General features: G+C 47.4%; 1 protein-coding gene, 1 long non-coding RNA gene and 1 pseudogene across 4 annotated transcripts in view; 2 read left to right on the top strand and 1 right to left on the bottom strand.

The window, feature by feature from the left end:
- Nucleotides 1-3,288, top strand: part of LOC109736179 (beta-glucosidase 5) — an 8,836-nt gene extending 5,548 nt beyond the window's left edge. For both annotated transcript variants that reach the window (XM_020295398.4, XM_020295399.4), the window contains exons 10-13: nucleotides 224-252; nucleotides 462-564; nucleotides 650-737; nucleotides 2,903-3,288. In XM_020295398.4, coding sequence (XP_020150987.1) covers nucleotides 224-252; nucleotides 462-564; nucleotides 650-737; nucleotides 2,903-3,131 — 449 coding nt within the window. In that variant the 3' untranslated portion in view covers nucleotides 3,132-3,288. The remainder of the gene's footprint in view (nucleotides 1-223; nucleotides 253-461; nucleotides 565-649; nucleotides 738-2,902) is intronic.
- A 30,164-nt stretch (nucleotides 3,289-33,452) lies between these two features.
- LOC109736186 (beta-glucosidase 22-like) lies at nucleotides 33,453-59,949 on the top strand (annotated as a pseudogene).
- Nucleotides 41,433-46,085, bottom strand: LOC123497875 (uncharacterized). Of its 2 annotated transcripts, none has more exons than XR_002226322.4 (10): nucleotides 45,834-46,085; nucleotides 45,670-45,736; nucleotides 45,497-45,584; nucleotides 45,105-45,291; nucleotides 44,930-44,974; nucleotides 44,524-44,632; nucleotides 43,991-44,225; nucleotides 43,798-43,897; nucleotides 41,911-43,696; nucleotides 41,433-41,818 (listed from the first exon to the last, which is right to left on the bottom strand). It is a non-coding gene; the product is annotated as an uncharacterized lncRNA (long non-coding RNA). The 2 variants fall into 2 exon arrangements; XR_006672345.2 differs by having other exon boundaries at nucleotides 45,851-46,085.
- Nucleotides 59,950-72,089: the final 12,140 nt, after the last annotated feature.

The raw sequence follows: 72,089 nt of genomic DNA, 5'->3' as shown, positions 1-72,089 counted from the left end.
ACAACTCGAGCGGGACACACCGCTAGTTCTTAATATGCAAGGCTAGCCAAGCTGCTGTGAAGACAAGCTGGCAAGCACCCTTCCAGATTCACCAGTCACAAAATTGAGCATTTTTCTGAGTGCAGTCTCAAGTCATCCCTCGAAAACACGTTTAATTAGTGTCTACTATACTTAACAGAGGAGTTTGTACCGTTCTAACTAGTGATCCCTTTGTATGATGCAGGTTCTAGGACAGGTCCACCAGCTGGTCAGGTACAAACATATTATGTCATCAATGTGTTTCGCAAAGAAGTTGTCAATTTGTAGCTAAAAATGCAGTTATTTTGGCCATTCAGTGTACATCCATTTCTTTGGTTATATTTTCTGAAATTCCTCAAGAGACTAGAAAAGCAACACCCACTTAAAAACTGATGTCAAAAGCTTGACAGTAACTGTCAAAGATGATATTTATTGAAGTGCAGGGCGCCCCAGCAAATGTCTCAAGTGATCCCAAAGGGTTGCAGCTTCAGCTGGAATACCTGAAAGAAACCTACGGGAACCTTCCCGTCTATGTCCAAGAGAACGGCAAGCAAATTTCCCAGCCATGGGATCTGTTTGACGAACAAATTGAAGGAGCATGTTACTCATGTTGTCATGTGGTTTGTTTCAGGCATGGGATCTGCCGATGACGGTCTGGATGACACCGAAAGGGTCAGTTACCTGAGCAGCTACATGGAAAGCACACTGAACGCGATAAGGTGCGTGCGTTGAGATCAGATCAAACATAGTACTATATATACCCGTACTTTCAGCATGCCCAGGTTTCTGTGATTTTTATACCTATGCTATACTTCTTCCTACCTATTTAGCCCAGTCGGCCAGTCAACTACATACAGGAGACCAAGCCTGATGATTGATCAAAACCTCCAAACTCACTCGAACGTACACAGCAGGAGCAGCAGCCGCCACACAGCAACGACGCGCATGCGTTGCACAGTAACGATGCGCAGATCGCACAGCTTCCTCGCTCCTTGCTGCTAAACGCACGCAACACGTAAGACTTTTCGCACGCCTCCGCCTACGCTGCACCGCCACGGCGCCGCCCTCCCCGGCCCTCCTTGTGACCTCGTTGGGGCGCCATCCTCCTTTCCCTCCAGGCTCCGGCCTCCCGGCCCTCCGTATTAAATACTCAGAGAAAAGATAGAAAAATAAATCCCTCAAGTAGAAATATTTTTAAAATTTGCATGTGTGAGCTCAATGGTGAATATTTCTCCTAGCTTGCAGACTAGTACAAGGGAATTTGCTTTGTTCAAGAAGCTTATGCCCGCCACTTATATAACCCGACCTATAATTCCCAGGTTGTTCATCATATCATCGGGGTAGCTAAACTACCTATCCATTTACATTTAAAAAGCTTGAAATACAATATGCCAAGCTCTGTTGCTTAACATTTTAGTCACTACTCGGTCCTTTTATTTTCATTGAATTTTTACCGAACAGTTACCGGTAAGATACTCATTGTGTACCACGTTAAGCAACCTTGTTTACCGAAAAAGGGTTTCTCCCCGCTTTGTATTCCAAAGCAACCAACCAACATAGTACACAACTCGACGCTAGCACAACAAGCCCAAAGACAAAAAAAAAAGAAACATAATGCCAACAACGGCAGCTCGACAAAGCGCGGAAGGCCCACCACCGCTGCGCCCTCCAGAAACACCCCACCACAGCCCGAGGCTCCAAGTGCCGCATACCAAGCAGCACCTCCAAGAAGGTATGCGACACCGACGACGCTGTTGCCCGGACAAGTCCTAGGGTTTCTCCCGGTATGCGGAGGAAAGTAGGGGATGGCTACCACCAACGCCCTTCAAGAAGGAATGGTGGCACCCGCCGGTGTCACCGCATCGGCACCGGACGAACCGGCAAGGATTTCTCCCGCTCACCAAACACCACCGTCCATCCGGAGCCAACCATCCAAACAACCACCCAATGCGCCACCGCGGTTGCGCCACCGTCCGCGCCGTCTCACTACGAGCACCACCACGAGGTCGAGAAGACCGGAGAGAAGCGCCACGCGACGAGAGCAGCAGAACCAAGGCCGAGCGGAAGGGAACCACCTCCACCGCCGTCGTGCGAGAAGCCGTGCCTCCGGCACTGTCGCGGTAACCGGCCGGACACGGCAGCGGGGCATACCAGGCCACCCCTGGCCCGGCCAGGCCCGAAACGGGCCCGCTAAGCCCCGCCGGCCGTGCTGCAGCAAGCTGGCGTCGGTGCCGCCAGCCCCCGTCGCGCGACGCCGCTCCCCTGCATCCCGGGAATCACGTCGCCAACCAGCCTCGTCGCCGGCCCGCCCAGGCCCAAATGGGCCCCGTAGGGCCTAGATCTGGGCCGAGCGCCGCCGCCAGGACGAGCCACAGCGCCACCCCGCTGCCAACGACGGCGCCGCCGCCCAGCTGCCTGCCCGCTCTGTGACAGGGAACCCCGCCGCCGCCTAGGAGCACCCCTCGGTGCAACTCTGCCCCGCGCCGGAGCCACCGGGAGGGGAAGGGCAAGAGGGCCGCCGCCGCCAGCGACCCCAGGGCCAGGCCGGCCGCGGGCGCCAGCAACGGCGGCGGGGAGGAAGGGGAGAGGGGGCTGGAGGCGGGAGAGGAAGGTGCGCGGCCGGCCGCCCGCGGGGGGGGGGGGGGGGGGGGGGGCGACGCGGTCGCGAGAGAGGGGGAGGTGGCCTGGTCAATGTTTCTACAGTGTTAAATAGAAGCAACCTTGTTTCAATGAACTTCATACACTCAAATTCACTTAACAAACAAATATTAAGCGTTAGGTAGTGATTAATGCCTAAAAATTTTGTGCTCTTCCGTAGCCTGGCCCTCCCAACTTTTTCTTTGAACCTCCGCCACTAGCGTGATGCCCTCTGTTTGTGGTGCAGGAACGGGGCGAACGTGAGAGGCTACTTAGTGTGGGCGTTCATGGACGTGTTCGAGCTCCTGTCCGGGTACCAGTCGAGGTACGGGCTGTACCGCGTCGACTTCGCCGACGGAAGCCGGCCGCGGCAGGCCAGGCTCTCGGCTCGCTGGTACTCCGGCTTCCTCAAGCACAACCGAACCACTGCATTACTAGAAACCAATGCTCGTGTAACCACTACTGTATCTTCGTAATCATTTTCTTTAGAAAGCCATCACTTTTCAGAGCAAGTTGAAGAAACGAAACGCTCGAAATGTACGTGATGCATTTCTTTGCTGCTACATTACATCGACCCTTGTTACAAAAAACCATGAGTTCAGATAAAAAGAAAACATCAAGGTTACGCCTGCATGGATATTGTCACATAGCTTTCAGACAACCATCGAGTTGCAGAAGCAGAGTCAGAAGATGAACGCTATGTGGCTATCAGAGGGTCCGTGCAAAGATTAGATGTGAAGAAACGCGTGGCTTGGTTTTTGTCAGTCGCCGGAATGGAGTTCATGGATGCGCATCGTTCAGAGCAGTGGTTTGAGTGGTGGCCCGTTGGTCCTGTGGAGGAACCAGGGGAGGATGCACATTCAGCCATCACATACTGCTGAGCATCTCTATAGCAGATCGCCAAAAGCTACGCACTATGAAGGAAGTTTTGTTGGTTAAAGGGATTAAGCACTAGCTATCAGATCCCCAAAAATTTAGTTCTCCAAATCTAGATTTTCTCTGTAACATTCTACTCCATTAGCCCAAATTTGTTCTATGGTGGCCTGTTCTCAGTAAACATAGGGACGCACCGCACGCCTTCCCGCCCAACCCCGACCTTCTAGCCCTAACTTGTTGGTTGTATGCATCCTGACTATGGAGCCTTCTAGCCCTAACTTGTTGGTTGTATGCATCCTAACCATGGAGATGCTGGATGTGTGCTCATTATGTTTATATCCACTTGATGGGTCATTTTGAGTCAATAAAATTCACTCTTCATCGGACAAAAAATCAGCTGCCTCTGTCTTTTCTTAATCTGTGACAGCTACTCATACTTTTTCGAGAAAACGCAGGGGACCCATGCATTTCATTCCATTGAAAAGAGAGAGTTTGTAATTACAATCCTTCTAGGAGGCGGTTTCAGACAGAAATTAGATGCTAGTGCACATCCCATGAGGTGGGCAGCACGACTCTAAGGCCAGCAGCGCCAGCAGTGGCCCAGAGCATGGCTTTGGCCTTGATCCTACTCACTAAGGCGTGATCGGACGGTTGCTCGCGGTCGAAGATGCAGTCGTTTCGGTGTTTCCAAATCATCCAGGATGTCAGAAGCGTCGCGGATGCAAGCCCCTTGCGCATCAGCTGGGAGGTGTCTTGCTTGGCGTTGAGCCACCAGTCGAGCAGGGAGCTGTCATTGGCCGGCGCTCGGCAGGTCATGCGCATCCAGGAAAGGATCTCGTGCCAGACCTGCCGTGAGAAGGGGCAGGCTAGCAGGAGGTGCTGCATTGTCTCCGGGGCTTGGTCGCACAAGGGGCACGCCGTGTGGTGCTGAAGCCCATGTCGATCGAGGCGGTCAGCCGTCCAGCAGCGGTCAAGGCTGACAAGCCAGAGAAACAATTTCACTTTCGGCAGCGCCCAACTCTTCCAAGTGAGCTTCCAGTGGTTGCAGGCGATTGATCCGTGGAAGGATGCGAGGTAGGCGTATTTAGCAGTGTAGGTGCCGGCCTCTGTCCACTTCCAAATCAGCTTGTCAGGCTCGGCGGAGAGGGCAATACCCTCGAGGAGTCGCCAAAGCAACAAGTACTGGCCGATCTCGTGAACTCCCAGGACACCGTGGATGTCGCGCGCCCAGAGATGGGCCTGCAGGCCCTCAGCGACCGTCCTGTTCTTCCTTCGCCGTTTTGGGATGCAGGCGTGCAGCAAGGGTGCAATCTCGCGAACGGAGCGTCCATTGATCCACCGGTCCTCCCAAAATTTGGTGTTGTGGTCGTTACCAATGGACGTGTGGGTGCTGGCAAAGAAGAAGGCCTGCTCCTCAGTAGAGAACTGGAGGTCGAGACCAGCCCATGCACGATGCTCGTCGGTTTTGCTGAACCAGAGCCAACGGGTCCTGAGCGCCATGCCGGTGCGCTCCAGATCATGCACGCCCAGTCTGCCGAGGCTCCTGGGGCGCGAGACGCGATGCCAGTTAACGTGGCAGTGGCCTCCCTTGGCCTCGGCGCGCCCGACCCAAAGGAACCCTCACTGGATACGCTCAAGCATGCAGAGGATCCTCTTTGGGGGCGCCAAAACAAGCAGCTGGTGCAGCGGGATCGCGCTGAGCACCGATTTCACCAGCGTGAGCCGGCCTGCTCGGTTCATGAGCCAAGCCTTCCAGGTGGGCATTCTGCCCGCCCTTTGTCGACGAGGGGGAGCAGCTGCGCGGTGGTGGGGCGTCGAATGGTGAGCGGGATGCCGAGGTAAGTGATGGGGAGCTTGACGATTGGGCAGCCCAGGCTCTCGACAACGGGCAGTACAGTGTCATCTTCGCAGCGGATGAGCGTGGCGGTGCTCTTGGCGAAGTTGACGCGGAGTCCGGATGCCCGGCCAAAAAGCTGCAGGATTGCCTTCACGGCCTCGATGTCGTCCGACTGCGGGTGACAGAAGAGGACCACGTCGTCCGCATAAAGCGAGATGGGGGGATCGGTCTGGAGGGGTGCAGCCGGCGTATGATCCCGAGCTCGGTGCGTGCTTGAACAGGCGACCAAGGGTGTCTACAGCCAAGACAAATAGTTGCTGCGACATGGGGTCCCCTTGTCGCAGGCCTTGGCGATGCCAAATTGGGGGGCCGGGGCTTCCATTGAGCAGCACCTTGGTGCTAGCAGAAGACAAGAGGATCGCCAGCCACTCAAGGAATCTATCCCCGAAGCCACCTTTTGAGAGAGACACACATGATTCGGAAATTATTAGAATACTCTATGTGCTTCACTTATATCTTTTGAGTTATATAGTTTTGCTCTAGTGCTTCACTTATATCTTTTAGAGCACGGTGGTGGATTTGTTTTATAGAAACTATTGATCTCTCATGCTTCACTTATATTATTTTGAGAGCCTTAAAATAGCATGGCAATTTGCTTTAATTAATATCATGAGAAATTTGATGCTTGATAATTGTTTTGAGATATAAAGGTGGTAATATCATAGTTGTGCTAGTTGAGTAATTGTGGAATTGAAAAATACATGTGTTGGAGTTTGTGATTCCCGTAGCATGCACGTATGGTGAACCGTTATGTAACGAAGTCAGAGCATGAAGTATTTGTTGATTGTCTTCCTTTGTGTGGCGGTCGGGATCGCGCGATGGTTAACTCCTACCAACCCTTCCCCTAGGAGCATGCGTAGTAGTACTTTGCTTCGAGGGTTAATAAGTTTTTGCAATAAGTATATGAGTTCTTTATGACTAATGTGAGTCCATGGATTATACGTACACTTACCTTTCCGCAATTTTCTAGCCTCTTCGGTACCGCGCATTGCCCTTTCTCACCTTGAGAGTTGATGCAAACTTCGCCGGTGCATCCAAAACCCGTGATATGATACGCTCTATCACACATAAACCTCCTTATATCTTCCTCAAAACAGCCACCATACCTACCTATCATGGCATTTCCATAGCCATTCCGAGATATATTGCCATGCAACTTTCCACCGCTTCATTTATCATGACATACTCCATCATTGCCATATTGCATTGCATGATCATGTAGTTGACATTGTATTTGTGGCAAAGCCACCGTTCATAATTCTTTCATACATGTCGCTCTTGATTCATTGCATATCCCGGTACACCGCCGGAGGCATTCATATAGAGTCATATTTTGTTCTAAGTATTGAGTTGTAATTCATGAGTTGTAAGTAAATAAAAGTGTGATGATGATCATTATTAGAGCATTGTCCCAAGTGAGGAAAAGATGATGGAGACTACGATTCCCCCACAAGTCGGGATGAGACTCCGGACTAAAAAAGGAAAAAAAAAGAGGCCATAAAAAAAGAGAAAAGGCCCAAATAAAAAAATGAGAAAAAAAGAGAGAAGGGAAATTTGTCACACTTGTGCTTCAAAGTAGCACCGTGATCTTCATAATAGAGAGTCTCTCATTTTGTCACTTTCATATACTAGTGGGAAATTTCATTATAGAACTTGGCTTGTATATTCCAATGATGGGCTTCCTCAAATGCCCGAGGTATTCGTGAGCAAGCAAGTTGGATGCACACCCACTTAGTTTCTTTTTTTAGCTTTCATACACTTATAGCTCTAGTGCATCCGTTGCATGGCAATCCCTACTCCTCGCATTAACATCAATTGATGGGCATCTCCATAGCCCGTTGATTAGCCTCGTTGATGTGAGACTTTCTCCTTTTTTGTCTTCCCATATAACCCCTACCATTATACCTTATTACACCATAGTGCTATATCCATGGCTTGCGCTCATGTATTGCGTAAGAGTTGAAAAGGCTGAAGCGCGTTAAAAGTATGAACCAATTGCTTGGCTAAAACCGGGGTCGTAGATGATATGAATATTTTGTGTGGGGAAGATGGAGCATAGCCAGATTATATGATTTTGTAGGGATAACTTGCTTTGGCCATGTTATTTTGATAAGACATAATTGCTTAGTTAGTATGCTTGAAATATTATTGTTTTTATGTCAACATTAAACTTTTATCTTGGATCATGTCAAATCTGAACATTCATGCCACAATAAGAAGAATTACATTGAAATTATGCCAAGTAGCATTCCACATCAAAAATTCTGTTTTTATCATTTACCTACTCGAGGACGAGCAGGAATTAAGCTTGGGGATGCTTGATACGTCTCCAACGTATCTATAATTTTTGATTGCTCCATGCTATATTATCTTCTGTTTTGGACATTATTGGGCTTTATTATTCACTTTTATATTATTTTTGGGACTAACCTATTAACCGGAGGCCCAGCCCAGAATTGCTGTTTTTTTGCCTATTTCAGAGTTTCGCAGAAAAAGAATATCAAACGGAGTCCAAACAGAATGAAACCTTCGGGAACGTGATTTTCGGAACGAACATGATCTAGAGGACTTGGACCCTACGTCAAGAAACAAAGCAGGAAGCCACGAGGTAGGGGGCGCGCCTACCCCCCCCCCCCCCCAGGCGCGCCCTCCACGCTCGTGGGCCCCCTGTTGCTCCACCGACGTACTCCTTCCTCCTATATATACCTACGTACCCCCAAACGATCAGATACGGAGCCAAAAACCCAATTCCACCGCCGCAACCTTCTGTACCCACGAGATCCCATCTTGGGGCCTGTTCCGGAGCTCCGCCGGAAGGGGCACCGATCACACAGGGCTTCTACATCAACACCATAGCCTCTCCGATGAAGTGTGAGTAGTTTACCTCAGACCTTCGGGTCCATAGTTATTAGCTAGATGGCTTCTTCTCTCTTTTTGGATCTCAATACAATGTTCTCCCCCTCTCTCGTGGAGATCTATTCGATGTAATCTTCTTTTGCGGTGTGTTTGTTGAGACCGATGAATTGTGGGTTTATGATCAAGTTTATCTATGAACAATATTTGAATCTTCTGAATTCTTTTATGTATGATTGGTTATCTTTGCAAGTCTCTTCGAATTATCAGTTTGGTTTGGCCTACTAGATTGATCTTTCTTGCAATGGGAGAAGTGCTTAGTTTTGGGTTCAATCTTGCGGTGTCCTTTCCCAGTGACAGTAGGGGCAGCAAGGCACTTATTGTATTGTTGCCATCGAGGATAACAAGATGGGGTTTTTATCATATTGCATGAATTTATCCCTCTACATCATGTCATCTTGCTTAAGGCGTTACTCTGTTCTTATGAACTTAATACTCTAGATGCATGCTGGATAGCGGTCGATGTGTGGAGTAATAGTAGTAGATGCAGGCAGGAGTCGGTCTACTTGTCTCGGACGTGATGACTATATACATGATCATACCTGGATATTCTCATAACTATGCTCAATTCTGTCAATTGCTCAACAGTAATTTGTTCACCCACCGTGAAATACTTATGCTCATGAGAGAAGCCACTAGTGAAACCTATGGCCCCCGGGTCTATCTTCCATCATATTAATCTTTCAACACTTAGTTATTTCCATTGCTTTTATTTTACTTTGCATCTCTATCATAAAAATACCAAAAATATTATTCTATCATATCTATCAGATCTCACTCTCGTAAGTGACCGTGTAGGGATTGACAATCCCTTATCCCGTTGGTTGCGAGGATTTATTTGTTTGTGTAGGTGCGAGGGACTCGCGCGTAGCCTCCTACTGGATTGATACCTTGGTTCTCAAAAACTGAGGGAAATACTTACGCTACTTTGCTGCATCACCCTTTCCTCTTCAAGGGAAAACCAACGCAGTGCTCAAGAGGTAGCGTGGACCGATGAATTGTGGGTTTATGATCAAGTCGAGGTGGACAAGAGTTGGAGGGGAGTGCTCACTGGACCATGTGTAACGGCGCCCGTTAAGATAGACCTCCTTGAGCGCCAAGTCATTGAGCAAGTGTTTGAACCGCCTCATCATGTGTCTGTCCAAGTTGTTGTTGTTTTTGTCTTCATCGCGGTAGATCAGGTTGAAGTCGCCGCAAAGCATCCATGGCCCTGGGCAAGAGGCACGTAGGTCACGGAGTTCACGAAGGAACTCGATCTTTTCGTCATCCAATTGAGGCCCATACACGATGGACAACCACCAAGGCGGGTGCTGGCTCGAGGGGGGAGTGACCTGGGCCGACAGCGTGTGCGTGGTGAACTCGGGGTTAGTAATGGTCACCACCCGGCTTTTCCACGCCAGTAGAATGCCACCGCGGGTGTCATCCGCCAGCAAGTACACGTACTCGTCGAACTCGGAGCCGAGCGCCTCAAGGACAACCGACGAGCAGATCAAAGCCATCTTAGTCTCTTGCAAACATACAATGGAGGCGCCACTAGTGACGATTAGCGAGCAGATGGCGGTGCGTCGCGCGCGCGCGTTAAGGCCGCGCACGTTCCAAATCACAATTTTTAGGTCGTGATCCATGGAAACGGGGTCGACAATGAAGGCGGAGCGCCGCGCTACACCGCAACCTCAGCCGCCAAGGTCGCCGAGGCAGGTGCCGACGCCTCCGGGCCGGCGGGCAGCTCGCGGTCGACTAGTGCTGCGATGGCGGAGAGCACAGCCATCGGGATCGGAGCGGCGAAGACGTCTTCGTATGCTTTCATCTCTGTGGCGGATATCTTCTGGTCGAGGCCGAGGATCCCAAGAGTACGCAGCACCTAAACTTGCGCACGGTGCTCCGCAGTCGGCGGTGCGCCGGCCCGGCAGGATGCAGACGAGGCCGAGCGGCCCCGGCGCGGAGAGAAGTTAAGGGGCTGCCAGCGATGCCGCATCCCAGGCGCGGGAAGGATCGAGTTCAGGTGTTTGGTGGCAGCGGAGAGAAAACTCGCCCAGCGTCCAAGATGCACCTCGCGGCCGGGAGCGGCGCATTGTGATTGGTGGCGAGGCGAAGCGCTGCGTAGTTGGTCGAAGCGGGGTTGTGGTAGGCGCAGGGTCGTCTGATGCATGCAATGGGCCGCTAGGCTGCATGGCATTGCTGCTGGGCTCGCTGGAGGGGGCCGCTTGGGCGTTTAGGGCCGCGGGGTCGGACTGGTGGCCCGACTCTGGGAAGGAGTCCTCCCCTGGGTTGCTACGGTCGTGGTGGGGAGCCGCGTCCCGAACGCACGCCGAGGCGCAAGCGAGCGCTAGCCAGGAGCGGGCCCGTCCGGTGGCGTGCCAGGCGATGACGCGTGTGCAGAAGTTGACTCGGTCGTGAGTCCGTCCAAGGGTGCGCCAGGAGCTGACATGCGCGAGCCAACAGCAGCCCCCGACAGCGGATCGTCGCGCCAACTCCATCGCTCGACCCCAAACGGACGTCCGGTTTGGCCGGATTTTGTCCCTTTGGGGCGGCAATGGGTTCGCCCATGTCCGCATCTGTCCGTTGGGTCGTGGGTGTGCCCAGCGCGCGGCCGCACCCCAAATCTTGTCCGTGTTGGACGTGATTAGAAAACATAAAAACTTAAATAAAATGACTTAAAAAGTGAATAAATGCAGTTAAAAAAACTTAAAACTTAAGTTAGGGTCATGGCCACAAAACGGCCCAGTTTCACGGTTCACTTAACGTCCCAGTGCAATAATTAACATAAAAACAAAATAAAAATGGCCGCTGCCCGCGCGCTCCTGCCGTGCCCGTCGATGCCGTCGCCGTCGCCGTCTTCAGTGGCCGCTGGTGTCGTCGTCGTCGCTGACGAGATCGACGTAGGCCGGCGGCGTCCAGAGGTGGGCCGGCAGTGCATGGTAGACGGGGGCGGGCTGGACGGCGGGAGGTGCCTGCACCACCTCCTCCCGTGGCGACGCCTCCCGCTCCGGTGACCGCGGCGGAGTGACGCACCAGTTCACGCCCACGGCTTCGGCCATCTCTGGAGCAGTGCACGACCAGCCCCGCCCCTGGCCACCAGGCCCGGGTAGAACGCGGCCACCGGCGCCTCCTCCATTACCTCCTCCTTCGCCACCATCTCCAGCTCGGGGATGGCGACCTCGCCGGTGCTACCTCTTGAGCGCTACGCTGGTTTTCCCTTGAAGAGGAAAGGATGATGCAGTAAAGTAGCGTAAGTATTTCCCTCAGTTTTTGAGAACCAAGGTATCAATCCAATAGGAGACCACGCTCGAGTCCCATGCACCTACACAAACAAATAAGAACCTCGCGACCAACGCGATAAAGGGGTTGTCAATCCCTTCAGGTCACTTACGAGAGTGAGATCTGATAGAGATGATAAGATAATATTTTTGGTATTTTTATGATAAAGAGTAAAAGTAAAGAAAGCAAAATAAATGGCGCCAGAAATAGCTTGTTGTCGGGAGATTAATATGATGGAAAATAGACCCGGGGCCGTAGGTTTCACTAGTGGCTTCTCTCAAGATAGCATAAGTATTACGGTGGGTAAACGAATTACTATCGAGCAATTGATAGAATTGAGCATAGTTATGAGAATATCTAGGTATGATCATGTATATAGGCATCACGTCCATGACAAGTAGACCAACTCCTGTCTGTGTCTACTACTATTACTCCACACATCGACCGCTATCCAGCATGCATCTAGAGTATTAAGTTCATAAGAACAGAGTAACGCTTTAAGCAAGATGACATGATGTAAAGGGATAAACTCATGCAATATGATATAAACCCCATCTTTTTAACCTCGACGGCAACAATACAATACGTGTCGTTCCCCTACTGTCACTGGGATCGAGCACCGCAAGATTGAACCCAAAGCTAAGCACTTCTCCCATTGCAAGAAAGATCAATTTAGTAGGCCAAACCAAACTGATAATTCGAAGAGACTTGCAAAGATAACCAATCATACATAAAAGAATTCAGAGGAGATTCAAATATTGTTCATAAATAATCTTGATAATAAACCCAAAATTCATCGGATCTCGACAAACACACCGCAAAAAGAAGAGTTACATCAAATACATCTCCAAGAGAATCGAGGAGAACTTTGTATTGAGATCCAAAGAGAGAGAAGAAGCCATCTAGCTAATAACTATGGACCCGAAGGTCTGAAGTAAACTACTCACACATCATCGGAGAGGCTATGGTGTTGATGTAGAAGCCCTCCGTGATCAATGCCCCCTCCGGCGAAGCGCCGGAAAAGGCCCCAAGATGGGATCTCTCACGGGTACAGAAGGTTGCGGCGGTGGAAATAGGGTTTTGGCTCCGTATCTGATGTTTTTCCAGGGTATATGAGTATATATAGGCGAAGGAGGTCGGTCAGGGGAGCTACGAGGGGCCCACGAGGGTGTAGGGCGTGCCCAGGGGGTAGGCGCGCCCCCCTGCCTCGTGGCTTCCTCGTCGGTTGCTTGACGTCCACTCCAAGTCCTCTGGATCACGTTTGTTCTGAAAATCACGTTCCCGAAGGTTTTATTCCGTTTGGACTCCATTTGATATTCCTTTCCTTCGAAACACTGAAATAGGCAAAAAAAACAGCAATTCGGGCTGGGCCTCCGGTTAATAGGTTAGTCCCAAAAATAATATAAAAGTGTATAATAAAGCCCATTAAACATCCAAAACAGAATATAATATAGCATGGAACAATAAAAAATTATAGATACATTGGAGACGTATCAAGCATCCCCAAGCTTAATTCCTGCTCGTCCTCGAGTAGGTAAATGATAAAAACAGAATTTTTGATGTGGAATGCTACTTAGCATAATTTTCAATGTAATACTCTTATTTGTGGTATGAATATTCAGATCCGGAAGATTCAAGATAAAAGTTTAGTATTGACATAAAATTAATAATACTTCAAGCATACTAATAAAGCAATCATGTCTTCTCAAAATAACATGGCCAAAGAAAGTTATCCCTACAAAATCATATAGTCTGGCTATGCTCTATCTTCACCACACAAAATATTTAAATCATGCACAACCCCGATGACAAGCCAAGCAATTGTTTCATACTTTTGGTGTTCTCAAACTTTTCAATCATCATGCAATACATGAGTGTGAGCCATGGATATATCACCATATGTGGAATAGAATGGTGGTTGTGGAGAAGACAAAAAAGGGAAGATAGTCTCACATCAACTAGGCGTATCAACGGGCTATGGAGATGCCCATTAATAGATATTAATGTGAGTGAGTAGGGATTGCCATGCAACGGATGCACTAGAGCTATAAGTGTATGAAATCTCAACAAAAGAAACTAAGTGGGTGTGCATCCAACTTGCTTGCTCACGAAGACCTAGGGCAATTTGAGGAAGCCCACCATTGGAATATACAAGCCAAGTTATATAATGAAAAATCCCCACTAGTATATGAAAGTGACAACATAGGAGACTCTCTATCATAAAGATCATGGTGCTACTTTGAAGCACAAGTGTGGAAAAAGGATAGTAGCATTGTCCCTTCTCTCTTTTCTCTCATTTTTTTAGTTGGGCCTTTTCTCTTTTTTTATGGCCTCTTTTTTTTTATTTTTTTTATTTTTCGTCCGGAGTCTTATCCCGACTTATGGGGGAATCATAGTCTCCATCATCCTTTCCTCACTTGGGACAATGCTCTAATAATGATGATCATCACACTTTTATTTACTTACAACTCAAGTATTACAACTCAATACTTAGAACAAAATATGACTCTATATGAATGCCTCAGGTGGTGTACTGGGATATGCAATGAATCAAGAGTGACATGTATAAAAATTATGAACGGTGGCTTTGCCACAAATACGATGTCAACTACATGATCATGCAAAGCAATATGACAATGATGGAGCATGTCATAGTAAACGGAACGGTGGTAAGTTGCATGGCAATATATCTCGGAATGGCTATGGAAATGCCATGATAGGTAGATATGGTGGCTGTTTTGAGGAAGGTATATGGTGGGTGTATGATACCGGCGAAAAGTGCGCGGTATTAGAGAGGCTAGCAATGGTGGAAGGATGAGAGTGCGTATAATCCATGGACTCAACATTAGTCAAAAGAACTCATATACTTGTTGCAAAAATCTATTAGTTATCAAAACAAAGTATTACGCGCATGCTCCTAGGGGGATAGATTGGTAGGAAAAGACCATCGCTCGTCCCTGACCGCCACTCATAAGGAAGACAATCAATAAATAAATCATGCTCCGACTTCATCACATAACGGTTCACCATACGTGCATGCTACGGGAATCACAAACTTTAACACAAGTATTTCTCAAATTCATAACTACTCAACTAGCATGACTCTAATATCACCATCTTCATATCTCAAAACAATTATCAAGCATCAAACTTCTATTAGTATTCAACGCACTTATAAGAAAGTTTTTACTAATCTTGGATACCTATCATATTAGGACTAATTTCACAATTTAAAGTAAATTACCATGCTGTTTTGTAGGACTCTCAAAATAATATAAGTGAAGCATGAGAGAACAGTAGTTTCTATAAAACAAACCACCGCCGTGCTCTAAAAACTATAAGTGAAGTACTAGAGCAAAAACTATATAGCTCAAAAGATATAAGTGAAGCACATAGAGTATTCTAATAAATTCCGAATCATGTGTGTATCTCTCAAAAGGTGTGTACAGCGAGGATGATTGTGGTAAACTAAAAGAAAAGACTCAAATCATACAAGACGCTCCAAGCAAAACACATATCATGTGGTGAATAAAAATATAGCTCCAAGTAAAGTTACCGATGGACGAAGACGAAGGAGGGGATGCCTTCCAGGGCATCCCCAAGCTTTGGCTTTTTGGTGTCCTTAGATTTACCTTGGGGTGCCTTGGGCATCCCCAAGCTTAGACTCTTGCCACTCCTTGTTCCATAATCCATCAAATCCTTACCCAAAACTTGAAAACTTCATAACACAAAACTTAACAGAAAATCTCGTGAGCTCCGTTAGCGAATGAAAACAAAACACCACTTCAAGGTACTGTATTGAACTCATTATTTATTTATATTGGTTTTAAACCTACTGTATTCCAACTTCTCTATGGTTTATAAACTTTTATACTAGCCGTAGATTCATCAAAATAAGCAAACAACACACGAAAAACAGAATCTGTCAAAAACAGAACAGTCTGTAGTAATCTGTAACTAAGACAAACTTCTGAAACTCCAAAAATTCCACCAAAATAGGACGACCTATATAATTTGTTTATTGATCTGCTGCAATTGGAATCAGTATTTTATCATGTTCTGGTGATTTTTAACAATTGTTTTCGTGAACAGAAAGTTTCTGGAATTTTCAGCAAGAGCAAATAACTATCGTCCAAGAAGATCCTATAGGTTTTACCTGGCACAAACACTAATTAAAACATAAAAACACATCTAAACAGAAGCTAGATCAAAGATTTATTCCTAAGCAGAAGCAAAAAGCAAAAAAAAACTAAAATAAAATTGGGTTGCCTCCCAACAAGCGCTATCGTTTAACGCCCTTAGCTAGGCATAAAAACAAGGATAGATCTAGGTATTGCCATCTTTGGTAGGCAATCAATAAGTGGCTCTCATAATAGATTCATAAGGTAATTTTATTTTCTTTCTAGGAAAGTGTTCCATACCTTTCCTTAACGAAAATTGGAATCTAATATTTCCTTCCTTCATATCAATAATTGCACCAATCGTTCTAAGGAAAGGTCTACCAAGAATAATAGGACATGAAGGATTGCAATCTATATCAAGAACAATGAAATCTATGGGCACATAGTTCCTATTTGTAACAATAAGAACATCATTAATTCTTCACATAGGTTTCTTAATGGTGGAATCCGCAAGGTGCAAGTTTAGAGAACAATCATCAAATTCGCGGAAACCTAGCAAATCACACAAAGTTTTTGGAATCGTGGAAACACTAGCACCCAAATCACACAAAGCATAGCATTCATGATCTTTAATTTTAATTTTAATTGTAGGTTCCCATTCATCGTAAAGTTTTCTAGGGATAGAAACTTCCAACTCAAGTTTTTCTTCATAAGATTGCATCAAAGCATCAACGATATGTTTAGTAAAAGTTTTATTTTGGCTATAAGCATGAGGAGAATTTAGCATGGATTGCAAAAAGGAAATACAATCTATCAAAGAGCAATTATCATAATTAAATTCCTTGAAATCCAAGATAGTGGGTTCATTGATATCTAAAGTTTTGACCTCTTCAATCCCACTTTTACCAAATTTTGCATCAAGATCTAAAAACTCCGAATTTTTGGGATGCCTTCTAACTAAAGTTGACTCATCTCCAGTCCCATCATTATCAAGATTAATATTGAAAAACAAAGACTTAATAGGGGACACATCAATAACTTTTAGATCTTCATCTTTATTCTCAAAAAATTAGAAGAACACGCTTTTACAAAGCAATCTTTCTTAGCACGCATCCTAGCGGTTCTTTCTTTGCACTCATCAATGGAAATTCTCATAGCTTTGAGAGACTCATTGATATCATGCTTAGGTGGAATAGATCTAAGCTTCAAAGAATCAACATCAAGAGAAATTCTATCCACGTTCCTAGCCAATTCATCAACTTTAAGCAATTTTTCTTCAAGCAAAGTATTGAAATTCTTTTGCGAATTCATAAACTCTTTAACACTAGTCTCAAAATCAGAGGGCAACTTATTAAAATTTCCATAAGAATTGTTGTAGGAATTACCGTAATTATTAGAGGAATTACTAGGATACGGCCTAGGGTTAAAGTTTCCTCTATAAGCGTTGTTACCAAAATTATTCCTACCAACAAAATTCACATCCATAGATTCATTATTATTCTCAATCAAGGTAGACAAAGGCATATCATTAGGATTGGAAGGAACACTCTTATTAGCAAACAATTTCATAAGTTCATCCATCTTTCCACTCAAAACATTGATTTCTTCTATCGCATGCACTTTTTTACTAGTAGATCTTTCGGTATGCCATTGAGAATAATTAACCATAATATTATCTAGGAGTTTAGTAGCTTCTCCTAAAGTGATTTCCATAAAAGTGCCTCCCGCGGCCGAATCTAAAAGATTTATGGAAGCAAAATTCAATCCGGCATAAAAAATTTGTATAATCATCCACAAATTCAAACCATGAGTAGGGCAATTACGTATCATTAATTTCATCCTCTCCCAAGCTTGTGCAACATGTTCATGATCAAGTTGCTTAAAATTCATAATATCGTTTCTAAGAGAGATGATCTTAGCGGGAGGAAAATACTTAGAGATAAAAGCATCTTTGTGTTTATTCCATGAATCAATACTATTTTTAGGCAAAGACGAAAACCAAGTTTTAGCACGATCTCTAAGAGAAAAAGGAAATAGCTTCAATTTAACAATATCATTGTCCACATCTTTCTTCTTTTGCATATCACACAAATCAACAAAGCTATTTAGATGGGTAGTGGCATCTTCACTAGGAAGGCCGGCAAATTGATCTTTCATGACAAGATTCAGCAAGGCAACATTAATTTCACAAGATTCAGCATCGGTAAGAGGAGCAATCGGAGTGCTAAGAAAATCATTGTTGTTGGTATTGGTAAAGTCACATAATTTAGTATTGTCTTGAACCATCGTGACAAGCAAGCAATCCAACACAGAAGCAAACAAGAGGCAAGCGAAAAAGAGGCGAACGGAAAAAGAGGGCGAATAAAACGGCGAGGGTGAAGTGGGGGAGAGGAAAATGAGAGGAAAATGGCAAATAATGTAATGCGAGGGATAAGAGTTTGTGATGGGTACTTGGTATGTCTTGACTTGTGCGTAGACTCCCCGGCAACGGCGCCAGAAATCCTTCTTGCTACCTCTTGAGCATTGCGTTTGTTTCCCCTTGAAGAGGAAAGGGTGATGCAGTAAAGTAGCGTAAGTATTTCCCTCAGTTTTTTAGAACCAAGGTATCAATCCAGTAGGAGACCACGCTTGAGTCCCACGCACCTACACAAACAAATAAGAACCTCGCAACGAACGCGATAAAGGGGTTGTCAATCCCTTCACGGTCACTTACGAGAGTGAGATCTGATAGAGATGATAAGATAATATTTTTTGGTATTTTTATGATAAAGAGTAAAAGTAAAGAAAGCAAAATAAATGGCGCTAGAAATGGCTTGTTGTCGGGAGATTAATATGATGGAAAATAGACCCGGGGGCCATAGGTTTCACTAGTGGCTTCTCTCAAGATAGCATAAGTATTACAGTGGGTAAACGAATTACTATCGAGCAATTGATAGAATTGAGCATAATTATGAGAATATCTAGGTATGATCATGTATATAGGCATCACGTCCGTGACAAGTAGACCAATTCCTGCCTGCGTCTACTACTATTACTCCACACATCGACCGCTATCCAGCATGCATCTAGAGTATTAAGTTCATAAGAACAGAGTAACGCTTTAAGCAAGATGACATGATGTAGAGGGATAAACTCATGCAATATGATATAAACCCCATCTTTTTATCCTCGATGGCAACAATACAATACGTGTCGTTTCCCCTACTGTTACTGGGATCGAGCACCGCAAGATTGAACCCAAAGCTAAGCACTTCTCCCATTGCAAGAAAGATCAATCTAGTAGGCCAAACCAAACTGATAATTCGAAGAGACTTGCAAAGATAACCAATCATACATAAAAGAATTCAGAGAAGATTCAAATATTGTTCATAAATAATCTTGATCATAAACCCACAATTCATCGGATCTCGACAAACACACCGCAAAAAGAAGAGTTCCATCAAATAGATCTCCAAGAGAATCGAGGAGAACTTTGTATTAAGATCCAAAGAGAGAGAAGAAGCCATCTAGCTAATAACTATGGACCCGAAGGTCTGAAGTAAACTACTCACACATCATCGGAGAGGCTATGGTGTTGATGTAGAAGCCCTCCATGATCAATGCCCCCTCCGGCGGAGCGCCGGAAAAGGCCCCAAGATGGGATCTCACGGGTACATAAGGTTGCGGCGGTGGAAATAGGGTTTTGGCTCCGTATCTAATGTTTCCAAGGTATATGAGTATATATAGGCGAAGGAGGTTGGTTAGGGGAGCTACGAGGGGCCCACGAGGGTGGAGGGCGCGCCCCCTGCCTCGTGGCTTCCTCGTCGATTGCTTGACGTCCACTCCAAGTCCTCTGGATCACGTTTGTTCCAAAAATCACCTTCCCGTAGGTTTTATTCCGTTTGGACTCCGTTTGATATTCCTTTCCTTCGAAACACTGAAATAGGCAAAAAAACAGCAATTCGGGATGGGACTCTGGTTAATAGGTTAGTCCCGAAAATAATATAAAAGTGTATAATAAACCCCATTAAACATCCAAAACAGAATATAATATAGCATGGAACAATCAAAAATTATAGATACGTTGGAGACGTATCAGCCGGCGGCGGAGCGGGCCATCATCTCCTCGAGGCCCTCCCATTGCCGCTCATCGTGCGTGTGCATCGAGTCCTCCATGACACGCGCCATGAGACAGTCCTCCTCCTCCACTGTCATGCGAGGAGGTGGTGGTGGCAATAGATGGCGATGGCGACGGCGTGGTGAAAGCACAAGTGCTCCCTGGGTGATTTTGGTAATTAATGTCAACATCCTCTTGTTGGACTAATGCTTCTACCTAGTATGTTTCAGATAAGTTCAACAATGGAGTGGCATGGACTAGAGGATGTGGAACCCCTTCAAGATGCTGAGGACAAAGGATTGGCTCAAGCTCAAAGCCCAGGACTCTACATTTTCTATTTTAGTGATCCAAGATCACATTGAGTCTATAGGAAAAGCCAATACTATTAAGAAGGGATGAGGTGTTGCTTAATGGCTTGCTTGCTCAAAGTGCTTAGTGATATGCTCCAAAGTCCTCAACCACTTTCTCACATCCACATATGTCCCAAACCAAAAGTCCAACTCGGCTCCACCGATTCTTTCTATCCGGAGCCACCGAGTTCAGTTGACATAGCCACTGCCAGAAACCCTAATCAATTCGGTCTCACCGATGGGATCTCGGTCAAACCGAGATGGGCTTGCAAACTCTCTGTTGCCTATTGCAATAATTTCGGTCCCACCGAGTTTGCTTGGCCAACTCTCTGTTTCGCTTATTACCCAAATCGGTCCCACCGAGTTTGAGTAATCGGTCAAACCGAGATGAGGATTTATCCTAACCCTAGCACATCGGTTCCACCGAGTTGATCCATTCGGTCCCACCGAGATGCCTAACGGTCACATTATGAACCAAATCGGTCTGACCGAGTTCTTTGAATCGGTCCCACCGAGTTTGGTGATTTGTGTGTAACGGTTAGATCTTGTGTGGAGGCTATATATACCCCTCCGCCCACTCTTCATTCATGGAGAGAGCCATCAGAACATGCCTACACTTCCAACACATATTTTCTGAGAGAGAACCACCTACACTTGTGTTGAGGTCAAGATATTCCATTCCAACCACATAAATCTTGATCTCTAGCCTTCCCCAAGTTGCTTTCCACTCAAATATTCTTTCCACCAAATCCAATCCTATGAGAGAGAGTTGAGTGTTGGAGAGACTATCATTTGAAGCACAAGAGCAAGGAGTTCATCATCAACACACCATTTGTTACTTCTTGGAGAGTGGTGTCTCCTAGATTGGCTAGGTGTCACTTGGGAGCCTCCGTCAAGATTGTGGAGTTGAACCAAGGAGTTTGTAAGGGCAAGGCGATCTCCTACTTCGTGCAGATCTACCCTAGTGAGGCAAGTCCTTCGTGGGCGACGGCCATGGTGGGATAGACAAGGTTGCTTCTTCGTGGACCCTTCGTGGGTGGAGCCCTCCGTGGACTCGCGCAACAGTTACCCTTCGTGGGTTGAAGTCTCCATCAACGTGGATGTACGATAGGACCACCTATCGGAACCACGGATAAAAAATCTCCGTATCTCCAAATTGCGTTTGCACACTCCAATCCCTTCTCTTTACATTCTTGCAACTTGCATGCTTTACTTTCCGCTGCTCATATACTCTTGGCATGCTTGCTTGATATGTATTGTGAATGTTTAAACTTGTGCTAAAACTCCACATCAACCTAAAGAATTAAAATCTGCAACTTTTCTTGATTAGAGTCTATTCACTCCCCCTCTAGACACCTCTTCTCGATCCTTTCAATTGGTATCAGAGCTTTGGTCTCCATTTCTTTGGTTTAAACACCTTTGGAGGAAGATGGACGTGTCTACATTGGGGAGTCTTAGACATAGAGTGCCTATTCTTTATGGAGAGTTTTTCTATGAGTGGAAAAATGAAATGCTTGAGATTTTCAATGAATATCATTTGAAGAAGTACATTACTAGTCCTTGTGCACCTCATATTGATCCCTTGCATCCTACACCCGAAGAGGATCTTGACATGATTCGCAATCATAGAACTATCAATCTTATCATGAGAGGATTGCCCAAAAAATTGATTGCTAGTTTACCTACTCTTGATTGTGCCTATACTATATGGAAATTTCTTGAGGAATGATTTCCTAACTATTCCTTGAAAAATTTAGACGAAATCCTTCATAAGTCTATTGCCTTGAGTAAGATGAATTCTAGTGATCCTAGCTTTGGTGACTGTCTATTTGAGCTTACCAATCTCATGCGTGCCAAAGGAGATGTTGGAATCATTAGCAACATCATTTCCGAAGCTATTAGAGTTCATAAAGATAACCATAGGAATGATCATTTATCTAATGAATTACCCTCTCTAGGAATTGATCTATCACAAGATGATGTTGAACATGGATACTATGATGAGGATGATGATAGTGACTATGATCTTGATGATGCAATAAGAGACTTTGGTCTTATGGCAAATCTTCACGGCTACATGGCTGGAGGAAAGGAATGGGTCCTTGATAGTGGATGTACTGATCATATGACCGGAGACAAAGATATGTTTCGTGAGCTTGCTGAAAATGACGGCCCTCGAAAGTATGTCACCTTTGGTGATAACTCAAAGGGTAAGGTGGTTGGCCTCGGTAAGGTGGCCATCTCACATGATAGCTCCATACAAAATGTCATGCTCGTTGAATCTCTTGGGTACAATTTACTTTCAGTATCTAGACTTGCTGATTTCGGTTTCAATGTCCTATTTACTGAGGTAGATTGCCAGGTGTTTCGAAGAGACAATCATAAAATGGTCTTTACCGGTATACGTAGAGGTGATCTTTACATTGTTGATTTCACTAAAAAGGCTCAACCTAGAACTTGCTTAATTGCTAAATCTTCTAAAGACTGGTTGTGGCATAGAAGGCTAGGTCACGTGGGCATGCGAAATCTTGATAAGCTTATTAAAGGTGATCATATCCTTGGAGTAAAAGATGTTATATTTGACAAGGATAGACTTTGTAGTGCTTGTCAAGCAGGAAAACAAGTTGAAGGGAGTCATCGCGTGAAGAACATCATGACCACGAGAAGACCACTCGAGCTACTTCACATGGATCTTTTTGCAGGAAATATGCCCTAGAGGCAATAATAAAGTTATTATTTATTTCCTTATATCATGATAAATGTTTATTATTCATGCTAGAATTGTATTAACCGGAAACTTGATACATGTGTGAATACATAGACAAACAGAGTGTCACTAGTATGCCTCTACTTGACTAGCTTGTTGATCAAAGATGGTTATGTTTCCTAGCCATAGACATGAGTTGTCATTTGATTAACGGGATCACATCATTAGGAGAATGATGTGGTTGACTTGACCCATTCCGTTAGCTTAGCACTCGATCGTTTAGTATGTTGCTATTGCTTTCTTCATGACTTATACATGTTCCTATGACTATGAGATTATGCAACTCCCGTTTACCGGAGGAACACTTTGTGTGCTACCAAACGTCACAACGTAACTGGGTGATTATAAAGGTGCTCTACAGGTGTCTCCAAAGGTACTTGTTGGGTTGGCGTATTTCGAGATTAGGATTTGTCACTCCGATTGTCGGAGAAGGTATCTCTGGGCCCACTCAGTAATACACATCACTATAAGCCTTGCAAGCATTGTGACTAATGAGTTAGTTGCGGGATGATGTACTACGGAACGAGTAAAGAGACTTGCTGGTAATGAGATTGAACTAGGTATCGAGATACCGACGATCGAATCTCGGGCAAGTAACATACCGATGACAAAGGGAACAACGTATATTGTTATGCGGTCTGACCGATAAAGATCTTCGTAGAATATGTGGGAACCAATATGAGCATCCAGGTTCCGCTATTGGTTATTGACCAGAGAGGTGTCTCGGTCATGTCTACATAGTTCTCGAACCCGTAGGGTCCGCACGCTTAACGTTACGATGACAGTTTTATTATGAGTTTATGAGTTTTGATGTACCGAAGGAGTTCGGAGTCCCGGATGAGATCGGAGACATGACGAGGAGTCTCGAAATGGCCGAGACGTAAAGATCGATACATTGGACGACTATATTCGGACTTCGGAAAGGTTCCGAGTGATTCGGGTATTTTTCGGAGTACCGAAGAGTTACGGGAATTCGTATTGGGCCTTAATGGGCCATACGGGAAAGGAGAAAAAGGCCCCAAAGGGTGGCCGCACCCCTCCCCATGGACTAGTCCGAATTGGACTAGGGAGGGGGGGTGCCCCCTTCCTTCTTTCTCCTTCTCCCTTCCCTTTTCCTACTCCAACAAGGAAAGGAGGAGTCCTACTCCCGGTGGGAGTAGGACTCCCCCCTTGGCGCGCCCTCCTCCTTGGCCGGCAGCCTCCCCCTTGCTCCTTTATATACGGGGGCAGGGGGCACCCCATAGACACAACAATTGATCTATTGATCTCTTAGCCGTGTGCGGTGCCCCGCTCCACCAAATTACACCTCGATAATATCGTAGCGGTGCTTAGGCGAAGCCCTGCGTCGGTAGAACATCATCATCGTCACCACGCCGTCGTGCTGACGAAACTCTCCCTCAACACTCGGCTGGATCGGAGTTCAAGGGACGTCATCGAGCTGAACGTGTGCTGAACTCGGAGGTGCCGTGCGTTCGGTACTTGATCGGTCGGATCGTGAAGACGTACGACTACATCAACCGCGTTGTGTTAACGCTTCCGCTTTCGGTCTACGAGGGTACATGGACAACACTCTCCCCTCTCGTTGCTATGCATCACCATGATCTTGCGTGTGCGTAGGAATTTTTTTGAAATTACTACTTTCTCCAACAGTGGTATCAGAGCCAGGTTTTATGCGTTGATGTTATATGCACGAGTAGAACACAAGGAGTTGTGGGCAATATAAGTCATACTGCTTACCAGCATGTCATACTTTGGTTCGGCGGTATTGTGAGATGAAGCGGCCCGGACCGACATTACGCGTACGCTTACGCGAGACTGGTTTCACCTTTGCGAGCACTCGTTGCTTAAAGGTGACTGGCGGGTGTCTGTCTCTCTCACTTTAGTTGAACCGAGTATGGCTACGCCCGGTCCTTGCGAAGGTTAAAACAACACCAACTTGACAAACTATCGTTGTGGTTTTGATGCGTAGGTAAGAACGGTTCTTGCTAAGCCCGTAGCAGCCACGTAAAACTTGCAACAACAAAGTAGAGGACGTCTAACTTGTTTTTGCAGGGCATGTTGTGATGTGATATGGTCAAGACGTGATGCTATATTTTATTGTATGAGATGATCATGTTTTGTAACCGAGTTATCGGCAACTGGCAGGAGCCATATGGTTGTCGCTTTATTGTATGCAATGCAATCGCCATGTAATTGTTTTACTTTATCACTAAGCGGTAGCGATAGTCGTAAAAGCAATAGTTGGCGAGACGACAACGATGCTACGATGGAGATCAAGGTGTCGCGCCGGTGACGATGGTGATCATGACGGTGCTTCGGAGATGGAGATCACAAGCACAAGATGATGATGGCCATATCATATCACTTATATTGATTGCATGTGATGTTTATCTTTTATGCATCTTATCTTGCTTTGATTGACGGTAGCATTATAAGATGATCTCTCACTAAAATTTCAAGATAAAAGTGTTCTCCCTGAGTATGCACCGTTGCGAAAGTTCTTCGTGCTGAGACACCACGTGATGATCGGGTGTGATAGGCTCTACGTTCAAATACAACGGGTGCAAAACAGTTGCACACGCAGAATACTCAGGTTAAACTTGACGAGCCTAGCATATGCAGATATGGCCTCGGAACACGGAGACTGAAAGGTCGAGCATGAATCATATAGTAGATATGATCAACATAGTGATGTTCACCATTGAAACTACTCCATCTCACGTGATGATCGGACATGGTTTAGTTGATATGGATCACGTGATCACTTAGAGGATTAGAGGGATGTCTATCTAAGTGGGAGTTCTTAAGTAATATGATTAATTGAACTTAAATTTATCATGAACTTAGTCCTGATAGTATTTTGCAAATTATGTTGTAGATCAATAGCTCGCGTTATTGCTTCCCTATGTTTATTTTGATATGTTCCTAGAGAAAAATTATGTTGAAAGATGTTAGTAGCAATGATGCGGATTGGATCCGTGATCTGAGGATTATCCTCATTGCTGCATAGAAGAATTATGTCCTTGATGCACCGCTAGGTGACAGACCTATTGCAGGAGCAGATGCAGACGTTATGAACGTTTGGCTAGCTCAGTATGATGACTACTTGATAGTTTAATGCACCATGCTTAACGGCTTAGAATCGGGACTTCAAAGACGTTTTGAACGTCATGGACCATATGAGATGTTCCAGGAGTTGAAGTTAATATTTCAAGAAAATACCCGAGTTGAGAGATATGAAGTCTCCAACAAGTTCTATAGCTAAAAGATGGAGGAGAATAGCTCAAGCAGTGAGCATGTGCTCAGATTCTCTGGGTACTACAATCGCTTGAATCAAGTGGGAGTTAATCTTCCAGATAAAATAGTGATTGACAGAATTCTCTAGTCACCATCACCAAGTTAGTAGAACTTCGTGATGAACTATAGTATGCAAGGGATGACAAAAGTAATTCCTGAGCTTTTCATGACGATGAAATCGATGAAGGTAGAAATCAATAAAAAGCATCAAGTGTTGATGGTCAATAGGACCACTAGTTTCAAGAAAAAGGGCAAAGGGAAGAAGAAGGGGAACTTCTAGAAGAACAGCAAGCAAGTTGCTGTTCCGGAGAAGAAACCCAAGTCTGGACCTAAGCCTGAGACTGAGTGCTTCTACCGCAAGCAGACTGGTCACTGGAAGCGGAACTGCCCCAAGTATTTGGTGGATAAGAAGGATGGCAAGTGAACAAAGGTATATTGGATATACATGTTATTGATGTGTACTTTACTAGTGTTTTTAGCAACCCCTCGGCATTTGATACTGGTTCAGTTGCTAAGAGTAGTAACTCGAAACGGGAGTTGCAGAATAAACAGAGACTAGTAAAAGGCAAGGTGACGATGTGTGTTGGAAGTAGTTCCAAGATTGATATGATCATCATCGCACACTCCCTATACTTTCGGGATTAGTGTTGAAACTAAATAAGTGTTATTTGGTGTTTGCGTTGAGCATGAATATGATTTGATCATGTTTGTTGCAATACGGTTATTCATTTAAATTAGAGAATAATTGTTGTTCTATTTACATGAATAAAACCTTCTATGGTCATACACCCAATAAAATGGTTTGTTGGATCTCGATCGTAGTGATACACATATTCATAATAATGAATCCAAAAGATGCAAAGTTAATAATGATAGTGCAACTTATTTGTGGCACTGCCGTTTAGGTCATATTGGTGTAAAGCGCATGAAGAAACTCCATACTGATGGGATTTTTGAATCACTTGATTATGAATCACTTGATGCTTGCGAACCATGCCTCATGGGCAAGATGACTAAAACGCCGTTCTCCGGAACTATGGAGAGAGCAGCAAATTTGTTGGAAGTCATACATACAGATGTATGTGGTCCAATGAATATTGAGGCTCGTGGCGGATATCATTATTTTCTCACCTTCACAGATGATCTGAGCAGATATGGGTATATCTACTTAATGAAACGTAAGTCTGAAACATTTGAAATGTTCATATAATTTCAGAGTGAAGTGCAAAATCATCGTAACAAGAAAAATAAAGTTTCTACGATCTGATCGTAGAGAAGAGTATTTGAGTTACGAGTTTGGCCTTCAGTTAAAAACAATGTGAAATAGTTTCACCACTCAGGCCACCTGGAACACCACGGTGTAATGGTGTGTCCGAACATCGTAACCGTACTTTATTAGATATGGTGCGATATATGATGTCTCTTACCGATCTACCACTATCGTTTTGGGGTTATGCATTAGAGACAGCTGCATTCACGTTAAATAGGGTACCATCTAAATTCGTTGAGACGACATCTTATGAACTGTGGTTTGGCAAGAAACCAAAGTTGTCGTTTCTTAAAGTTTGGGGTTGCGATGCTTATGTGAAAAGGTTTCATCCTGATAAGCTCAAACCCAAATCAGAGAAATGTGTCTTCATAGGATACCCAAAGGAGACAGTTGGGTACACCTTCTATCACAGATCCGAAGGCAAGACATTCGTTGCTAAGAATGGATCCTTTCTAGAGAAGGAGTTTCTCTCGAAAGAAGTGAGTGGGAGGAAAGTAGAACTTGATGAGGTAACTGTACCTGCTCCCTTATTGGAAAGTAGTTCATCACAGAAATCTGTTCCTGTGACTCCTACACCAATTAGTGAGGAAGTTAATGATGATGATCATGTAACTTTAGATCAAGTTACTACCAAACCTCGTAGGTAAACCAGAGTGAGATCCACACCAGAGTGGTACGGTAATCCTGTTCTGGAGGTCATGTTATTTGACCATGACGAACCTACGAACTGTGAGGAAGCGATGATGAGCCCAGATTCCGCGAAATGGCTTGAGGCCATGAAATCTGAGATGAGATCCATATATGAGAACAAAGTATGGACTTTGGTTGACTTGCTCGATGATCGGCAAGACATAGAAAATAAATGGATCTTCATGAGGAAGACGGACGCTGATAGTAGTGTTACTATCTACAAAGCTAGACTTGTCGGAAAAAGGTTTTTTTTTACAAAGTTCAAGGTGTTGACTATGATGAGATTTTCTCACTCGCAGCGATGCTTAAGTCTGTCCGAATCATGTTAGCAATTGCCGCATTTTATGAAATCTGGCAAATGGATAAACAAAACTACATTCCTTAATGGATTTATTAAAGAGAGTTGTATATGATGCAACAGGAGGTTTTGTCAATCCTAAAAGTGCTAACAAAATATGCAAGCTCCAGCGATCCATCTATGGACTGGTGCAAGCATCTCAGAGTTGGAATATACGCTTTGATAAGTTTATCAAAGGATATAGTTTTATACAGACTTGCGGTGAAGCCTGTATTTTCAAGAAAGTGAGTGGGAGCACTACAACATTTCTGATAAGTATATGTGAATGACATATTGTTGATCGGAAATAATGTAGCATTATTCTGCAAAGCATAAAGGAGTGTTTGAAAGGAGTTTTTAAAGAAAGACCTCGGTGAAGCTGCTTACATATTGAGCATCAAGATCTATAGAGATAGATCAAGACGCTTGATAAGTTTTTCAATGAGTATATACCTTGACAAGATTTTGAAGCAGTTCAAAATGGAACAGTCAAAGAAAGAGTTCTTGCCTGTGTTACAAGGTGTGAAATTGAGTAAGACTCAAAGCCCGACCACGGCAGAAGATAGAAAGAGAATGAAAGTCATTCCCTATGCCTTGGCCATAGGTTCTATAAAGTATGCCATGCTATGTACCAGATCTATTGTATACCCTACACTGATTTTGGCAAGAGAGTACAATAGTGATCTAGGAGTAGATCACTGGACAGCGGTCAAAATTATCCTTAGTGGAATAAGGATATGTTTCTCGATTATGGAAGTGACAAAAGGTTCGTCGTAAAGGGTTACGTCGATGCAAGATTTGACACTAATCTAGATGACTCTAAATCTCGGTCTAGATACATATTGAAAGTGGGAGCAATTAGCTAGAGTAGCTCCGTGCAGAGCATTGTAGACATAGAAATTTACAAAATACTTACGGATCTGAATGTGACAGACCCGTTGACTAAAATTATCTCACAAGCAAAACATGATCACACCTTAGTACTCTTTGGGTGTTAATCACATAGCGATGTGAACTAGATTACTGACTCTAGTAAACCCTTTGGGTGTTGGTCACATGACGATGTGAACTATGGGTGTTAATCACATGGTGATGTGAACTATTGATGTTAAATCACATGGCGATGTGAACTAGATTATTGACTCTAGTGCAAGTGGGAGACTGAAGGAAATATGCCCTAGAGGCAATAATAAAGTTATTATTTATTTCCTTATATCATGATAAATGTTTATTATTCATGGTAGAATTGTATTAACCGGAAACTTGATACATGTGTGAATACATAGACAAACAGAGTGTCACTAGTATGCCTCTACTTGACTAGCTCGTTGATCAAAGATGGTTATGTTTCCTAGCCATAGACATGAGTTGTCATTTGATTAACGGGATCACATCATTAGGAGAATGATGTGATTGACTTGACCCATTCCGTTAGCTTAGCACTCGATCGTTTAGTATGTTGGTATTGCTTTCTTCATGACTTATACATGTTCCTATGACTATGAGATTATGCAACTCCCGTTTACCGGAGGAACACTTTGTGTGCTACCAAACGTCACAACGTAACTGGGTGATTATAAAGGTGCTCTACAGGTGTCTCCAAAGGTACTTGTTGGGTTGGCGTATTTCGAGATTAGGATTTGTCACTCCGATTGTCGGAGAAGGTATCTCTGGGCCCACTCAGTAATACACATCACTATAAGCCTTGCAAGCATTGTGACTAATGAGTTAGTTGCGGGATGATGTATTACGGAACGAGTAAAGAGACTTGCCGGTAACGAGATTGAACTCGGTATCGAGATACCGACGGTCGAATCTCGGGCAAGTAACATACCGATGACAAAGGGAACAACGTATGTTGTTATGCGGTCTGACCGATAAAGATGTTCGTAGAATATGTGGGAACCAATATGAGCATCCAGGTTCCGCTATTGGTTATTGACCGGAGAGGTGTCTCGGTCATGTCTACATAGTTCTCGAACCCGTAGGGTCCGCACGCTTAACGTTACGATGACAGTTTTATTATGAGTTTATGAGTTTTGATGTACCGAAGGAGTTCGGAGTCCCGGATGAGATCGGAGACATGACGAGGAGTCTCAAAATGGCCGAGACGTAAAGATCGATATATTGGACGACTATATTCGGACTTTGGAAAGGTTCCGAGTGATTCGGGTATTTTTCGGAGTACCAGAGAGTTACGGGAATTCGTATTGGGCCTTAATGGGCCATACGGGAAAGGAGAAAAAGGCCCCAAAGGGTGGCCGCACCCCTCCCCATGGACTAGTCCGAATTGGACTAGGGAGGGGGGCGCCCCCTTCCTTCTTTCTCCTTCTCCCTTCCCTTTTGCTACTCCAACAAGGAAAGGAGGAGTCCTACTCCCGGTGGGAGTAGGACTCCCCCCTTGGCGCGCCCTCCTCCTTGGCCGGCGGCCTCCCCCTTGCTCCTTTATATACGGGGGCAGGGGGGCACCCTATAGACACAACAATTGATCTATTGATCTCTTAGCTGTGTGCGGTGCCCCCCTCCACCATATTACACCTCGATAATATCGTAGCGGTGCTTAGGCGAAGCCCTGCGTCGGTAGAACATCATCATCGTCACCACGCCGTCGTGCTGACGAAACTCTCCCTCAACACTTGGCTGGATCGGAGTTCGAGGGACGTCATCGAGCTGAACGTGTGCTGAACTCGGAGGTGCCGTGCGTTCGGTACTTGATCGGTCGGATCGTGAAGACGTACGACTACATCAACCGTGTTGTGTTAACGCTTCCGCTTTCGGTCTACGAGGGTACGTGGACAACACTCTCCCCTCTTGTTGCTATGCATCACCATGATCTTGCGTGTGCGTAGGAATTTTTTTGAAATTACTACGTTCCCCAACACTTTTTGGTCCCAATGCCTACAAGAGTCTTGGTGGTAACTCATTTGGTCTAGTCATAGTTGATGATTATTCAAGATTTACGTGGGTGTTCTTTCTTGATGATAAATCACAGGTCCAAAAGATCTTCAAAGACTTCGCTAGGAAGGCCCAAAATCAATTTGACGTGAAGATCAAGAAGGTTCGGAGCGACAACGGAACGGAGTTCAAGAACGCAAATGTGGATACCTTTCTTGACGAAGAAGGGATTTCACATGAGTTCTCGGCTACGTACACACCTCAACAAAATGGAGTTGTTGAGAGAAAGAACCGGACTCTTATTGAGATGGCAAGAACGATGCTTGATGAGTACAAGACTCCAAAACACTTTTGGGCGGAAGCGGTTGAGATAGCTTGTCATGCAACAAATCGCTTGTATCTTCACAAGCTACTCGGCAAGACGGCATACGAGCTCCTCACCGATAACAAACCCCAAGTTGGATACTTTCGAGTATTTGGCTCAAAGTGCTACATTCTTGATAAGCATCATCGTTCTAAATTTGCTCCTAAATCTCATGAAGGTTTCCTACTTCGTTATGGCTCAAACTCTCACACTTACCGTGTCTACAAAAATTTCACCCGAAAGGTTGAAGAGACGGTAGATGTGAAGTTTGATGAATCTAACGGCTCGCAAGTAGAGCAATTGCCAATTGATGTAGGAGACAAAGACCCTTCGGAAGCAATCCAAGACTTGTCTATTGGCAAGATTCGTCCAACGGAGGTGAAGGAGAGTACCTCGTCCGTCCAAGTGGAAGCTTCTATCTCACGACAAGGTGAACCAAGAATTGATATGGAAGCATCCACAAGTGGGACACACCAAGACGAAGAAAACGAGGAAGTACATCAAGATGAACATCAACAACCTCCTTCTCCACCACGACAAGAAAATGACAACGTCAACAATGAAGAAGGACAAGAAGAAGAACAAGATGAAGAAGATGTTCCACCCCGAGCCAAGCCAAAGCTCCCACGAGTTCGAGCAAGAATCGCCAAAGACCATCCCATCGAACAAATCTACAATGATATCCAAACCGGGAGAATCACTCGCTCTAAAACTCGTTTGGCTAATTTTTGTGAACATTACTCATTCATCTCTAGCATTGAACCTATGAAGGTTGAAGAAGCATTGGAAGATCCGGATTGGATTAACGCTATGCATGAAGAGCTACACAACTTTGAGAGAAACCAAGTGTGGACATTGGTCGAGAAGCCCGACAACAACCACAACATCATTGGTACCAAATGGGTGTTTTGCAACAAGCAAGATGAAGATGGTCAAGTCGTCCGCAACAAAGCACACGTAGTCGCCCAAGGCTACACTCAAGTCGAAGGTATGGACTATGGTGAGACATATGCTCCCGTTTCTAGACTTGAGTCCATTCGCATCTTACTTGTTTATGCTAATCACCATGATATCACCTTGTACCAAATGGACATTAAAAGTGCTTTTCTAAATGGTGAAATTGAGGAGGAAGTTTATGTTAAGCAACCTCCCGGCTTTGTCAATCCTAAGAAACCTAATCATGTTTACAAACTTCACAAAGCACTTTATGGTCTTAAACAAGCTCCTAGAGCGTGGTATAAATGCTTGACCAAGTTCCTTATTGAAAAAGGCTTTGAAATTGGAAAAATAGATTCTACTCTTTTTACTAAAAGGGTTAATGGAGAACTATTTGTGTGCCAAATTTATGTTGATGATATTATATTTGGTTCGACTAACCCTCATTTTAGTGAGAAGTTTGGAAAGATAATGTCGGAGAAGTTTGAGATGTCTATGATGAGTGAACTCAAATTCTTTCTTGGTTTGCAAATCAAGCAAACTAAGGAAGGTACCTTTGTTTCTCAAACAAAGTACAATAAGGACTTATTCAAGAAGTTCAATATGCAAGAATGCAAAGGTATGTCTACACCCATGCCTACTAGTGGACATCTTGACTTGACTAAGGACGGTGAACCGGTTGATCAAAAGGTTTACTGCTCCATGATTGGTTCATTGTTATATCTATGTGCCTCTCGTCCTGATATTATGCTAAGTGTGTGCATGTGTGCACGATATCAAGCGGCCCCTAAATAGTGTCATCTTAAGGCTGTGAAGAGGATAGTGATATACTTAATACACACACCAAATTTTGGCATTTGGTATCCTAAGAGGTCTTCTTTCGATCTTGTTGGTTACTCCGATTCGGACTATGCCGGAGACAAGGTTGATAGAAAGTCCACTTCGGGTACATGTCAATTTCTTGGTAGATCTCTTGTGTCTTGGTCCTCCAAGAAACAAAACTCGGTTTCCTTATCCACCGCCGAAGCGGAATACATTGCCGCTGGTTCATGTTGTGCTCAATTACTTTGGATGACCCAAACTCTTAAAGATTATGGGATATATGTGAAACATGTTCCATTGATTTGTGACAATGAAAGTGCTATCAAGATTGCTCACAATCCCGTGCAACATTCTCGAACTAAGCATATTGAAGTTTGTCATCATTTCATTCGATATCACGTTGCCAAAGGGGACATTGATCTTAAGCATGTTCGCACCGATAAGCAATTAGCGGATATATTCACCAAACCGCTTGATGAGAAAGTCTTTTGCTGTTTGAGAGGTGAATTGAACATCATTGATGCTTCAAACTTGGAGTAGGAACTCTATTTGGATACATGCAAGGCATGAGCCTTTGACTAATCCTTGCTATTTCTCTCATGATGCTATCTATATGTCTTGGATATATTTGCACCCTTGCATGCTATCTAACCCTTGTAGGTACTTGGATGAACTTAAATCCATGAAATTGCAACTCACTCATATCTTGAGCAATTTCTACATCACCAAGTCTCTACACAATGGTGGTTGAAGACAAGGAAGCACAAAACCCTTCAAATATATCCTTTGACAAATTCTATATTAAATTCTATGATTTTCATTTTGGATACACAAGTGCTCTTCCTTGCAAGACTAACCCATGTAGGTAGATGAACTCAAATTCCAAGTGGTGCTCCAAATTCTTGATAAGCTACATCAACCTTGAGAAACCCACACAAGTTCAACTACATGATCAAGATCAACACCACCACCCAAGGTATGTTATTCCATCTTACAGAAGCTTTACTCCAAGTCATGGGGCAAAGCAACTCAACAAGATGCGAATACATCAAGATGCTTAAACGAAAAATGGTAACCCCATTTTGAGCTTAAACGATGAGTATGACCTATGATCAAGTGCCCTCACTTGACTCCTAAGTCAATATACTCTAACATAGGTGACTTTGTCGCCGCCCAATTCTAGATGAAGTTCTCTTGTGTTTCTCCGTGGTCTTGCATTTGTCTCGTGCATATTATTTCCCCTTTCAAAAAAAACTTCATCTAGATCCTTTTTTCCGATTCTTTTGTGTTCTGCATTCTCTGCATCAAATTCATTGCAAATCTTTCAGCTAATTCCTTGCAAATCCTTGTGAGATCTTAATTGCCTAGTGAGCTGAGGTGACAAGTGTTTTCCCTGTGATGAACTCGGTCACACCGGTTTGTTTTATTCGGCCCAACCGAATTCTTTTGGTGCCACTGAAGCACACAACTCGGTGGTACCAATTTCTCTGCAGAAAAGACAGCTTGCCACTTGTTCCTGCATTCTTTCTGCTCCAGCTCCACTCAATGATTCTTGTCCTCTACCAGCATCACATTCGACTTGCTTTGAGACTCAAGGACCAAACCCTTTTGCAATAAAAATCCAGAAGAGCCATTCTTGGAAATTGATGTCAAAGGGGGAGAGAGAGATCACATCAAAGCTTAAAGAGAGATCACATCGAAGGGGGAGAGAATACTCATGGGGAGAGTGTAAGTAACCCCAGATGCTTGGTGTTCAAGAGGAGAGAAGTCACATGTCTTCAAGAGGGGAAAGACATGTTCATATTTGATTGTTTGCATTAGCTCTATTTCTCTTCTTTGCTCTGTTTTCTGTTCCCTATCTTCTCCCAATACTCCTATGCAAGATTCAGGGGGAGCAAGACATATAAGGGAAGGAAATCCTTGAATTCATTGCATATCTTTACCTTTGGGGACATGTTTATATCCAATAGAGTACTCAGTACTCACTCTCTACATGTCATCCCAGTCTTGGTACTCTTGTGGTTTCTTTTGTTTGCTTTGGCTAGTAGGTGTATCTGTGTTATCTAACCTTGTTTACTCAGGTTCATTCTTTCCTAAGCCAACTCAAGATCACAAGGTAAGTATATGCATCACAGTCATGTGTATGAGGATCTCTTGCTGTTGTACATACTGTTTGCAAGAAGGACTCATTAGCATGACGGCACATTTCCTATATTTACATCATTTGCTCTGATGCATATAGCCAAGATACATGTAACACATGGCTTACTCTGTCATGCTTATGCATTCACATGCTCCTATGTTCCATATTTATATGATTGCATACATATAGGCGGAGCCTATGCATGTTACATGTCTTTCCAAAGCTTTACTTGTTGTTCTCTATATCTTTATCTAAAGCTTTGATGTATGTTGTCATCAATTACCAAAAAGGGGGAGATTGAAAGCACAAGTGCTCCCTGGGTGATTTTGGTAATTAATGTCAACGTATCTCTTGTTGGACTAATGCTTCTACCTAGTATGTTTCAGATAAGTTCAACAATGGAGTGGCATGGACTAGAGGATGTGGAACCCCTTCAAGATGCTGAGGACAAAGGATTGGCTCAAGCTCAAAGCCCGGGACTCTACATTTTCTATTTTAGTGATCCAAGATCACATTGAGTCTATAGGAAAAGCCAATACTATTAAGAAGGGATGAGGTGTTGCTTAATGGCTTGCTTGCTCAAAGTGCTTAGTGATATGCTCCAAAGTCCTCAACCACTTTCTCACATCCACATATGTCCCAAACCAAAAGTCCAACTCGGCCCCCGCAGATTCTTTCTATCCGGAGCCACCGAGTTCAGTTGACATAGCCACTGCCAGAAACCCTAATCAATTCGGTCTCACCGAGATGGGCTTGCAAACTCTCTGTTGCCTATTGCAATAATTTTGGTCCCACCGAGATATGCAATCAGCCCCATCGAGTTTGCTTGGCCAACTCTCTGTTTCGCTTATTACCCAAATCGGTCCCACCGAGTTTGAGTAATCGGTCAAGCCGAGATGAGGATTTACCCTAACCCTAGCACATCGGTTCCACCGAGTTGATCCATTCGGTCCCACTGAGATGCCTAACGGTCACATTATGAACCAAATCGGTCTGACCGAGTTCTTTGAATCGGTCCCACCGAGTTTGGTGATTTGTGTGTAACGGTTAGATTTTGTGTGGAGGCTATATATACCCCTCCACCCACTCTTCATTCATGGAGAGAGCCATCAGAACATGCCTACACTTGCAACACATATTTTCTGAGAGAGAACTACCTACACTTGTGTTGAAGTCAAGATATTCCATTCCAACCACATAAATCTTGATCTCTAGCCTTCCCCAAGTTGCTTTCCACTTAAATCTTCTTTCCACCAAATCCAATCCTATGAGAGAGAGTTGAGTGTTGGGGAGACTATCATTTGAAGCACAAGAGCAAGGAGTTCATCATCAACACACCATTTGTTACTTCTTGAAGAGTGGTGTCTCCTAGATTGGCTAGGTGTCACTTGGGAGCCTCCGTCAAGATTGTGGAGTTGAACCAAGGAATTTGTAAGGGCAAGGAGATCGCCTACTTCGTGAAGATCTATCCTAGTGAGGCAAGTCCTTCGTGGGCGACGGCCATGGTGGGATAGACAAGGTTGCTTCTTCGTGGACCCTTCGTGGGTGGAGCCCTCCGTGGACTCGCGCAACCATTACCCTTCGTGGGTTGAAGTCTCCATCAACATGGATGTACGATAGCACCACCTATCGGAACCACGGATAAAAAATCTCCGTGTCTCCAAATTGCATTTGCACACTCCAATCCCTTCTCTTTACATTCTTGCAACCTGCATGCTTTACTTTCCGCTGCTCATATACTCTTGGCATGCTTGCTTGATATGTATTGTGAATGTTTAAACTTGTGCTAAAACTCCACATCAACCTAAAGAATTAAAATCTGCAACTTTTCTTGATTAGAGTTTATTCACCCCCCCTCTAGACACCTCTTCCCAATCCTTTCACATGGGCGTGAGGCCGCGCACCCGCCTACGCCCGCGCTCCTGGGGAGCAGGCGCTGCACGCTCCCGACGTGGCCGCCGCGGCCCAGACGCCGTGCCGGCGAAGAAGGAGGCACGCCGCATGTCGTGCTCGTCCCTGAGCCAGGTGTCCCATAGGACGGAGTCCGAGGAGTACCTGTCGTCGTAGTACATGTCCCCACAGAAGACCGACGTTACTAGATGAAAGTTGTTTAATCTGGCTGCTTTCACGAGGTAAGGTTGCGGTTGAGAGTGAGACTAATTAATCCTGATATAAACCTTCTCTCGAAGCGAACGAATTAATCCATTATGCGCGCAAAAACATAGATCATAGATGGTGCTTCTGCTGCCTTCTTCTACCTCTTGCTGCTGTCCCTCTGGGTTCAGGATGCAGCTGCCGCTGGTCTTGGCTTCACACGAAGTGATTTCCCACGGCGATTCGTCTTTGGAGCTGGAACCTCGGCATATCAAGTGAGTAGTCTACCTTTGTTTGAGCTGAAAGTTCTGGCGTGTTTATTTAATCAATCTTGATGTGTTTCTTTTGCGTGCAGTATGAGGGTGCTGTTGCTGAGGATGGCAGGAGCCCAAGCAGCTGGGACACTTTCACTCACGCAGGTTGGTTGCTACATGTTTGCGAGATTTGTCTTTGGTTTTCTCATATGACTGTCTGACTGTGGATATTTCCCATATGTGTAAGAAATAGCACCTTTGGTAGAACAATTTACACAGCATTTCTGTTGCTGAAGCATTGCTAAAATTTTAGAGTAATTGAACATGACAAATTGGCATTGGCATGGCAACAACCAATACCAGAAGTCCAGAACGTTGACTATGAAGTGTTTGCTGCAGTTTAGGTCAATTTGACAGTTTGATTTGTTCTTGCAGGCAAAATGCCAGACAAAAGCACGGCAGATGTTGCTGCAGATGGGTACCACAAATACATGGTAAATAAGACGAGGCAAAATCTTGACCGTTTCTCTGCTTTAATAGTTCTACAAAGTAAATCAGGCCTATGATTTTGTAGGAGGATGTCAAGCTCATGTCTGAGACAGGCCTAGAGGCCTATAGGTTCTCCATCTCCTGGTCAAGGCTCATTCCAAGTACAGCAATCCTCAAACTCTATCACAACCATCCACTTTAGTTTCTAATTTATCTTACTCTTTCTGAAATTTCGGGATTGCAGATGGACACGGAGCTGTTAATCCCAAAGGGCTGGAGTACTACAATAACCTCATTAATGAATAAGTGAACCATGACAAGTATTTCTTATTAGATCTTTGAGCATTTAAATAATTTAATTGTGATTGATTGTTAGGTTCATATTTCATATAAGTTGGTGTAAATATTGTTCCTTGTTAAGAAGTTCATGCAAAATAGTAATTTGAACCATCTAGTCTCTGTGGTATTTATCCCAGGAATCCAAGTCCACATCACACTTCACCATCTAGATCTCCCTCAGATTCTTGAAGACGAGTATGGTGGATGGTTAAGCCCCAGAATTATGTAAGTGCATATATGATTTCACTACCAAATAGACAGCTCAACTGGAGTGGCAATTTTATATGTCATTTTGGCATACTATAATCTTTTATCTTGTTCATATTCTCAAATCTACAAAATGCAGCGAAGATTTCACAGCATATGCAGATGTTTGCTTCAGGGAGTTTGGAGATAGGGTTGCATCTTGGACGACAGTGAATGAGCCAAACATTGGTATGATGGCCTCTTATGATGTTGGTATATTCCCTCCCGGCTGTTGCTCGGACCCATTTGGAGCAACAAAGTGCACCGCTGGGGACTCTAGCGTGGAACCATACATAGCAGCTCATAATACCCTTTTGGCGCATGCATCCGTTGCTAGTCTTTACAGAGAAAAATATCAAGTGAGTGGATGATCTTGTACTTAAAATAGTTCTGGTGATGTTTAGTTTCTTCATGAACTACAATTTCTAAACCATTTTAGCTTTCCTCAAGAATGGAGGCTCAAGTTTCATTGTTTCAGTCATTAGGCACACCTAGGGACGAAGCTAGAAAAAATGGGCACCGGTGTCAGTGTTGCCCACAATAGCACTGATAATAGCAATGCAATATAAATAACATTTGTGGGCAATATATAAAGAGTGAAAATATGCAGTGAGCCAATGATATAAATTTTTATTATATTAAAATGATTTCCATACCCTAGCACTAGTCGAGCGAAGTCAAAATTCCACTTGCTTACATATTCAGTAAAAAATAAGAAAAATTAAAGATAAGTTGGGAGCATTTAATTTGTAACTTAGGGGCTGTTTGGTTCTAGGCCTAGTATTGCCACACTTTGTCACACATTTTTGCCAAGCTTGCCAAGATTAGTTCATCAAAATGAGAGCCACAAGTTGGCAAGCCTAAGGGAATCTTGCCACACTTTTTATGTGTATGCCATGTGGGACCCAAGTGTGGCTTGCCTAAGGTGTGGCTTGAACCAAACACTCACCTAAGTTGGTCAAACTTGCCTAACCATAGGTGTGGCAATCGTTGGCAAAATTAGTCACAAACCAAACAACCCCTTAGTAAAAACAATAGGCGAAAGAAAAAAATATTTTGACAACAATGTACAAAACAAATGATACATAAAATAAATACTTATTAAGCAAAAATATAAACTAATGTGAGATTCACATGTTATAACTTCCTTCTCGACCTTTAATCTTCTTCATTCAATAAATCAACCAAGGAATCGTTTGTAGTGATAGTAAATATATATTTATCCACATAGCAACTCAGGCTATCACTCATGAACTGGTCACCCATGCAAAACACTCTTGACAATATCCATTTCCGAAAAGCATCTCCTCGTCGATTTTGTCAACTGGCAAAATTAGCACCATTTTTAGAAGTTGATACACCAAAGGAAAAGCAAGATATTTCTTAGTGTCAGCTAACACTTCAGCAAGATCTGCAATGTGATCCAAATTGGCAAATCATTGGTCTCTTTGGACATTGCCAATTTACATTCGAAGTTCATGATCAAGATCCATCAATTATGTTGAATAAAAGTCATCAGGATAAAACTCAGCTAGTTTAAATAAATAGTCCAAGTTGAAAGAAATATTTAAAGTCTGCTTTGTCTGCAAGGTCCTCTAATTACATATCTCGGTTTGATCTTATGTTGCTTCTTAGCATTCTTAGTATATTGTGATATTCTTTTTCGGTCAGTTGAATCTGAAAGAAGTTCATCTAAATTTATTTCTCCTAGAGTAGTAGCACCAACGTTTGATATACTACATAAATCTATTTAGGATTTTAGGTAGTCCTTTCACGACCTTGAAGTATCTGTTGGATCAGTGTCTCCTGTCCGCTTCAATAGAAATCTATCTATAATCTTCTAGTCCTAGGATAGAATCAAGGAGATAAATTACAAATTACAATCTTAGTATTACACACATGTATGTCAGGGCCTCGGGTACCTGGGATGAACCGAAGTGGACAATCAAGAATTGCAGGACTAATTAGGGTGACGCGGCCGGCTGGCGGAAATCGCCGAACCAAAATTAGCATCGTCCACCGTTGTGTAGTTCCCTGATAGCAGCGGTAGGTGTGCAGAGGATTTGGGGATCGATGTCATTGACGAAGCGAATCGCTTGAGAGAGGCGCGCGTCGTGACCTACAGCGACCTGGCGACCGGCTGCGTCCAGGGATAGGCACCAGATAGATTGGGCCTTGTGGACAACGTGCTAGGTTAGCAAACAGATACTTCTTCTTTACTGTTGTAATTATCTAACTGGCCTAAGACTTTGGGCTTTTGTTCTGTGGTGGGCTGGGGTCAATCGATCTTTTTTCCTGGGGTCAAAGTCACAAATCGGTCAAAGAGGCGAGCTGTTTTTGAAAGGATTCTGCCCGCTCAAATAGCACTGATGACCAGAACTGCTCAGCTTTGAGCTCCCTTTGGCATTTCTTGAGGCTTGTCGAGTTGGAATTGTCTATTGTGATGATGCCCATGGTTACCAGATAGGCCAAAGCAGCAGAACATGTTGATTTGATAGCATCGTTGGCAAACCGAGTTGATTCTCCAAAGAACAGCTGTTGGGTTGGCAACATGCTTTGGCTGTGGGGCTGGAGATCAATTTTCACTGATGCCATTACTGTGTCGTCATTATCATCGGTGAGCTCGAATGCATGAATTGTACCATGGATCCGCTTAATAGCTTCTTCAACCATGTACCTTCTGCTAATGGTAACACAAATGGCAGAGAGCTGCATTCGTTGGAAATGTAAAAGAATCTATCAGGTCAATTGGGTATGTTAGTATCAGGAATTTTCAGACATATGGATGGCTTAGTTACAACCTGTGGAAGCCCCTTGACTATTAAATCATCATCATCCATCAAGACGACGGTGCTTGCAGGCCAGGGCTAAATAAAATTTGAGTGGCATGGAAATAAACCATAGGTTAAAATTATTCCGTGAGCACACATACTTACGTAACTAAAACTATAAAAACATGGCATAATGCTGAGATAAACTTGGAAGCATAAGAATGCAATCAGACATATGATTTAAACACAGCAGAGCGTAGCAAACAAATAAACAAAGCACGAAGTTCCAGCAGTAGATCTGGCATAACCGAGAGTGACATGGTTCGATAGGACATAGTACATCATTAGGTTCACATGTACATACAGATCATTAAGGCTTAGCAGATAGATTCGGAAGAACCGACTGTGCCATCGTGCGATAGGATATATGTTACATATGGCTATAGATAACTATATTAGTAGGGAGCAACGACTGGCTCTAATGATGATAGCAGCGATCTGATGGTTCTTGCATGGCTGTTAGAAGTGATCTTCAGGTAGGAAACGGAAATCATCAGAGCAGTATCCTTCGCTGTCGAAGGTCTGTTCATCATCAAGTGAGGTCCTCATCTCTGGGTCGTACGGTGGATTTTCATCGCTCTGGGTTCACAAGATCTTGAATGAAAGATACGGTAACATCAAGCCACATATAGGACTATGTATGGATTAACATCACTAACCAATGTATGTCTGAGTGAAAACCTAAAACCGAATAAGTGATGTAAATTTTCTTATAAAGCTATCAGGCTACAAATGAACACATGGCCACATCCATGCTGAACAAACACGCGCTCTGCGCCACTGTTATTACGACTCTTCCATACGGTGGCGCCTCCTGGATATGTCTCTACTCTAGTGTCTCACACACCAGCCATGACGCCTCAATAGATCACCAAAAAAGGTTTCTAGTTATTCTTATGCAGTTATAGCCAATTGTTCAGAGCATACAAAGCTTGTAAGATCTCAGTGGTAGTGCCACAAAATCATACTTGCACAATGCCACTGTGACAGTATAAGACGTGTTAAATTCAAATAGAAGGGATGTTCCCAATCAACCTCAGTTGAATTAGCATTATGAACTTCTCAAGCTGTTAATTAAAAAAAAGCATATTTATCCCAGCAATTCAACAGAAAGTATTGCTCTTATCATTTCTCAACTAACACTATGCTAACCAGATAAGACATAAAAGAACATTGATAAGGATTTCCCCACGGCCGCTAGTCTTAAAAATTACACCTCACGAACAGGGAAATTATTGTAGTGAGTGTTTATATGTTCATGTATACAAAAGTTATAAATGGTAAGGATTCTAACACCGTGGTCATGCAACTCACAAATAAAAGTTTCTCAGTGTTGTATGTTCATTACAGTTATACATATGAAAACCGTGTGCACGTACCACTGAAAGGCTCCTTCAGCGGTTAAGAACAACAAATTAGAAGGAATTTGTCATATATATAGGGTTAATAAAATAAAACAATAGTTATGTTTCCTTTAAAAAGCAGTATATGTTTTAACAGTAGCAAAAAAAATGTTAGCTAAACTGAATACAGAGCACACTTGTTATCTGCAACTGAGTTAGCTCAACAGCACAAAACATGTAAATACAAAAAAGTGAAGGAAGAATGCATAAATTTTATAAATTTTCCTTGAATCTACACTACCAATGAAGCCTCAAGAATTGGCAAAATAGCTGAAGTATAGTGGATCTAGTGTAGCTTCATTTACCGTAGGGGCCCATTTCCGCACAAAAAAAGGAGGCTGGATTTCTGTTTTCTGCAGCCACAACCAGTACCAACAAAAGGTGAGATGCATATTTCACAGAGTAGCACAGCAGCAGGCTACATGAGGGGGGAAACAACAGGACTAAAAGGTACCATGCCATTGGTCCAAATTATGCACATCATTTATCTGAAGCGTCATATTGTCTCAATCTACATATCTCATTGGCCAATCCATGAATTTGTGCCTCTCCATCTGCATCCATATCCACCTCCACCAAGTAAGCATAAACCAAAGCATAGACTTTTACCGGAAAATTGAGGAAGGGGCGAGGAGGAGCTGGTATACCGGATGGGTTGGAGACGCAGTTGTGTGCCCAACATAGTTCTCTGGCAAGATTATTTGCAATGCAGGTGTTAAACTGCAGAAAGAATGCACCAATCTCCAAAATAGTAAAAGAACTCTCATTATGAGGCAAAATGGTCAAACTATTTTTGTAACACCTAAATATTGCGGGGCAGAGTTATAAGAGGGGTCATGAGTTCCTTTGGAAGCACGGGAATGGCTAAATAACCTGCAAAATCTGTAACAGACGCAAAACAATATAACTCTCAGAAGAAATATTGCTCTTGTCCATGTGATAAATTTAAATGTAAAACATTTACAATGAAGTCGATAGAAATGAGCAGGAATTTAAAATCTTTTATAAAAACTATAAAGAACAGAGCAAATCCCCAGTTCAGTTCTACTCAAAGACAAAGATGATGATACAGATTCTAAGCTAGCTGGCACATCTACATAAAGAACCAACATGACAAATGCAAGGAAACCGGAGATAAATCTTCGGCTAAGATTGAAGAAAGAAAGTAGGATGAGCTCACCTTTGATCTGCATAGCACATCCAGGAATAACCAATTTCTTCCTTAATCATGTGAGTGCCCAGGACAAAACAATATTCTAGTTCATTGGTGAGCAACCCTTCTGAAGCTCCTACGAAGAGAAAATTTAGAACTTTAACCCAGAGCACATAGTCGCAGTGATTAAGCAAACTAGAACACTCTCAAATGCTTAGCAAGCTCTACTTTCAAGAACCATATACAAAATCAATGAATAGAAGGCTGAGTGAACTAAACAGAATTTGGTTAAAGCTGTCACACTACAATTAGAAAAGCATATCCGTAGCAGGTGAACCTCAAAATTTATATACAGCCAACCTGACCGCACAAACGCACCGGTTCATGGAATATGTACCAAGACCTAATCAAGCAAGCTAATAGGAAACCTAACCTTGTTGGTAAACAGCACACACATCCAACAAAATCAACAAAGAACCTGCACACGGAAAGGAACATGAAAGAAAAAAATGTCTCAGCTCACACACATTTTATCGAACAGGATTCAGGAGACGAGCAGAAAAGATCTTAGCTCCGAGTGCAAATAACCAACTGATGTGATCGCATACCCGAGCAGCAAGCCACCAACGAAACAAACAAGCCTGTAAATCCATCAGATTGCTGAAGAGGTAATGTTCATTCACAAATAACCTAATTTTGCTTTGGTAGGGCAGCAGGCAAGCTTCTGCTGTTGCTGGTTCCGACGACAAGCACAATGAGAGGCAGCTTACCAAATACAATTAACAGCAGCAAAACCTGAAAAATAATAGATGCTTGGATTAGGAAGGCACCATAGCTGCCAGTTGTTTGTACCAAGCATAATGAAACATCACCTTTCTAAAGTCAGGAAAAGGTAAACAAAAAATAGATTGGTAATGATATATGTGTGTAGTACAGCACAGTATCAAGCAGCATAAAGTTACTGCCACAATTGCCATTCTTTTTCAGATATGATACTAACCTGGTAACTGAAAGCCAACGGCTGTCTAGTAATGTAGTTAAAAAATAACTTGAGGATACTAACTCTAAAGTTCATTGCCGGGTTTGACCTATAATAAATCAACAATATAAACATGATTATCCAGAATAAATTTAGATATTCAGAAAAAAATGGAGCAAAAGAAAGTGACTAACCTGAACCCAACAGAACCATCGCAAGGCCTCCGGTTAGAGGAACGACCAGTCCAACACTTGCAGCAAGCTGCAAGAACACAACACTGTAATGGATCAAATCGAAGAGCAGCAAAGCGTAAATTGAAAAGGGAAACATGAAAAGCATAAGGGATAGGCCAAACCACCCAGAATCCTTCTCGACCTTCTCTGTTGTGGGGCGATGGCACCGTGGATGGCCTCCTCTACAGCCAGCGCTCCCCGTGCGTCGAGGACAACGGCGACAACGCCGCGCTCCACATGCCCAGTCCAGAGGCGGAGGGAGAACTGACAGGTGCAGCAGTGGCGCGGGGTGGCCGAGCATGGAGAAGAAGGCGCACAAGGGTCACCGGGGGCGGCAGGAGCGGGGAGAGGTGAAGAGGTTGCTGCGGCGTACGGAGAGCACGACGCGTCGACCCGCTGGTCCACGCAGCTCCACACGCGCGGCGAGCTCCCACTGCTTCCCGCTGCTCGCCGCCCTTTCACGCCGCCGCATCCTCGCCAGCCCTGCGCGCTCGCGGTCGCCGCTGCCTGCTGCTGCGCTGTTGCCGCTGTCGCCCGCGCCGCCTCGCCAGCCCTGCGCGCTCGCTGCCGCCCGCCCCTGGCCTCGCCTCCGGCCTCCGTTGTTCGCCCGCCACACCGGCCCCCACTCGTCGCGCACAGCCGCCCCTGCTCGCCCGCTGCCGCCCCGCTAGCCGCATGCTGGCCGTGCCGCGGTCAGCCACGGCCTGCGTGCGGGCGTGCCCAGCCCTTGCAGGAGGAGGAGGAGAGGTGGCAGAGGCAGGGGAGAGAGCAGCCGCCCCCTCTCGCCCCTCCCAGCCGCCCCCGCTTGCCCGCCCCCGCTAGGTGCATGCTGGCCGCGCCACGGTCAGACGCACTGGGGCTTCGAGGGGAGGAGGAGAGTAGGAGGCGGAGCAGCGCGGCCGGCCGCGTGCGGGGCTAGGGTTTGGAGGGAGGAGAGAGCTGAGGTGGGAGGAGGGAGCCGAGGCGGCAGGAAAAGGAGAGTGGCGACCAGGTCCTCCCCACAGGAGCGGTTGGCTTTTATACGTCTGTGTGCGAAATGACGAAAATGCCCTCGGCGGGCACCAAATTAACAAGCGGTGGCACAAGCGATTTAAAGGCGACGTGGCCACCTTGGTCCTGCCTAGCGGTTCTCCAGGGTATATAGGTTAAATAGCGGGGCGAGAGCCTGTTTCGAGAGGGTGGAGGCACCAATTCCAGTCATTAGGCATTAACCACATCGTAATTCATCTTTTCAATACGTGTTTCAGCATTGGCGGCACACTTAGGGTAGTATTTTCCAGGGGAAGTAGTTGATATATTTTGTTTAGGTTCCTGGGCATTTCCCTTAAAAACAGAGTCATCATGTACATAGACTCGCATTCTTCGTTATTATCTAAAACAAGTACTTTTCTGATCCGAATTAACTGACGCAGCATCTATACAATGTCGTCAATTAATTCGAATCGAAGGGAGTATTACACTCTTCGTAATTTCCCTGCTACGGTGCAAATGTTTCCGAGGTATAGGTTCATAAAAAAACTAAGGAATCTTTTTGGATGTAGGTCATGCAAAAAGAAATTGTTGGCATAAGTATCTACTCCTACTGGAGTTACCCGCTGACAAATTCCACAGTGGATTTAGATGCAACCCAGAGATGTAAAGATTTCTTATTTGGCTGGTATGATATTGTGCATCTATTCTGTCAATGGAAGCTTTGACATACATGACCCGTGCACCTTAAGTGCCGTACTAGCAGGATACTGGCACTAGTAGAAAAAGAGGCTTCCATACGCCCCCATTAGTCCCCAAAATAATCGAACCGCGACAAAAGGGGTCTTTAGTCGCGGTTCGGGAGGAGACCCGCGACCAACTATCTGGGCCAACCGCGCTCGGTCGACAGCTGGCGGACGGGAGGGGCTTTAGTCCCGGTTGGCCTGGCCAACCGGGACTAAAGGTCCCCGAAGGCCTTTAGTCGCGGTTGGCCAGGCCAACCGGGACTAAAGGCCCATCCCTATATATAGGACTCAGCTCACTTCACTTCACTCAGCTCACTTCACAATATTCAGAAGGGGGTGGTGGGTTTGCTTTTGGTTCCTCCTATGCACACAAGGTGTTCGATGAAATGCCCGAGAGCCTGAAACAAATATGATATGAAGTGTCCGAGCCACACTTGAGCTTTCTCATTTATTTTTCCTCCGCGATCACGGTTAGCAACTTGAACCTTTCATGTGTCATTGATAAAATATGCATGTGTGTAGTTCATTGTTTAATTTGTATTATTTCTAGCTAGTTAGTTTAACAAATGCATGATGGTTAATTATATACTTTATATAATAATAATGCAGATGAATCGGCAATGGATGTACGGTCCCCGACTCTCCGGCGAGTTCACTACGGGTTTGAAAGATTTCCTCGTAGTGGCAAATGCGAACAAGCAGCAAGGTTTTATTATCTGTCCATGTGCTGTCTGTAAGAATCAGAAGGGTTACTCCTCCTCAAGAGACGTTCACATGCACCTGCTTCGGCACGGTTTCATGCGAAGCTATAATTGTTGGACCAAGCATGGAGAAAGAGGGGTTAGAATGGAAGAAGATGAAGAAGGGGATGATATCGTTGACAACTATCATGATCATTTCGGTGATACTTTCATGGAGGATGATGCTGAAGGTGGGGAAGGGTTAGGTGAAGGTGAAGAAGAGGCACATGATGAGCCCGCTGATGATCTTGGTCGGACCATTGCTGATGCACGGAGACGCTGCGAAACTGACAAGGATAGGGAGAATTTGGATCGCATGTTAGAGGATCACAAAAAGTCGTTGTATCCAGGATGCGATAATAGTCTGAAAAAGCTGGGCTGCACACTGGATTTGCTAAAATGGAAGGCACAGGAAGGTGTAGGTGACTCATCATTTGAAAATTTGTTGAAAATGTTGAAGAATATGTTTCCGAAGAATAACGAGTTGCCCGCCAGTACGTACGAAGCAAAGAAGGTTGTCTGCCCTCTAGGTTTAGAGGTTCTGAAGATACATGCATGCATTAACGACTGCATCCTCTACCGCGGTGAATACGAGAATTTGAATGAATGCCCTGTATGCACTGCATTGCGTTATAAGATCAGAGGCGATGACCCTGGTGACGATGTTGAGGGCGAGAAACCCAGGAAGAGGGTTCCCGCCAAGGTGATGTGGTATGCTCCTATAATACCACGGTTGAAACGTCTGTTCAGGAACAAAAAGCATGCCAAGTCGTTGCGATGGCACAAAGAGGACCGTAAGTCCGACGGGGAGTTGAGACACACCGCTGATGGAACGCAATGGAGAAAGATCGACAGAGTGTTCAAAGATTTTGCAGCTGACGCAAGGAACATAAGATTTGGTCTAAGTACTGATGGCATGAATCCTTTTGGCGAGCAGAGCTCCAGCCATAGCACCTGGCCCGTGACTCTATGCATCTACAACCTTCCTCCTTGGTTGTGCATGAAGCGGAAGTTCATTATGATGCCAGTGCTCATCCAAGGTCCAAAGCAACCCGGGAACGACATCGATGTGTACCTAAGGCCATTAGTTGATGAACTTTTACAGTTGTGGGCCAGACCTGGTGTACGTGTCTGGGATGAGCACAAAGGAGAGGAATTTGACCTACGAGCGTTGCTTTTTGTAACCATCAACGATTGGCCTGCTCTCAGTAACCTTTCGGGACAGACAAATAAGGGATACAATGCATGCACGCACTGCTTACATGAGACTGAAAGTGTACGTTTGGTTAATTGTAAGAAGAACGTGTACCTGGGTCATCGTCGATTTCTTCCCCGAAATCATAACGTAAGAAAGAAAGGCAAGCATTTCAACAGCAAGGCAGATCACCGGCCGAAGCCTGCGGAACGTACTGGTGCTGAGTATTTGATATGGTCAAGGATTTGAAAGTCATCTTTGGAAAGGGTCCTGGCGGACAATCAGTTTCGCGGGGAGTTGACGGGCACGCACCCATGTGGAAGAAGAAATCTATATTTTGGGAGCTAGAATATTGGAAAGTCCTAGATGTCCGCTCTACAATCGACGTGATGCATGTTACGAAGAATATTTGCGTGAACCTGCTAAGCTTCTTGGGCGTGTATGGGAAGACAAATGATACAAAGGAAGCACGGCAGGACCAGCAACTTTTGAAAGACCCATATGACCGGCATCCGGAATGGTTTCAAGGTCGTGCCAGCTACGCTCTTACCAAAGAAGAGAAGGTCATTTTTTTTGAATGCCTGAGCAGTATGAAGGTCCCGTCTGGCTTCTCGTCGAATATAAAGGGAATAATAAACATGGCGGAGAAAAAGTTCCAAAACCTGAAGTCTCACGACTGCCACGTGATTATGACGCAATTGCTTCCGATTGCTTTGAGGGGGCTCCTACCGGAAAATGTTCGAGTAGCCATTGTGAAGCTATGTGCATTCCTCAATGCAATCTCTCAGAAGGTAATCAATCCAGAAGATCTACCACGGTTACAGAACGATGTGGTCCAATGCCTTGTCAGTTTCGAGTTGGTGTTCCCACCATCCTTCTTCGATATTATGACGCACCTCCTGCTCCACCTAGTCGAAGAGATTTCCATTCTCGGTCCTGTATTTCTACACAATATGTTCCCCTTTGAGAGGTTCATGGGAGTATTAAAGAAATATGTTCGTAACCGTGCTAGGCCAGAAGGAAGCATCGTCAAGGGCTATGGAAATGAGGAGGTAATTGAGTTCTGTATTGACTATGTTCCTGACCTTAAGCCGATTGGTATTCCTCAATCGCGGCACGAGGGGAGACTAAGTGGAAAAGGCACGATCGGAAGGAAATCAACGATATGTATGGACGGTCATTCTATGACTGAAGTACACCACACAGTTCTGCAAAATTCCAGCTTGGTGGCTCCGTTCTTCGAGCAACACAAGAATATTTTACGCTCGGACAACCCGGGGAAGCTTGAATCCTGGATTAGGAAGGCCCACATGGAGACTTTCGGCAGTTGGTTGCGAAAACATTTAATGAATGACAATGATGTTGGAGATCAGCTGTACATGTTGGCCAAGAAACCATCTTCGACTATAACGATTTTCCAAGGGTACGAGATAAATGGGAATACATTTTACACCATCGCCCAAGATAAAAAGAGCACCAACCAAAACAGTGGTGTCCGCTTTGATGCAGCAACCGAGAATGGGCAAAAGGTCACATATTATGGTTACATAGAGGAGATATGGGAACTTGACTATGGACCCTCCTTTAAGGTCCCTTTGTTCCGGTGCAAATGGTTCAAGCTAACAGGAGGTGGGGTAAAGGTGGACGAGCAATACGGAATGACAATGGTGGATTTCAACAATCTTGGTTACCTTGACGAACCATTCGTCCTTGCCAAAGATGTCGCTCAGGTTTTTTATTTGAAGGACATGAGTAGCAAACCGAGGAAACGGAAAGATAAGAAAATGATCAGTACATCATGCGATGATCCAAAGCGCCACATTGTTCTTTCAGGGAAAAGAAACATCATGGGAGTGGAGGACAAGACAGACATGTCAGAAGATTATAATATGTTTGGTGAAATTCCGCCCTTCAAAGTGAACACTGACCCAAGCATTAAGTTAAATGATGAGGATGCTCCATGGATACGGCACAATCGTAAGCAAGCAGGGACACAAGGGAAGAATTGATGTGTAATAATTTATTGTACCAAACTTTGTTGAATGGATCATGTGAATTAAAACGTACGATGGCGAATTCGGATGATTTGTATTTGGTCGATGAACTGAATGATGTATCAAATCTTTTGTCAAACCTTCAAGGGATCGATGAACTGAATTTTTTGATATATTATTTGTATTTTTAAGATTTTAAAATGAATTCGTTTTATTTTTCTGATTTTTTTTGATATATTATTTGTATTTTTAAGATTTTAAAATGAATTAGTTTTATTTTTCTGATTTTTTTGATATATAATTGTATTTTTAAGATTTTAAAATGAATTAGTTTTATTTTTCTGATTTTTTTGATATATTATTTGTATTTTCAAGATTTTAAAATGAATTAGTTTTATTTTTCTGATTTTTTTGATATATTATTTGTATTTTTAAGATTTTAAAATGAATTAGTTTTATATTTCTGATTTTTTTTGATATATTATTTGTATTTTTAAGATTTTAAAATGAATTAGTTTTATTTTTCTGATTTTTTTGATATATTATTTGTATTTTCTGAAAAGTATATGAAAAAGGACCTTTAGTCGCGGTTCGTGACACGAACCGCGACTAAAGGCTCTTTCCGCGCGGGAACGAAAGCGGCGCGAAATACCCTTTAGTCCCGGTTGGGGAGACCAACCGCGACTAAAGGTACCCTTTAGTCGCGGTTGGTGTCCCCAACCGGGACTAAAGGGTACCTTTAGTCGCGGTTGGCGTCCCCAATCGGGACTAAAGGCTCTGTCTATATATACAGCACTTAGCATTTTCCCCCACCTCCCATTCTCCTCTCGACGCCGACGCCCTGCCCCGACGCCGATCGACGCCAACGCCGCCAGGCTGCTGCCCCGACGCCCTGCCCCGACGCCGACGCCCTGCCCCCAGTGAGCTCCGCCGCCCCCACTTCCCCTGCCCTGCGCGCCGCCGCCCCTGCCCCCAGTGAGCTCCGCCGCCGCCCCTGCCCTGCCCTGCGCGCCGCCGCCGCCCCTGCCCTGCCCCTGCGCGCCGCCGCCCCCTGCCCTGCCCTGCACTGCCCGCCGCCCGCCGCCCCTGCCCCTGCCCGCCGCCCGCTGCCCTGCCCTGCCCGCCGCCCGCCGCCGCCTGCCTGCCGTCCTCCGCCTCCCGCCGCCGCCTGCCGTCCTCCGCCTCCCGCCGCCGCCGCCACAAACGAAGGAAAAATGTTGACCATGTGTTCAAAAAATATTAAAATGTGTTTGGAAGATGTTAAACATGTATTAGGAAAATGTTAAACATGTATTAGTGTACAGTGTGTATGAAAAAAACCCATACATCCAAAAAAATAAGTTTTCAAAAAAACTTAATCATGTGTTTAAAAAATGTTAAATGTATATATAAAAATCTTTCTGATGTATAAGAAAAAGGTTGAAAAAGTTAACACGTGTTGAAGCAAAAAAGAAACCGATAAAATCGACAAAAGATAAGGAATAACAAAGAAACCCAATGAAAACCAAAAAGAAAAACAAAGAAAACAAAACAAAAGAAACCAATGCAAAGGAATGAAATCAAGAAAATCGAGAAAGAAACAAAGAAAACCAAGAAAAGCAAAATAAGAAAAGGAAAAAAGAAAAGGAAGAAGAAAAGGAAGAAGAAAAGGAAAAAGAAAAGGAAGAAGAAAAGGAAAAAGAAAAGGATGAAGAAAAGGAAGAAGAAAAGGAAAAAGAAAAGGAAGAAGAAAAGGAAAAAGAAAAGGAAGAAGAAAAGGAAAAAGAAAATAAGAAAAGGAAAAAGAAAAGGAAGAAGAAAAGGAAAAACAAAATAAGAAAAGGAAAAAGAAAATGAAGAAGAAAAGGAAGAAGAAAAGGAAAAACAAAAGGAAGAAGAAAAGGAAGAAGAAAAGGAAGAAGAAAAGGAAAAAGAAAAGGAAGAAGAAAAGAAAAAACAAAATAAGAAAAGGAAAAAGAAAAAAGAAAAGGAAAAACAAAATACTTGGCACTGCTAAACAAAAACTTCTATGCAAATTAGTGCTCAATAATCTTATTTTTTAATTCCTCCTCCTCTATGTCCCCTTAATCTTATTTTTTAATTTCTTTATACTTAAAGAATTTTTACTACATGCAGGAGTGACATATGGCGGACGATAGAGCCGAGCCGCTTAGGGATCCGGAGGCTGGACGTTATTTAATGGGCATCATCAACAACGAGATTCCTTATGTGCCGGGCTCAGAATATGAGCAAGAAGAGGATGTAGTCTCTTCTTTTCTGAACCTTGACGGTGGAACAGACATTGTCGATGATCAAGAAGGTGAAGGAACGGACATTGTCGACGGAGGTCAACCGTCAACAAACGACGATCTCGAATTGCAAGTAGCAACCACCTCCGGCGAGGTATATATATACATTGAGCCTCTCGTGATACAAACTTACTGAAATGTGAATACATATGTATTAACGCGCGCGACTCTCTTTCTTTTTTTAGCCCTAGGCCGGATCGAGTACGACAAAGCGTGGCAAATCCAAGGCGATGAAAACAGGAGAAACATATGCCATTGAGTTTGTCAGTGAAACCGGCAAGCCCCTACAGCACACCTCAAAGTTTATCAACCAATGCGGAGTCGTTGTTAGAGACAACGTCCCGATCACCGTCCAGGAGTGGAAGGAGCCAAAGAAGGCACGTCTTGGTTTCAGTTTTGTCGACAAGAGAACGAAAAAGGATTGCTGGAGAAATCTTATGGAACATTTCATTCTACCTCCGGAATACAACAAAGTCGATGAATTCGGTAACGAGGCTCCGGGTGGACGTGAGAGGAGGAGGCTAGTTAAAGAGTTCGCTCTTCAGAAGATGGGCGAAGCATTCCGGAACTTCAAGAAAAATTTAACCCGTGACTATGTCAACAAGGGCAAGACTCCGGATTTCAATGGACAACATGAGAAACTGAAAGATGATTGGCCAGAATTTGTGAGGCAAAAGCAATCGGAGCATTTCAAGGAAATATCAAAAAAAAATAAGGATAATGCGAGTAAGAAAAAGTTCCATCATATTATGGGGCCAGGAGGATACCGCCTTTCGGAGCCTAAGTGGCAGAAGATGGAGGAGGACCTGAGGGTGCGAGGAATCCCTCTAGGTACAGAGGGATGGGACCCAAGGGCCAAAAGCTGGTGGTACGGGCATGGGGGATCGCTAGACCCGGAGACAGGGGTGTGTGTTCACCGGAAGAAAAAGTTTGCTCCCACCCAAGCCCTTATTGACGCAATGACCCAAGCTCAAGAGGGCTTGATCAAGTTCAACAGAGAGAAATACGCACTGACAACAGCCCTCGGGAATGATGAACACGGAGGACGTGTACGAGGCAAAGGCAAAGTTCCGTGGAAAGTAGGGTTTTCCCAGGACAATGACCCGTACTGTTACAGAAGCCGTAAGAGAAAGACGGGCCGGGATGCAGATCTTATGGCGAAGTTTGCATCGGAACTCCATGAGTTGAAGCAGACCGTGCATGAACTAGTAAAAGAAAAATCGGCTGCAGGGCCACATGAAGATCATGAAGCGGATCGCGGAAGCCAGCAGCGGAGAAGCGGCGTGGCTTCCACGGATGCCCCGCCTGGTGCTAGTGCACCGATGATCGAGATTCGTGCACCGGAGCCTCACTACCCCGTGGATGATGTAAAGGAGATGAAAGAATGTGATCTGCATTATCCCGTGGGGAACGTTTCCACGAAGGTAGCTAGCGGCAGTGCTTTACCCTGTACACCTGGAGCACTCCACCACAACAACCCCATTGCATATGGCTATGCTCATGTCACGGTGGAAGACATAGTCCAAGGGTTTGAGGACCTGGAGATTGACAAAGCTACACCCGAATGGGAGAGAAGACTTGGAGATGTCAAGCGCCAGATCATTCTATGGAAAAAGAAGTACATAGTGTTTCCAGGCGAGGCGCCAAGGCTAACAAGTCCACCCCCCTCCGATGGTGGTGGTGGTGGTGGTGGCGGTGGTGGTGGTCGTGGTGGTTCACCTACACCTCCTTCACGCCATTCGACGCCGTCCCCCGATCCACAACCTCCGGCGGGTACGACGCCCCCCAATCCTCCTCCGGCGGGTACGACGCCCTCCAATCCACCTCCGGCGAAGAAGCAGAAGCAGGCGGACAGCAAGGAAACCCGCTCCTGGACTATTAACCCGGACCCTTATGTACCTAAGACCACAAGGGTACCGGAGCCATCACTGAAGCCTCTCCTCCCAAGGCCTTGGGAACTTAGTGAAGCTGAAACCAAATTGGCCGCGTCTGCTCATTATAAGAAATGGAAGGCGGATATGAAGGCGATAAAAGAGCCTGAGCCCAAGCAAGTATTCACTGAGAAGCAAAAGAAGTGGGCTAAGGATTTTTTGACGACACCGTCCCAAGCCGAGCTGAATATGCCTGACGACTATGGACATGAACTTCGTAGGCAAGCAAAAATATTGAAGGAGGAGAAAGAAGAAAGTAAAAAAAAGCGGGAAACAAGTTGACCAGCTCGGGATGCAGAATAAACAATCGATCCCCCCGCTCATAGTGAAAGCCGGTCCGGAAGAGGACCCCAAGATCATAGCAGCTGCGGCAGCACTTGGATTGACTGTAGCGAGTGCCATGAAACAAGCGTCCGAGATGGGTTTGACTCTTCGTGCCTTCTTAGGCCTTGAGGATGCGCCAGTATGTGAGATAGCATTACAATATGTGCGGAATGGGCCTCTCGTCGAGCCTGCGCGGGAAAAGAGTCTACCACCACAAATGCGAAATCTGCTACGTTGGTACAAGCAATTCATAACATGGGCCGACAAAGAATATGTTTATGCGGATGTTACAGAGGAGCATCACACCAAACGGTACTCTGTACAAGTTCATATGAGTGAATTGTTCGAGCTGTTCAATCTGCGCGACCTCGACAAATCTATGTTGAGTTGCTACGTTCTGTAAGTGATTTATTTCTACCTCATCTCGTTCTTCATTGCCTGCACTATATATATATATATATATATATATATATATATATATATATATATATATATATATATTGTCCTAACTATATTGTTGCGTACGCTATTATGCAGATTGAAGATTTGGGAATGCAAAATAAGAAACATCCATGATGTTGGGTTCATTGACCCACATATCGTTAATGGACATGTGTTACAAAATCATCCCGAAGACGTGGAGAAAGACTTGTACAAGTTTCTTAGAAAGCATCAACTCAAAAGTCATATTCTATTTCCTTACCATTTTGGGTGAGTGTTTCTCTCTTGTGCCCATTCTCTTTTGTTTACTCCATGCATGGTATGTCTAATCGATGAGTTATGCATGACTGTGCATGTAACGTGTCCGCAGGTTCCACTGGATTCTGCTAAATATTGAACTTCACACCTCCAGAGTTCTAATCATGGACTCTATGGATTCGGATCCAAAGCGTTGGGCCGACATGAGAAAAATGTTGCAAAAGTAATTATTTTCAATCATTTGAGCTCTATATCGATCGGTCTCTTTCGTTCATTTCCTAATATCAAGTAACTAATAACTCCCTTGTTCATTTAATTTTCTTTGCCCTGTAGGGTTTGGAGACGGTTCTCAGAAGAAATTGTCGGTGAATTCAAACATGAGCTAGATTTTAGAAGATTAGTTAATGTGGATAAGCAGCCACCGGGGACCAATCTATGTGGATACTATGTTTGTGAGAACATCCGGAGACACACCTCTGAGCGGAAGGCATCGGATAGCGTGTGGAAGGCGACGGATAACTTGCGGAGGAGGCTTAGTCCAGAAGCTCGCTTCCGACCAATTCAAGATGAATTAGCAGGATTTTTCATGAGGGAAGTCATCAATCCTAAAGGAGAACACTATACCGAGGACGAAGAAATTTATATGCATACCCGAGATTGAAACTTGTTCGAAGTTGTATATGGTCATCCATCCTAATTGTGTATGGAAACTTGTTCGAAGTTGTATATGGTCACCCGAGATTGAATATATATTATATATTTCTCTTGAATTCTTCTTGTTTGAAATTTCATATGCATGTATATAGTAGCGTAGAATATGTGTACTGAAACTTCATCAAAATTAAAATAAAACACAAAATAAAATATAAAAGAAATAAAACACTACAAATTAAAAAGAAACCAGGTTTAGGGGGGCTAAAACCCTAAACCTGCGGAGGAGGCCTTTAGTCCCGGTTAGCCACGAGAACCGGGACTAAAGGTCCTCCGCCCCGACGGACCCCTGGCGCCCACGTGGACGGGCCTTTAGTCCCGGTTAGCCACGAGAACCGGGACTAAAGCCTTTAGTCGCGGTTCGTAAGAGGCGCGACTAAAGCCTTTAGTCGCGGTTCGTAAGAGGCGCGACTAAAGGGGGGTCTTTAGTCGCGCATATTTAGTCCCGGTTGCACAGCCGGGACTAAAGGCCTTTGCGAACCGGGACTAAAGGCCATTTTTCTACCAGTGTAAACATCCCCGTAGTTTTCTCCTGCCGACATGTGCATGACTAACCGGGGAAGCAATGGTGCCGCTGTTGGCATCATGGCTCGAAATGGAGCACGACAGCTCAAGTACTCCACAGTTGACGCAGAGAAGTCGAACGGACGGGCCCAAAACAAATGTCACCAGGAAAGGAACGGGAGCCGGGGAAAAGGCAGCATACACAGAAGCGGAGTGGCACACGAAACGCCGCTCCTGGTCTCGAACTCTCCATGGCAAAGCGAATTGACTGACGTGCAGCATCTACGGCAGCTAGGCCGCCCACATGCTCGACAGTCGCCGGGAAGGTTAGGCCAGCATCAGTACTCACCATGCATGTGCCTATCCCGGCGCCGATGAGTCACGAACACGAAGCCATTGACTGGCCGAAGCACCGCGGAGCCGATGAGTGATGGGCACGGAGCCATTGACTGGCCGAGAGCCGCGCCGCGCTGCGGTGGCACGGCGCCAAAACATGTCGAATCCGCAGCGGTGGCACGGTTCTCTAGATTTTATTGGAATAAATCACTACTATTCTCTCTACGTGAATGATCGCCCTCTAGAAACAGGCGTTCGGGACTACAACACGGACATGTCAGTTGATTCAAGGGGTAAGTATCCTTTTTGGATGCTGATACTACGATTGGGTTGCCTAACTGCTCATAGTCGTGTGCTGTGTGGATGTGCAATTTGATTCCTTTTTTGGTGCCTCTTTTTCTTGGAATTGGTTCTTCATCTAACGGTTAATTAAGTAGTTGCACGTTTCAAAAACTGTGTGCAACCGTAGGCTTGATGGTATTCTTTTATCTAGACCATATTGCCCTGAAAAATCAATGGTTGGTTGAGACTTATATTACTCTCCTCCTCTGATGATAGTAAAATGTACAGTAAAAAAGCTCATGCAAAAAATAAGGCTAGCCAAGATGTTGTCAGCGGCGTCGTACTAATGATAAATTGCAGTGTTCAAGATATCTTCCGATATTCCGATAAATCGCTTACCGATGTCTGACCAATAAGATAAATCGGCCGATAAATCAGCCGATATGGCGATAAATCGGCTGATATGCCGATAAACCGTCTGATTTACCCCTTATTACCCCTTATCATGGGTCGAATGATAAGTTCTCGATAAGCGATATCCCCAACATTAATTGGTAGGACAAACCGGCTAGCAACCTTTGCAGATTCACCAATCATGTAAATTGTGTATTTCTCTGAGTGAAACATGTTTTGTTAGTGCACTACATTACACAATGTATGCTACTTGTTCACCGCATTCTGCAGTAGTGTAACAGAAAAGAGCTGAGTGTACTGTTCTAACTAGTGATTCCTTTGTATGATGCAGGTTCTAGGACAGACCCACCACTTAGTCCGGTAAGAAAAATTATGTCATCGATGTTTTCTGCAAAGAAGTTGCTGAAAAATGAAGTTATTTTGGCCATTCACCATACATCTATTGGGTTATACTATGTTCTGAACTTGATCAAAGATAATCTTTCTTTATCGGACTGCAGAGTGCCCCACCAAATGTCCCAAGTGATCCCAAAGGGTTGCAGCTTGTATTGGAGTATCTGAAGGAAACCTACGCGATTCCGGTCTATGTCCAAGAGAATGGCAAGCATATTCCCGACCAGAAGCAAAAGTCTCCGCTGAAGAAGAAAGATGCATCGTTACTCATGTAAGTAGTCATGTGGTTTGTTTCAGGTATGGGATCTGCCGATGACGGCCTAGATGACGCCGACAGGATCGGTTACCTGAGCAGCTACATGGAGAGCACACTAAACGCGATGAGGTGTGTATTTCAGCACTGACTTTCGAAATAGTAGGACAGCCAGCAGCTCTGCCCGATCGTTCATTCATGTCTCAGAAGTTACAGATTTCTAGCCTGCGTACGGTTCTTCGGGACAAAAGAAAATACTATTCCACCATTCGATGTGTGATTCTCTGTTTGTTGTGCAGGGACGGAGCCGACGTGAGGGGCTACTTCGCGTGGGCGTTCATGGACGTGTTCGAGCTCCTGTCCGGGTACCAGTCGAGGTACGGGCTGTGCCGCGTCGACTTCGCCAACGGGAGCCGGCCGCGGCAAGCCAGGCTCTCGGCTCGCTGGTTGTCGGGTGGTTAGTGCGACATATGCCAAAGGATGGCTTATCATTGTGGGAGCCAATAAAACATCGCCGGTGCCTGGAAACGGGATGAGGCGAAGACATGCACGCCGGCGAATCTTACCCAGGTTCGGGGCTCTCCGAGGAGATAACACCCCTAGTCCTGCTCTGCGGGGTCTCCGCATGATCACTAGCTCGATAAAGAGTAGCTACAATCGCTCCTAGAGCTGTTGGGATCAAGGGAGAAGAAGAACAAGGCTAGCTCTTGCTTCTCTCTATCTATGGTGTGTGTGCGTGTGCTATGCTTGGAAGCCAAACGTGCCGAGGTGCCCCCCTTTGCATGGGTGCTCCGGGGGGTTTATATAGGCCTACCCCCTGGGGTACAATGGTAATCCGACTGGGAACTGGCCCCAACCGTCAGTGTCTACGCCTGCCGGCTCCTCCGCCGGCTGCTGGGTCCCGCCGGCTGCCGGCTACTCGGTCGGCAGGCCGGCCCCACCGCCTAGGGTCTTGTCGGCGGCTGCTTACTGTAGCCGCGCCTCTGATGATGAGGGCTTTGTCGAGGTAAGCGTGGCTACAGTGATCCGCGTCGGGGGCTATCACTGTAGCCTCACCTCGTCTTGTCTCCTTAAATGGGCTCCTGCTTCGAGGAAGGGAGTCGCCGGCTTCTGGAGGCCGGCTATGCTCCTGGCCGACTAGGAAAGGCCGGGCCGCCTTCACGCCTCCCTCTGGCTGAAGGGGCCCGCAGTCCTTGGGCCGTGCAGGAGTGGGTCGTGGATGACGTCGTAGCTGGCGTGGCTACAGTGCTCGGCCGCACGGGAGACATCCCTCCCGTACGGCCTCCTGTAACCATGCATGCCTCGGGCTTCGGGGGTCGTGGGCCGCACTGTGGCCATGCCCCGTCAGGTCGTCGTTATGTAGGGGCGGTTGTGGTCTCGGCCGGCTTCTAGGAGTAGGCGTTCTTCTTGGCCGGCTTCTTGGAGTCGGTGAGGCTGGGTCGCCTTCTGGGAGTCGGCTTTAGTGGTAGCCGGCCGGGGAAGGCGGCCCAAATGCTTGGAGTGCTTGAAGGCCCAAAGGCCTGATAAATTTTCTGAAGAGCCAGGGGTAGTCGGTTAGGCTACCCGTGGTCGTTTACCCCGACAGTAGTCCCCGAAGCTGATTGGGCTTCGAGGTGGAGTGGGGTTCGAGAAGCTCGGTCAGCTTCCTATCGTGACAAGCCGGCAGCTGGGAGCCGGCCTTGGTGCAGGCGCGCCGCCCTTAGTCGAATTCTTCTGGAGTCGGGAGGCGGGAACCAGCGGGCTTGTGCACCGGGCCGCGGGCCAGCCTCGGGCCGTGGCGTGCCACGTGGCCGGAAAGCCTGCCACCCCACGCGCGTGACGGGACGTCGCCGCAGGGAGGGGGCCCGCCACGTCCGCGCCCCGGCCCAGGCGCGGATCCTTTGTATCCCGAAACCGCCTGCACGTTCCGTGCGGCAGTTTCGGCTCGCACTTTATGCGCAATAAACGCGAGTCATGGGGAGTGAGCGCAGTTAATCCCACGTCTCCCCCCCCCCCACGTCCGGCCTCTTCGGCCGCGTGAGGCTATAAGTAGGGGGAGGTGGAGGGCGGCAGACCCTCGCACGCTCCTCCTACTCCCTTCGTCTTCTCGCCTTGCTCGTTCCTGCGACAGCGCCTCGCCGCCGCGCTCTTCCTTCGCACGCTCCTCCGCCGCCGTGCCAGCCTCCGCTATGCCTCCCCACGTAGAGCAGCTCGGCGGGGATTGGGATGGCTCCATCGTCCACAACGACCACATCGACTTCCTCCGCGACACCCGGCGTCTGCCCAGCGCGGACAAAGTGGAGGTCCGCCTCGCGCCGGAGAAGGAGGTCAGGCCGGCGCCGCAGGAGGGCGAGCGGGTGGTCTTCCGCTCGCACTTCCTGCGCGGCTTCGGACTGCCAGTGAGCGCCTTCTTCCGCTCCTGGCTGGACTACTATCAGCTCCAGCCGCACCACCTCACCCCCAACGCGGTGGTGCTGCTGTCGGCCTTCGTCACCCTGTGCGAGGGCTATCTCGGCGTCCTCCCCACCCTCGAGATCTGGGGGGAATTCTTCCAGTCGAAGCTGGGTACGCGCAGCAAGGGCGTGCCGGCCCACACTGGCGCCTTCATCGCGTCGCGGAGATCGGGCGCCGACAACCCCTTCCCCGTCATCACGCTGATCCAATCGGTGAAGAAGTGGCAGAAATCATACTTCTACGTGCGGAACATCGCTTCCCGGGGCGACTACATCAACCTACCGGTTTACGTAGCCGGCCCACCGGCGGGGAGGCTGCCCCAGTGGTCCTTCCGGGCGGTGACGCTATCGCAGGGAGGGAACGCCGCCATCGCCCGCCTGCGGGTGATGGTCCAGTCGGAGGGCCTGACGGGGCCCGACCTTCTGGCCGCGTTCGTCACGCGTCGGGTCCTCCCGCTCCAGAGCCGGCCTCATCTGATCTGTCAGATGAGCGGCCAGCTCGATCCGAGCCGGATGTGCACCAAGGAGATGCCGCAGGCCGACGCGGCCGACATGGTGAACTACCTCGCCAACTGCCAGCTTCCCGACGACTGGCAATTCGGCAAGGAGCCATATAGCCGCGCCAATCCTCCGCCTACGGTACGCTCCCCTTCTCTTTTTCTCTCTTTCTCTCTCAGCTTTGTCGCCGAGTTCCTCTGGGCCGACTCTAATTCAGTCGGCTCGCTTTTTGACAGAATCCTCTGCTTCGGCCGGCCGGCGGAGCGGACGTGGAGCGCCGCTTCGTCCCCGACCGGACCGAGCACGACCAGGAGGACCCCGATCTGGGGGCGGTCCATATGGAGGATGCCACCGAACCGGCCGGCGGCCAAGCCGGCAGCGAAGCAGGCGGCGCCGGGTTCTCCGCGACCTTCGACGACTGGCCGGACGAGGATGAAGCCAAAGCCGTCCCGCCCCGTCAGCCGGCCTCCGGACGCGGCGCGGGCTCCTCCGGCGCGCAGCCTGCTCGGGGTAGAGGCCAGAAACGTCGCGCCACCCAGGGCATGTTCGGTAGCCGGTCGAAGAAGCCCAGGGGTGGGGCGGCGGCCACCAGGCGGGAAGAGGCGGCCGCGAAGGCGGCTCGCTTCCGCAGAGTGGTGAAGCAGCCGCAGGCTGTGTCAGCGTAAGCTTTCTCTCTTTCTGCGTATTCTCCTTCTTTCTTTTCTTGGGTGGTTTTCTGAACCTTTGTCTTCTTTTCTTTGATCAGATCTCCACTGTCACTCGAGCGGGCGGCTGCCGGCTCCGTTGTCGAGTCGCCAGGGGGCTCTGGGAGCACCACCCGCCGCGTAGATCCCCGCGCCGCCCTCCTGGAGGCGACGGAAAGGAACGCGGGAGGTGCGGGAGGAGCAGGAAGTGCGGGAGGCGGAGGCACGGAGGGCATCCGCCGCCCAGGCAGCTCGGGAGGAGGAGGCGGCGAAGGCGCTTGCCGAGGCCGTAGCCAAGGCCCAGGCAGAGGCCGAGGCCGAAGCGGCGGCAGGGGAGGCCTTGATGGTCACCCCCCTGCGCACCATGGCGCCCGGGGGCGCGGATCCCTCGCCAGGGGGAGCCAGTGGTTCCCAGCCGGATCTGGGAGGGAGCGGCGACGACGTCATCTTATTGAGGGAGGCGCCGGGGCCGACTCCTTCGACTGGGGCGGCCCAAGGCGGCCAGACTGAGCATGCGCCCGCACAGTCGGCGGAAGGCGAGCCGGTCGCGGGAGCTGCGGTGGCGGTCCGGGTTCCGCCAAGACGGCGCGCAGGGAAGGCCGCGTCGGAGCCGCAGAAAGCGGCGTCGGAGCCACGGCCGGCCGTGGGCTCCAGCTTGTCGGCCCGAGACGCGGAGGCGGCCAGCGCTACCTCAGGGTGGACGCCAGGCGGAGGGACAGCCGTGGTGAACATCGCTGCGCAAGACGTCCGGACCCGGCTCCAGGGCCAAGCCGCGGCGCTGAGGCAGTTCACCGACGAATTCCTCACCACGCGGGCTGCCATCCGGGTTAGTATTCTCATCTTCTTCTTGATTTCTCTCGTGGGGGCGCGTCAGCGCACCCACTGGGTGTAGTCCCCGAGATTCGGGCCGACTGCTGAGCAGTCGGCTCGGATCTTCCTTGATGATTTCTCATCGTTGCTTTTGTTCTCACGTCGATCTTCTGTCCATCTTGCAGGACTATCACAACCTCCGAGCGGCCGCCTTTAACTCCCAGGCTCGGGAGTTGACGCAGAAGACCGCCGATCTCACTGAAAGCCGAGGTATGTAACTTGATCTTTATCTCATGTGGGGGCGCGTCAGCGCACCCACTGGGTGTAGTCCCCGAGATTCGGGCCGACTGCTGAGCAGTCGGCTAAGATCTTCCTTGATGATTTCTCATCGTTCTCCTTGTTCTTCTATCTCTGCAGCGGCCAACGCCAGTCTGAGGGCACAGCTGGGGGAGTCCCAGACTGCTCTTCGTGCCAGGGACGCGGAGCTCGCCGCCTTGGTGCAGGAGCGCGACCGCCTGGTCAAGAAGCTGGCCGACCAGGAGGAAGGCCACAAGGCTGCGCTGAAGGCTGCGCAGGATCGCGAAGCCACCCTCCAGGCCGAGTTCGAGACGGAGGCGGCCGGCTGGGCAGAGGCCAGGCAGACTCTGGTCTCCGGCTATGGCCAGATTGAGGATCTGGTTGACGGTAAGTCGTCTGCCCCTTCATCCTCTCGTGCCATCTGCTATTTCGACTTGTTTTTCTGATTTGGGGTTCTTCTTTTCTTTCTTCTTCGCGCAGAGTACTTCCCTGGCTACTCAATTGCTGCCAACCAGGCCATCGAAGCTCGTCGCCAGGCGAAGAGGCAAGCCGGCTTCGAGATCTCGCCGACCGCCGGCCGCTCGCTGGAGGAGCAGCTCCTGGCGATCCAGGCTCGTATCCAGCCGGCTCACAGGCTGCTCCGCCGGCTTCAGCGTGCCGGGTCGCAGGTCTTGGCCGCCCTCTGGCCCGGCCAAGTGGTCCCGCGCACTCCCAGCCGGACCGCCGACTGGCTGGAGGTGGCCGTCGGCCGCTTCGAGGCTTGGAAGGCGTCAGCGGCTCGCTCCGGCGCCAGGCGGGCGCTGGAGTTCGTCAAGGCCTGGTATCCCGGCCTGAACTTGGACCAGCTGGCGACCTGGCGGCAGCAAGCCGACACGGAGCTCGAGCCGGCGCGGCTGGCCATCATTCGGCGAGCTTCGGCAATCGCCGACTACACCGACACCAACGTCTTCGCCCCCGAGGTGGACGACAATGGAGTCGCCCAGCCGGAAGATTGGTTCGGGCTGGACCCGGCGTACGGCGAGGACTCGGCGGAGGAGATCGACTCCAGCGACGAGGGTGAGGAGGAGGAGGAGGAGGGTGAAGGCGCCGAGCCGGCTGGTGGAGAAGCCGGCCAGCCTGATCGCGCCTCCAGCACTACGTCGCGTGCGAGTGCGTCTCCTGCCGCGGGAGGCGGTCAAGCCGGGACCAGCTAGGCGGCCACTCCCTCAGCCGGCGAGCTGCCTTCACCGACCAGCTCGGCCTCCAAGTCATGCCTTAGTCTTCTTTTTTTGTTTTCCTGTCTTGTTACTTTGAACAATGTTCAGTTAAGTCTGCGCAATTCCACCCACTGGGTGTATTCAAACTTAATTCTGTTGCCAGCCTTTAGGCGGCTTTATGTATATAAGTTATGCAATCGGCTTTTCCTTGTACTTTTGCTTTTTGTCCTTCTGCTTTTTTCCTTTGCCGCCCTCCCTTGGTTGCCGTCTCCCTAGTCGAACAGTTATTCTACAAACTGCAGCCGGGGAGTGCCTGGCCGATTAGGGAGGGGGAAGTACTTTTAGCTCTGCCAGACTTAAGCTAAGTTTTTTAGGAAGCCGGCCAGCCGGCTGTTGTGACAGTCGGCAGGCGTATATAGAGGCCGTCTTTTTGCTATATAGGTTAGTTGTTCCTTAGCCGTTTTCGTGTGGGCGTCCTTTCTGTCTTCTCTCTTGCTAGTCGGACAGTCAGTTCTTTGAGCTGCGACTTTCAACAAGAGAGGACTGGGGAGCCGGCGCACTACTTTGCTGACTTCGGGAAGAACTTATAATATAGCTTAAGGCGGCCAGTCCCCGGGCCGACTAGTCGGACCCGGTGCCGGACAAGAATTCAAAATGTAATAAGACATTCATGGATATGACACTCGTCATCCATAGATAAATAAAAGGCAGTCCCCGAGTACTGTTCGGGGGGCCTGTTGGTTTGTAACTTAATACAAAAGGGGTAGCGTGATACATACTGCTTTTCAGCTGTAAAATCGTCTTAGGAGGTTTGCGTTCCATGGTCGCTCCGACTCCTTGCCGGAGTCGTCTCTCTTGCGTGCTCTTGGCTTTTGCGCGTCGATCAAGTAGCAGGAGTCGTTGCCGAGTGCCTTGCTGACGACGAAGGGGCCTTCCCAAGGGGCCGAGAGCTTGTGCTGGCCGGCTGTTCGCTGGATCAGCCGGAGCACAAGGTCGCCCTCTTGGAAGGATCTTGGCTTGACCTTGCGGTTGTAGTAGCGGCGCAGGCCTTGCTGGTAGATGGCGGACCGGCTGAGGGCTAACAGCCGGCCTTCTTCCAGTAGGTCGACGCCGTCTTCTCTTGCTTCTTTGGCTTCCTCCTCCGTGTACATGGTGATCCGAGGCGAGTCGAACTCGATGTCTGTTGGGATGACAGCCTCGGCACCGTACACAAGAAAGAATGGAGTGAAGCCGGTTGACTTGTTGGGTGTAGTGCGCAGACTCCAGAGGACAGCCGGCAGTTCTTCAAGCCAGCAGCCGGCCGATCGCTCTAGTGGTACAACCAGTCGGGGCTTGATGCCGGAGAGGATAAGTCCATTTGCTCGCTCGACTTGGCCGTTTGACTGCGGGTGGGCAACGGATGCTAAGTCCAGTCGGATGCCCTGTGTCGCGCAGAAACGTGCCAGTGCGCCTTTGGCGAAGTTCGTGCCGTTGTCGGTGATGATGCTGTGCGGCACGCCGTACCGAGTAGTGATGTCGGTGATGAATGTCACGGCAGTCGGCCCGTTCAGCTTCTTAGTCGGCTTTGCTTCGATCCACTTTGTGAACTTGTCCACAGCAACGAGTAGATGTGTCAAGCCACCGCGGGCCGTCTTGAAAGGGCCCACCATGTCCAGTCCCCAGACGGCGAAAGGCCAGGTGAGGGGAATGGTCTTGAGGGCAGAAGCCGGCAGGTGTTGTTTGGAACTGAAGACTTGACATCCTCTGCAGGTCTTGACTATTTCTTTAGCATCTTCCAAGGCAGTCGGCCAGAAGAACCCATGGCGGAAAGCCTTGGCCACGAGGGATCTTGAGGCGGCGTGATGGCCGCATTCGCCTTGGTGGATGTCTTTGAGGATTGCCACTCCTTTTTCTGGCTCGACGCAACGCTGGAAGACTCCAGTAACGTTGCGCTTCACCAGCTCCCTATTGATTATTGTGTATGCTGTGGCTCGTCGTTGGACTAGTCTTGCTGCGATCTCGTCAGCCGGCAGCTCTCTGCTGACTAGGAACTTGAGGATGGGCAGGGCCCATGAGGGAGCTGTGACTTCTTCTGCTGTTAATGTAGCCACCATGACTCGGGTGGGTGGGTTGGGTGTTGCGTTGGGGTCGACCACCACTTCTTGCGTCGTTGCAGTCCCCGGGCCGACTGCTGCAGTCCCCGGGCCGGGCTCTGAGGTCCCTGGGCCGGGTGCGACTACGTCAGTTCCCGGGGCAGTCGTCGAAGTCCCCGTGCCGCCTGCGGGATTTCTTGAGCCGAATCCGGCTGTTTCTGGCGCAGGCGGTACGAAGATGGAATCCGACTCTGGAGACGGCTTGATGGACGGCTTGAGGAGGCGCTGGAGGGAGACGCCAGTCGGTATGGCTTGTCGGGTGGAGCCGATCCGTGCTAGGGCATCTGCTTGGTCGTTGTCGGCCCTTGGCACGTGAAGGAACTCGCACCCTTCGAAGTATCCGCTCATCTGCTGGACGAGGAATCGGTAGTTTGCCATGTTTGCGTCCTTGGCGTCCCAGTCGCCTGATGATTGCTGGACCACCAAGTCTGAGTCGCCGTAGCATAGGATCCGGCGTATGCCGAGCTCTTTGGCTAGCCGGAGCCCATGTACGAGCGCCTCTTACTCGGCCACGTTGTTGGAGGCGGCAAAGTGGATCTGCAGCGTGTACTTGAGCTTGTCGCCTTTGGGAGAGGTGAGGACGACGCCGGCTCCCAAGCCGGTGCGCATCTTGGACCCGTCAAAGTGCATCCGCCAATGGGTAGAGTCGGGAGCCGGCGGTAAGTACTGGGTCTCGGCCCAGTCGACGAGGAAGTCGACCAATGCTTGCGACTTGATGGCGGTGCGGGGTTGATAGAAGATCGTGTAGGGCGCCAAGGCAATGGCCCATTTGGCCACCCGGCCGGATGCATCCCGGCTGCCTATGATCTCGGCGAGCGGGGCAGTGCACACGACCGTGATGGGGTGCTCTTGGAAGTAGGGCTTCAATTTCTTGGCAGCAAAGTACACCCCATAGCACATCTTCTGGTAGTGCGGGTAGTTTTGCTTCGAGCTAGATAGTACTTCGCTGAGATAGTAGACCGGCCTCTGGACCAGCTGGGCTCGGCCTGCTTCCGGGCGCTGGACCACAACAACGGTGCTGACAACCCGGCTTGTCGCGGCGATGTAGAGGAGCAGGGGCTCCTTCTCAGTCGGCGCGGCCAGGACAGGCGGAGTGGTCAACATTTTCTTCAACTCATGGAAGGCTTGGTCGGCTTGATCATTCCACTCAAAGTGAGTGGACTTCTTCATGAGTCGGTACAGGGGGAGAGCCTTCTCTCCTAGTCGGCTGATAAAACGGTTCAGGGAGGCTAAGCAGCCAGTGAACTTCTGCACATCTCGCAGCTTGGTGGGAATCTCCATCCTCTCGATGGCTTTGATCTTGGCAGGGTTGCACTCAATGCCGCGTTCGGAGACCAGGAAGCCTAGCAGCTGGCCGGCTGGCACTCCGAACACGCACTTCTCGGGGTTGAGCTTGATCTGGAATCGGCGCAAGTTGGCGAATGTTTCCTTCAGGTCTTCCAGCAAGGTACCGCGCTTCTCTGTCTTCACCACAATGTCGTCTACGTAGACGTGGGCATTTCTGCCGAGTTGTTTCAAGAGACATTTCTGCATGCAACGCTGAAAAGTGGCACCGGCGTTTCTCAAGCCGAATGTCATTGTCAGGTAGCAGAAAGCTCCAAAGGGTGTGATGAAGGCAGTCTTCAGGCGGTCAGCTGGGTCCAACTTGATCTGATGATACCCTGAGTATGCATCCAAAAAACACAACAGCTCGCATCCGGCTGTAGAGTCTATCACTTGGTCAATCCGTGGCAAAGCAAACGGATCCTTTGGGCAGGCCTTGTTCAAGCTTGTGTAGTCTATACACATGCGCCACTTGTTATTCTTCTTCAAAACCAGAACTGGATTGGCAAGCCATTCTGGAAAGAACACTTCCATGATGAAGCCGGCTGCGAGGAGCCGGGCTATCTCTTCTCCCACGATCCTTCGCTTCTCTTCTGATAGTCGGCGGAGGGGTTGCCTGACCGGCTTCGCATCAGCTCGCACATGTAACTTGTGCTCGGCGAAATCCTTCGGGACGCCCGGCATGTCCTTTGGTGACCATGCAAAGATGTCTCGATTCTCACGGAGGAAGTCGGCGAGCTCGCCTTCCTATTTGCTGTCCAAGTTCGCCCCAATCACGGCAAACCTCTCCGGGTGCTCCGGGTCTAGAGGTATCTTCTTCGTCTCTTTGGCAGGCTGGAAGGAGCCCTGCGCATCACAGTCCTTGGGGTTGGGGGACAAGGTCGGCTGCTCGCCGGCCATGGCCACAACCCGTTCCAGCATCTTCTTCTCTTCCGCCACCACGAGGGACTCGGCCAGCCGGCTGCTGGCCATGGCACACTCGATGGACTTCTTGTAGTCGCCGGCTACCGTGATGATCCCCTTCGAGCTCGGCATCTTCATCTTCAGATAGGCATAATGGGGCACAGCCATGAACTTGGCCAAAGCAGGTCGGCCAAGTAGCGCATGATAGGGGCTCTCCAGGTCCACCACCTCGAACCATATTGCTTCCCGGCGGAAGTGATCTTTGTCTCCGAAGAGAACATCCATTTTGATCTTGCCGATTGGAGAGCAAGATAGGCCGGGTACGATACCATGGAAGACAGTGCGGCTCGGCATGAGCTGCTTTGCTTTGATGTTCAGCTTGTCCATGGTGTCGCGGTACAGTATGTTGATACTGCTTCCGCCGTCTATCAGGACGCGGGAAAATCTGGCAGCTCGCCTCTCCGTCGCAAGGGTGACGTCCAAGACCATAGCATAGGAGCCAGGCGAAGGCATCACCTCTGGGTGGTCGGCCTGGCTCCAGCTGATGGGCTTTTCCGACCAATGCATGAACTCGGCGGTGCTAGAGGCGACTGTGTTTACTTCTTGGCGTTGCCGGCGTCGGCCGCGCTTGTCGTCGACTTGACTCGTGAAGACGACGTAGGCGTCGTGCGCTTCGGGGAACTCGTCTTGGATGGCGCCGACTGCCGGCCGGGCCGCCGGCTGCTGGGGAGCTGGAGGCGGCGGGCCGGGAGGCGGAGGCGGCACTATCCCTTCGCCCTTGGTGATGCGGGTGAGCCAGTGGCATTTCCGTGTTGTATGGTTAGACGGCTTCGCGCCGCTGTGGAACTTGCAGGGGGCATCGAGTGCTTGTTCGTAGGAGAAGGACGGCTGCCAGGGCGGCCGGCCTCCCTTCTTCTTGGGAGCGGGCCGCTCCTCGGGCTGCTCGTCTTCAACTGTGGCCACCTGCCGACTGGAGGAAGTCGGCATGGGGCCCTTGCGCTTGTGGTCATTCTGGTAGGGGCGCCGGTTTGGGTCGCCAGCCGGCGTCTTGGGAGCCGGAGCGACTACCTTCCCCGAGGCGTCCACTCGGAGCTCGGTCTTCATGGAGGAGTCGGCAGTGGCGTACTTGTCGGCGGTGACCAGCAACTCATCGAGGGTAGCCGGCTCGTCGCAGAGGAGTCGGGGCTTGAGGAGGGTGCCCTCTCGGCACCCGGCAGTGAAGTACTCGATGGCCTGGACCTCATGCACTCCCTCGCAGGAGTTGCGGAGCTCGGCCCATAGCGTGAGGTAGTCGCGGGTCGACTCGTTGGGCCCTTGGACGCAGAGGGAGAGCTGGCGAGGCTTGGGAGGCCGCTTGTAGGTGCTAGTGAAGTTGCGTACGAAAACCTCGGTGAAGTCCAGCCAGCTGTTGATGTTGTATGGCTTGAGGCTGTTGAGCCACGTGCGCGCCGTCCCTTGCAGCATCAAGGGGACGTACTTCACGGCGACGCGCCGATTGCCGTTGGCGATGTTGACGGCCGTGGAGTAGTCGATGAGCCAATCTTCCGGCTTCACCGAGCCGTTGTACTTGGGCGTGTCTCTGGGGAGCGAGAACCCTTTGGGGAAGGGCTCGTCGCGGATGCGGGGGCCAAAGCATGGCGGGCCGACATCGTCTTCTTCTTCTAACGCCAAGGACCGAGCAAGGCGGGCGTCACTCTCGCCGACTCCTTCTCGGCGGCGAGTCGGTCGCCAAGAGTCGGATGCGTGATGGGCAGCGGAGTGAGGCGTCTTTATCTTCGAGGCGGGGGAGGCGGCAGGTTTCCTTGGTGTTCGACCGCCCGAGGGCGGCCATCCGCGTCGCGCTCGATAGCAGCCGGCTCCTTGTCTTTCTTCTGGCGCGTGCCGCTCGCAGTCGGCGAGCGGGACGTCGCGGCGTGCTCCCGGCGCGGGGGATGGCTATCAACTCGGGCGCCGGCTTCGTGCCGTTCTGCAGCCGCGTCGATCAGCTGCTGGATCCGTCTTGTCATGTAGGGGAGCTCATCGGCTCCCAGCCCATTGAGTTCCTCTGCTGCCGCCTGAGCGGCTCGCAGATTCTCGAGCGGGGTGGCGTAGACGGGGCGATCTGCACCCAGCATGCTGGCAACGGCTGCGCCGCGCTTCTGGACGAAGCCGGCTCGGCGGCGGCGTCCCGAAGACGGCGCGGTCGACTTCGCGCTGGTGGGCCTCGGTGAGGCGTCTCATCGAGGCTATCTTCTCGCTCTCCGTGATGAGGGCAAGACGGCGTGCCTCCAAGGTCTCGGCGTCGGCGTCGGCCGGGAGGGGGATGGAGAGGTCGCGCATCGCTGCTTG

Source organism: Aegilops tauschii, chromosome 3 (assembly GCF_002575655.3).
Source record: "Aegilops tauschii subsp. strangulata cultivar AL8/78 chromosome 3, Aet v6.0, whole genome shotgun sequence".
Classification (NCBI taxonomy): Eukaryota; Viridiplantae; Streptophyta; class Magnoliopsida; order Poales; family Poaceae; genus Aegilops; species Aegilops tauschii.
Note: the sequence above shows the minus strand (reverse complement) of the source record. Positions and strands in the feature narration are given on the sequence as shown.